Source organism: Cryptomeria japonica, chromosome 2 (genome assembly GCF_030272615.1).
Source record: "Cryptomeria japonica chromosome 2, Sugi_1.0, whole genome shotgun sequence".
NCBI lineage: Eukaryota > Viridiplantae > Streptophyta > Pinopsida > Cupressales > Cupressaceae > Cryptomeria > Cryptomeria japonica.
In genome coordinates this window covers 643473074-643545162 of record NC_081406.1, presented here as the reverse complement: position 1 = coordinate 643545162, position 72089 = coordinate 643473074, and the positions used below count along the sequence as shown (strand labels likewise).

General features: G+C 35.7%; 2 protein-coding genes across 2 annotated transcripts; one reads left to right on the top strand and one right to left on the bottom strand.

Annotated features, from left to right (window-relative positions):
• Nucleotides 1-4102: 4102 nt before the first annotated feature.
• Nucleotides 4103-6399, top strand: LOC131055712 (galactinol synthase 4-like). The gene is made up of 3 exons (XM_057990125.2): nt 4103-4561; nt 5185-5631; nt 5948-6399. Exons 1-3 carry the CDS (start codon nt 4244-4246, stop codon nt 6071-6073), a joined length of 891 nt encoding a protein of 296 aa, XP_057846108.2. The 5' UTR covers nt 4103-4243; the 3' UTR covers nt 6074-6399.
• A 35186-nt stretch (nt 6400-41585) lies between these two features.
• LOC131054972 (MOB kinase activator-like 1A) lies at nt 41586-71370 on the bottom strand. The gene is made up of 7 exons (XM_057989579.2): nt 71172-71370; nt 65896-65944; nt 60829-60937; nt 59864-59957; nt 58362-58495; nt 58083-58246; nt 41586-42100 (listed from the first exon to the last, which is right to left on the bottom strand). The coding sequence occupies exons 1-7, from the start codon at nt 71192-71194 to the stop codon at nt 42026-42028; spliced, it is 648 nt and encodes a 215-aa protein (XP_057845562.1). The 5' UTR covers nt 71195-71370; the 3' UTR covers nt 41586-42025.
• Nucleotides 71371-72089: the final 719 nt, after the last annotated feature.

Genomic DNA, 72089 nt, shown 5'->3' with positions numbered 1-72089 from the left:
CCCTTCAGGGATTATTTAATTTGGTATATTTTCTCCATGACAATTTATACAAATAATTTCATAGAATGAAAATAAAAGATCGAAAATTTCTAGCCTTTATGCTGCTAATACAGAAAGGATGTCTGATAATTTTAAGAATAATTTCCAGATTTTTTTTGCAGTAATTATAATATGATTGAAAATAAACAAGATAAATACTGGTGCCTTTGAGTTCATTTCTGAAATTCAAGCATACTGAATTAGTAGAACGGTGCAGAATGAAGAGATAACTGGAATTGAAATATATACAAGGAACTTCCTTTCGAGTTTACGGGTATTGAATTAGTTAGTTAGAGCACAATAAGGAGAAGTTACTTTACATATTCCCTCACAAAAAAGGGTTTCCAAGTAAATTCATGTGGTGTAAATGATGTGATCATCATAAAGCAAAAAGCCAGAATATATTCTCACTTGAACAAAAGATTCTGCGAGTTGATTGATTATTAAACAAGGGCAGCTTAAGCATTATTGAGGCAATTACTTCACTCTTCAAAACCATCGCCTTATCTATGTTGAGTTTGGTTTTAGAGAGGGTGAATCAGACAATAACGAGCAATTTTATTGATAAATTAAATGTTCCTCGCCTTCGAAACTGGTATCTGCTTCTGTCTGAATAAATTTCAAGCACTTTGACCTCCACATTCCAAGCTTTCAGGAATTCTTGATGGTGTATGGAAAAATGATAGCCTTTATCAGGAGAAATGGCTAACAGGGAGACAAGAATATATTGAATAGGTTAGATGTTTTCATGCAAAATGGTCCCTTTGCAAATAATTTTTAGAAGACCTTATTAATTTGAAAAAGAAAATAAAACTATTTTGGCAATGTAAAGCTCAGGGTGCACCAGTTAAAAGTACATTGCAGTGGTTGAGAGAAGGTTACAAAGGGTATATGATGTAGAGTTTGAAGCTGTGTATGAAGGCATAAATATGTGAGGAGAAGATAATTAGGAAAGTGGACATTGAAGGATGTTTATTTGCATCAATGCTTTGAAATCAAAGAGACTCAACAAGTGGAAACTGAAAAAATAGTTAGATATGATTTGGTCAATTTTAGATAATTTGGAGGCCTTCACAATAACAAGTGTTTATTGTGAAGCAAATAGAGCTGTCGATTTCCTTGCTAATCAAGGAATTGAACAGGAAGAGGAAATCAAAGTGTCTACTTAAGTGGGGATTTGGGGGATCTTTGCAGGTTTTTAGAGATTGAGAGGACAGTCTAATCTGTCAGATTTGATGACTTGGTCACATATCATGATGATGGCTATCCACTGGAAACTCACAACAATGACAGTGGAAATAATTCCCAATCCTACACTGAATATTCAGTCAGGGATGAACTTCTACAAAATGGTGGCAATATCCTCAAAAGCAGGAAAGATAGAGCATAGAGTTGCCATCACAAGGCATCACTGTGAATGCAAGGAGGATTTGTATATGCGGATTTCCAGCTTTTCAACATTCTGGTACCACCAATAGAAGATGCAACCTTATCGACAATTGAAAAAACTTTTTCAACGATACCCATGTTTATGACACTACAATCTTGGAAGAATTCGTCATGACTTTCATTGACATTTTATGGAGGAAAATGCATGGGAAGCTGGCAGAAAACAGATATATCAAATCCCCTTGGCACAAGGTGGTATTCGAGGCCATTTCCAACTCTATGATCGCCATGCTACCAGTACAGTAGATATTGGTAGAATCTTTAACAAGAATCTTCTGAGGTAAAACATCCCACATCACAAATGTTTCAAGCTCTTTTCTGCAAGGTTGCTGAAATGCATCATGGAAGTTTTCCATAAATTCATGAGTGCAAATCCAGGCCTCATCTTCACATCAATCTAATTGATTAGAGGAGCTGAAGGAAGGATTATCGTTCTTATTGCACAACAATAACTATTTTAGGGCAATGTAAGATGCTTCAAATCAATCCCAGGGGCATAATCTCTACTTCCATAGATTAAACTACTTTACATCCTCATCACTTCTCTAAGTAGGAGTTGAAAATATACTAGTAATACTGCATAGATGCTTAACGCTTAATGTCTTTACTTGCCATTAAAATAGACCATCTAAGAAAAAACATTTGTTTCCCTTAGAACTATGTCTATACCACCTCAAGTTTCCCTTAGAACCATGTCTATACCACCTCAAAATTCCTCCTTAATGTAGAAAACTAGTAGAGATCTTACTAGATTCTTATCCTTGCTAAGATTTTTTTTTCACTTGTTGCATTATAGGCCTATTCAAAAGCCTTACCTAGTTGTAGATCTATGATGGACCTAAATAAGAACATTTCATATTTTTCACAATGCAACAAGATTGTGGGTTCATTAGTGCATCAAAGTAGTTGATTGTAAAAAACTAGCTTGAGCTTGTACTTGCCTTGTACATATATACCTTTGCTTGAGCAAACATCACACTTAGCATACAACATGCTTTAGAATAAGTAGGGAAGACTTATCAAGTGATTTGTATGACACTTAATTTCAAGGAGAATCTATCCCTTCAAGAGAGATGAAAATCAATTATGACATCCTCCTCCATATCAATGCCATAATTTTAACAAGGAAGCCAGCAAGTTTGTTAGCCTCTCAAAAGCAACAATGAAAATAAAAAGAGGCCAATTAATCCAATAATGGTCATGCTTCTCTTAAAATATTTTCAAGCTCTTCTAATTGAGAAACCTTTATTAGCATTTAGTCCACTTCAATGATCGAACTAAGACTCACACATTGCACAACCAAACATAAACTAAAAACTAAAACCACAACCTGAACTTCATAATTTAAACCAAGTTTTAGTTTGTAGGATGTTGACTAGATTACACACTAAGAGTCATCTCAAATTACACACCCAACCCTGGACACCTTTAGTTTATATTGCAAGATACCATCAAAATTCAATTTATTAAACTTAAAAAGAGTAAAAAAACACCTTATACTAACCCTAGAAAATTAGACAAATTTAACCTTTTAAAATAAAGAAATGAAACATAATAGATAAATAATTTATTTAAAAAACATTACTTTAAATGAAAGACAATTTTTTATTTATTACTATAACAAACTAATTATACGAATTAAAAAATCATTAACAGATAGATATTTTCGAAACAACTTATAAATTAATATTCATTTATTTATTGATTCTGAATTCGATTGGATTGTGTGAGAAGAAGAATTCTAAGAAGATATAAATTAGCAGTCAAGTCTTCCCACTACACAAAAAAGTAAGCTTGATTTCAAGAAATCCTATGTACCTCTTTATATAATCCCAAGAATTGGTTGAGAATTGGCGTATTGTTATCGAGGGGTTTATGATTTTGATTTCAATTAATTAATTTTTACAGTCAAATTTGATTCAATGTGCAGAATGCGCATTTGTCGGACCCTCACTTTTCGGATAAAACTCACACTAGTCAAATTCGATGCTGCAATACTCCTTCCTCACAGCTTCTTTGCTCTTCTCGGATGCTGCAACTGAGTTCTATAAGTATCAGCTCATGAAATCCCAAATTAGTATTTGATTATGCTGTCAGTAAGTACTAATTGCTTATCAGAGATTATGAGCCAATGTCAATTGCTTAATTGTTCTCATACCCATTTAGCCCTTGTTAACTAGATTTCAAAATTTCAGTAGGCATTCAGGCTATTAGTTACTCAGGCTATTAGTTATTCTTGTTTTTGGTTTTGATTGTGTGTGATTTTTTTGTATCAATGTTTCGGATCATATTTTGTATGCATCATTCAGACTGTTTTCCCTGTTCTAATAGAGTTGAATAGGTTTTGTTTATTGATATGTAAGAAATGGCTCTTGAGATATTTCCAGTGGTGACCCTCTCCAATCGTACATATGTATCAATTATGATATGCGATCTTATCTGTCTTGTGAGATTTATGTGACAATCATATACTATTTGGTCTGGTGGACATTATTAAAAGCAGGACATTATTAAAAGCAGATTTAGATTGTTCAAATGCTGTAACACACCACCTTCCTCATTGTACACAGCCTTGCGATTTGTTCTGTCATTGATAATCATTGATTATCAGAGATTCTGAGCCATTGGCGGCTGCTTAAGTGTTATCATACCCATTTAGCCATTGTTAACTAGATTTCAAAATTTCAGTTAGCCTCTGCGCTTATTTTCCCTGCCCAGCAGAGTTGTGTGGGTTTTGTTTATTTGTGTGCAGGAAATGGCTCCTCAGGTTCCAGTCGAATTTGTTGGAGAGAAGGCAGAAACGATCCCCAATTATGCGTATGTGACGTTTCTGGCAGGGAATGGAGATCATGTTAAAGGAGTGATTGGGCTGGTGAAGGGCCTGCGCAAAGTGGGCAGCGCTTATAATTTCGTTGTGGCGGTTCTGCCAGATGTCCCACCTGAGCATTGGAAATTACTGAGTAATCAGGGGTGTATTGTGATAGAGATAAAATGCATTTCTCCTCCGGAGAATCAAGTTCAGTTCGCTATGGCCCATAATGTCACGGATTATTCCAAACTTGGGATATGGGAGGTAAATTGGTCAATATAAGTTTGATTTTTTTTTGGTCCATAAACGGTAGAGACATATATTAGCATTGAGTAAATGTTATATATATATGTATGTGAAGATTAACAGTTTGCCAGTTTTTTTAAGTCTTTTTTTTGAAATTAGAAAATTCAAAATGAATTTCATTTCATAAAAATTCAGAAAAAATCATTAGAAGCTATTATAGATTATTATAGATATCATTCTATCTAGAAAATTATCGTCATACTGTCTTTATATAGATTATACACAAAAAAAAAATTGGAAGTCAATAAAAGTTTGATTCTTAATTGTCCAGTATTTTTAAATTTGACTGTGTGAGTTTTTTTTAACTAATGTTTGGGATCATGATCCATCAAATAAGATCTTACATCTATTTAATCATTTTGATCTGCTAATATCCTATTCTCTGGTGATGGTGATGAAAAATAGTATTTAATTCAGAAGAAATCTCACAGTCAAAATCCAGAAATAACTGACAATTTTGAATATGAACTGTGAAAATTTTATGATTTCAGTTTTGATTCTTGTCAAATCAGACATTTTTTTTTATAGGATTTCGTCTCGGATGAAATATCCGTAACAATTACCTAATGTGTGAGGTGCAGCTTGAAGAATACAGCAAGATGATCTATCTGGATGTCGATATACAAGTGTATGATAATATTGATCACCTTTTTCATCTTGCGAACGGCCATTTCTATGCTGTTCCGAATTGCTTCTGTGAAGAGACACGGAGTCATACTCCTCAGTATGCGATTGGCTACTGCCCTGAGAAGATCCAGTGGCCTTTTGAATTAGGGCATCCACCTGCTCTGTATTTCAATACCGGCATGTTCGTGTTTGAGCCCAGTAAATTGACCTACAAAACCCTGCTAAACACCCTGGAAAACACCCCTCATACGCCTTCTCCAGAGCAGGTTTTCTTGAACATGTTTTTCCAGAAGGTGTACAGACCTCTTCCCCTGCTTTATAACCTAGCCTTGCCTATGCTATGGCGCCATCCAGAAAATGTGGAGCTTGATAAAGTTAAAGTCGTGCAATATTGCGCAGATGTAAGTTTATTAACCCTGTTTAAACTTTGACCTTTGAAATTTGGTTTTTTCTGTATATTGATAGCAGTTTTTGGATTTGATTGTGTGTCAATTTTTTATCATCAATATTTCTAATCACATTCTGTGATTCATCATCAGAATAGAAGCAAGAAGTTGTAAAATGGATTGTGAAAATCTTATAGCTTTGATCTCTCTTGCATTCTGATGATAAATCACATTGTAAAAATTCACACAATCAAATCCAAAAACTGCTATCAATATTTGAATGGATTATGAAAATCTTATAGCTTTGATTTTCGCTATATGTTCAATACAGGGATCGAAGCCATGGAGGTACAAAGGGAAAAAGGAGAATATGGAGAGGGAAGATGTAAAGATGCTGGTCAAAAAGTGGTGGGAGATTTACAACGACCCAACTCTGGACTTCAAATGGACAGACTAAAAACCGGATGCTCAAACTGTCTGGTTTGCAACAAATGACAGAAAACTCGTTGTCAGCTGTCGTTGCCCCTATGGACACTATTTCTACACTTACAGTCCATTATGTCCATCAGATTTGTAACTCACTCGAGAATAGATATAAATAATTAATAACTAGCACTTGCAGTCATAGGAGGTGGGCTGCATCTATTCTGGCTCCAAAACAGATCTTTCGTACAGCGTGTTAACGACAAGTTAGTCAATCGCAGTCGTTAATTGTAAAATCGACAGTGTAAAACATGTGACTAACACGCGTGTTAGTCAATTCGTACTGTCGTAGTGTTCACTCGCTTGCCTTTTTAGTAGCTCCTCTTTTAAAATTATGTCATTCTAATACATAGAGACAAATTAGAATAATCATAAATCTATAACTTAATGAGTTTACAACTAATAGCACATGTTTGAACTTGCTATTGAAAGAAGAGAATAATTAGAAGTCTCAAACTTTATCAGAATTAATTACACATACCTAATCTTGATATTGTAAGAGCAATTGTAGGTGAGCTTGTTCATTCTTTCTACTAGTGTTGTATGGATTCTTTTTAATTTTGGAATAGTGCTCCAAAGAGAATGTAGCCTCTATCAAAGAAGACAAATAATTAGAAGTGTATAACTTTATGATATTGTACAAGTAATTGCACATAATTGAACTTGCTATTGGAAGTAATCTATTGAAGAAGAGAATAATTAGAAGGCCATAACTTTATGAGAGTGTACAAGTAATTACATACATACTTGAACTTGCTATTGTGAGAACAATTGTAGGCGAACTTCTTCTTTCTTTGTAATAATCCAAGATGAAGGAAAGGATTTTGAATAGGACAAGCAAGATCAAAATAGTAATAGATGATAGAAGTAATAAATGAATAAGATAAGAGATATGGAATGAAGGGTGTAGATAAGGAGAAATGGATAGGATGCTTGATGCCAATGGAGATCCTTAGCCTTGTCCAGATCAAATGTGCAAAAAAGGGATAATGGATATAGATAGTATAGTGGATAGGAGATGATGAGGCAACATGAAGGATGTGGTAAGTAGGATAGCATGGATGAAACTTGCCCCCAAGTGTGAGTGCAAAAGGATAATGGATTACACATGATGCTTGTTTACCAGGTTTTCATCAGTGTACTTGCCCAAAGTGCCACAAGAGGTGGTTTTCGCCAGTGGAAGGATTATTTCTCTTTACTATTTTCATATTTCTCTTTTTTTCTTCTTTTTTTGTTATGTTTTTTTATGACAACAGATGCATGATAGGAGATGGGGAAAGAGTCAAGTGCATCATTGTTTAGATAGTAGCCTTGAGATATGTGTTGCAATGGACCATGGCTATGAAGTTACGTTCAAAGATGTTGGCATGGTAATGGTAAAGGGGGATGAAACGGATGAGGAGATGCAATGGGGTAAGGATTTATGCAAAGGTTTGGATGGAAGGGATGGAAAGATAGAACCAGAGTTAAATTCGCCCTGGGAACTTCTTCGTATTACCTTGTTTATGGCCAAACTCATGTTTTCCTGATCAATTTACAAATACTCGTCCTCCAGTTAATGAAAGAACTTGAAATTGAGGATCAGGTAGAGGTTTGTCTCCTAAATCTGTTAAAACTTGATGAGAAAAGGATTAATACCCTTCAACACTTCGCTAAGCATCAAGTTGTTTTTCAGCGATGGTTTGACAAAAGAGATAAGGTGAAAGCCTTTCGGATCTCTGACCTAGTTCTGTTATGGGATAAGGCCAAGGAGAAGAAAGGTGATCACCATAAGTTTGAAAGGTTGTAGTTAGGTCCTTACCAGATAGCCGAAATTTTAGGAGAGAACACCTTTAAGTTAAGCTCTTTGACTGGAGAACTTGTACCATTGCTCATCAATGGTCAGTTCCTCAAGCACTATTTTGATTAATCCTCAGTGAAGCTTGACCTATTGTACTATAGTAGATTAGTTGTTTTCATAGATTAGTTGTTTTTGTTTTGTTTGCTTTGTTGCTTGTTTGGGTTTGCATGTTTGTTGTGTTTTCACTTTGTTGCACGCATGTTTCCCTTTTGTTTTTGTTTTTGTTTGTTTGTTTCATTTCGTTCGCTTCCGTTTTGTTGTGTCGAGATATATATTTATTCTCAAATATTCTAAAAGGAAGGTGTTCTTTGCATAACAAGTTGCCAAATTTAGAGAGACTTCGAATCTTTGCTATTTACAACTTCATTATTGTTTGGTTAATTTTGAAACCTTTATCTACACTCATCCAAGGTGGTAAATAATGGTTTAAATATGATATGATTTTTTTTACCCTCAATTGGAAAAGGCTAGCTTGATTACTCAGCACTACCATCACACTAAGATACATCCGAAAATTTTGTAAGATATCAGATGAACCAGTCTCCGAGTGAAAAATCAGAAGTCGGGATGTTTCACGTTGTCCATCGTGATTCCCAACCTAGTAATTGAACTTCAATGTTTGAAAGTTGTTTAAAGGTTACGAAAGAGATAGTCCTTCTATATTCCATGATGTTTTCAAAAAAAAAAAAAGAGAAAAAATAATTGTAAAGACGTAAATTACTCTATCTGACATAATCTACTCTTTATTCATAAATCAATTAAGAAGTCTATTCATACATAATATAAAACAAGTTTAATAAATTGATAAAACAATCATAGATATCAAGGAGTTAAATAAAATTTTCATATACAATGGAAGGTACAAATTTCTCATTACATATCATTATATCATACTTAGGCTTTCTAATGCCTTAAGTATTAAACAAACATAAAGAAAGTGAGATACATCCGTTGATCTCCAATCTGAGTCGCTTCCTTTAAGTCCATCGAATAAAGACAAGAACAAGATTCAGGCGTTTTATCTGCCCAACCTTGAAGCTTACGCTTCCCTGGAATTCTTGGTCAATCAAGAATACCCGACCCTGCACGAATTGCTTTAACAAAAGAATTCGAAAGACAAGAGAGAATATGGTGCGTGCCTAGATGATACAAGCATTTTCATTTTTCTAATTCTTTTAAGAAACAAGCATTATCAATCAAGGATATGGTAGAGAGCATAAATAAAAGAATTTCATCTATTTCAATGGTTTATTCAATTTGATTACTCGGCCAAGTATAATGCCATGCATAGCAAAAATAAATAGTTTGAAAAAAGCAACTATTCTCTCTAAGATTCCATATTCGGCACCCGTCTCGAAAGGTAACTTTCCATACACAAGCCTATCTAGCTTTGTTCACATAAATCTAGAATAAATATATACAAAAGATAATCTTTCGCCTTTTCAATTCTAGCTTCCTATATCTCATAAGATAATATTATAATGTTTAAGAAGACAATCTTTCATTTAATAGAAATTGAAAGAATCAATCTTTTATTACAACCAATCCTATCTAACAGGAAACAATCTTTCATGGATAAACAAATATACATCTGAAAGAAAACAATATTTTGCTTCTATCTTTCAAGCAATTTAAAGACAAGATTAAAATATTAAGAAGGTGTAACACATGTATGTATCTTACATATAAATTGAATAAAATGAGTACACATTCTTTTATTCAATTATCAAAACATTTAAATAGTGTAATCATTAACATGCATTCCATTTCTTATGGTTTAGAAATCTAAGTTTATATTGTCTAAGATCTCTATCTTTCCATGTGTCTCGGTTCATTTACCTCTTTTCTCGAACAACAAATTTAGTTTAATACTAATATGTGACTTTCAATTATTTAAGAACTCAACTCACTGATTTTACTAATTTTTCATAACAACAATCGAACATGATGAAAATTCATAAAGCACTTATCTATATGGTCTTTCAAATGAGACACCTAATAACCATCTTTACTTTTCATGCAAGGATCAAATTCAAAAGTGTAAGTCTTTTCTACACAAATTCAAAATAAACTTCAATTCTTAATAATTCGTTATCCTAGTATTTCCTCTTCTTTTTTATTCAAATTTACAAGTTTTATACACACATTCACTCTATCCTCTTACTCTGTTTCTAGAGGATTTGGTGGTCTAATTTATATGAATTTCACTTATGTTTTCCAACAATCATTTCGAATATCTTCCTTAAGACATTTATGTATAGAATATAATTTTCTAATGAATGTATTTTGATGTTATTCGATAGAATTCTCATAATCAAAAATCTAAAAACTATGACTCTAATTTTGTCTAAGTCTAATCAAAATAGAACATTTTCTCTTTAAATTTCTACAACAAACTTTGTTAAAACAGATTCTACCTCTGACTGATTCTACTCGGTGTAATATTATCTTCCTTCTATCTCACCAAGTTCTCAAGAAGGTCGTTGTTCCTCTGGCGTGACTATCACTCTTCCTTATTCCAGAATTCGACTCTTTTCTCTGAAATTCGACTCTAAATTTGAGATGATCATCATTGATCTTTTACGACTTGGTCGTTACCACATCTAAATCTCCACTACTTTTCTCTTCTACATTCCATCCTCTAATCCTTTGTTGGATCTCTCCTCTCTTCTTTTCCAACTCAATGGTCTATATATAGTGTTGTCGTCTGCCTTCTTTCCTACTTTTAGGCTATCTCTCCTAGTAGTGGATTAATTCTAAATGACACCACTCATGGTTTAATTGCATCGTAACAGACCTAATTGGATTTGAACACCTATGTGTTCACCATGCAAAGTTATCCATCATCTACTTCGTGACACCCAACTACTAAAGTTGTTAAATTCATAATTATCTCTTACTAAGTCGACTTTACTAAAAATTGTTGGTGTAAATAATTATTCATCGTGGATATTATTACACTTACTTAAGTTTACTTAGGATAATGCATTTCATAGTAGTTTGGATATGAGACACTTGGGTGTTTGTGCCACATTGGGATAGTGTGTGTAGGAGAAATTCCACCTTTTATGGTGTTGATCTTGTTATTACACTATCATATCCACTTATAGTGGAGTGATAATTCCACCTTCGTTGGGTGATCCACCTCATGTGGAATATTATATTATTTCTCCTACCTACCCACACCTATTTCCTACCTACCTTTGTTTCTCATTGAGCCACATGTCATATTTATGTGCTCATACATCCATATGGCCTTGCCTATATAAGCAGGCCTCTATTCATTGTATGTAACTATTGAATCCAGTTGATTATTGTTGATCATTTCTATTGATGAGAATACAGTTTATTCTTGTCCTATATTGTGTCTCTATTTTGTACATTTCATTGAGCTCTTGATCTTGGCAAAATCCAACATGGTATCAGAGCCATTGGGGCTTCATTGATTCGTCTTGAAGAGGCATTATTGCGACGTCAAGAGGCAGATCTGAGGAGCAGCATCTTTTGGAGGCATCCTAGACCAGATCCGACCTCGCCATTGCATCCAAAAGACCATTTCCATGAATTTTGGTTATAAAGTCGGCCTATTTTGGTGAGAAAAATTTTTTCTCCAATTTTGCTAGTATTGTACGGATTTACAAATTTTTTATTAATTTTTTCGAAAAAAAAAAAAATTTAATTTTCGGAAAAAATTTTCAAAAAAAATCAAAATTCGGAAAAAAAATTGAAAAATTTCGAAAGCAAAAAAAAAATCGAAAAAATTCAAAAAAAATCAATCCATTTTTGGGGGGTCCGCAGACCCCCCCCCCCCCGTGATCCGTGCGTACTTGCAGGTCTGTTTCTGTCGTTCATCGTCGTCGTACCTGTCGACGCAGTCTGCAACGCCGACCGTACCCACGCGCGTCACGTCTCGTACCAGTCGTCGTCAAGGTCTGCACTGTACATCCCACCGGCCGGGACCCTGACGCCGCCCGAGCGCCTCCGCTCCCAGCCGCAGCTTCCTCCAGCGGCTCCCGCAGCTGCTCCCGACACCACCAGCGCCGTCGGCTCCTTCCGGCGACTACCCTCTCTCCAACCCACCTGCTGCCGCCAGCTCCTCCGCCACGCGGACACATGTCAACCAAACCGGCGAACCCACGTCCGCCACGTGGCAGGCGGCCATTGGCCCGCGGGTACCTTCCGTACACATCGACACGTCAGCTTTTCCGTACACAAAGTCAGATTATGTACGGACTGCCACATCATCTGCCAAATCAGCCTGCCCAGTCAGCAAATCCGTACGGTACGGAATTCACAGTCACCTAACCACGTCATATGTCTGTAAAGTACGGACGTCCAGTCAGTAGGGGGCGAAGTTTTTGCGATAGTCATACGGCCGTCAAATTTGACCCAGTGACTTGCTGACGTCAGCACCACATCAGCAGGGTTTGAAAATTTTGGACCCCCCTCTCATTGAGCTTTTTGATTTTGCAGTTCAACTTCAAATGGCCATAACTTGCTCATTTTTGCTCCTTTTTCGGTGCAATTTTTTTTGAAATGGGCTAGAATTTTGTGCTCTCCGCAGTGGTGAAGAAATTTTTTGATTTTGATGCACGGATTTTTCAGAAAATGCAGTTTTTGGTGACTGTACCTGAGTAATCCCAATTTTTGCAACTTCAGAGGCTTCGTTTAGGGTCATACGACCTCCTTTTTAGGTGCCATTTTTTTTCAAAGTGCGTATTTTTTTGTCTACTTTCACATGATGCTATCAGATTGATGCCATTGTAAGTAGAAATTATACTTTCAGATTTTGGCCATTTTTGGCTCTCTTGGTAATTGTATATTTGCTTGAATCTCAATTAGATTCATTGCACTATTGATTGAAGTCTCTTGTATCTCATTTGAGAAGTTGTAAAATTTACATCATAAGCCCACTTTGCCTTGTTTTGCAAGTGGCTCATTGTAATCGCACTAAGTATAAAGTGTCACAATCATCACTTTGGGGGGTACTTTGATTGAGTGAAATTGGGGGGGTGTCTCTTGTGCTTTTGTGCTCTTATGTTCCTTCCTTTTTGCTGCTATGGGTTCTTCTAAGTTTCCTCTCTTAACTCCACATAATTATGCTACTTGGAAAATTGATGCATGGAGTAAACTTATGGAAAAATGACTCACTCATTACATTGATGGAACTATTGTTGCTCCAATTGATCCTAAGGCTGATCCAATTGGTCACTTAGATTGGCTCACTAAAAATATCATGGCAATTAGTACCTTAAGAAAGTGTGTATCAAAGGATCTCATTTTTCATATTGAGAAGTGTACTCTAATCAAGGATGCTTGGCAAAAGTTTCAAGACTTGTATGGTCAAGTTGATGAGATTAGGGGATATCAAATTGATAGTGATCTCACCATGTTAGATCCCAAGAACTTTGATACTATACAAGATTATGTCACTAAGGCAAATGAGTTGAGGGCACAACTCAAATATTGTGGCATTGATAAAAAGGATACTCAATTGATATTCAACTTGATAGACAAGCTTCCACAAGAATATGCAGCATTTGTTTCTAGTTTCCAAACCCATAGGATGACAATGGGTTCAAGCTACAAAATGCCTACAATTGATGCTTTCAATGAAATGTTGATGATGGAACAAACTAAGTTGATAAGCATGGGCATTCTTAAGGCTTCTAAGACTCAAGCATTAGTGGCAAATCAAGGGAACAAAGGAAATCAAGGAAAGGACAACTCAAACAAGAAGAAATGGCAATCAAAGCCTAAGGACAAAGCACCATCTTCTCCAAAACAAGGAGATTCATCTTCTTGCAAGAGAGATAATTCACCAGAGAGGGAGAGACCTACTTGTGCTTATTGTAAAAAGATTGGTCATGAGGAGCATCGTTGCCATTCTAAGAAGATTGATGAGCTCACACATATCATCAAATAGCATAACATTGATTTGCCTAAAGTCTACAAGAAGGATGATTCATCAACTTCAACTTCCTCACATTCAAAAGGAAAAGGGCAAGCATTCATGGCTTCTACAAGTGGAAAGACTCACTCTTTTGGAACAAGAAAAGGAAAAGCTCTATGTGCTACTATCAGTCATGATTCAGAGAGATGGCTTCTAGATTCAGGGGCTTCTCATCATATGGCATCTTCGCAGTCTATGTTCTCTACATTTGAGCCTTGCACCATGCCACAGATTTTGATGGGCAATCATACATACATGGATGTGATTGGGAAAGGATCTATTGACATTGGGGATAACTCCTTCAAAGATGTGTTGTGTGTACCCCACTTGACAAACAATCTCCTTTCTATCTATCAAATCACACATGGCGCAACTAAGAGAGTTGTGGAGTTCACACCTGACTCAATTTTCATTAGAGACATGGAGACTAGAGCTATCATTGCGACTGGGGTGGTTGATCATGCATCTCGGTTATACTCCTTTTCAGATTTTGTTGATGATGATGATTTCACATTTGATGATTCTACACATGATGATCACACTTATTGTGATGGTTCAGATTTTGAGGAGAACTTTGGACACTTGAACATGGGGATTCTCACAAGTGACCCCATTCTTGAGTCTTGTATTTCATCTCCTCATATTGATATCACATCACCTATTGCACCTGATGATGCAGATAGTGCGACAGTTTTGCCTTCATGTGATTTAGTGCAGCAGGATATTCATTGTCTTCCACCTTCAGATTCATGGGATGATTACTTGACAGATATTGGAGATTTGTTTGTGGAATCCTACATTGCAGATTTGGGAGACATCATTGATGACATGCATCTTCTCTTTGATGAAGGTGATCCTTCTTCGATTGTTGCGAGGGCACACTCTGACCCTCTTGTTCATTCTCTACATGATCATTCTTTCGAGGTTGACATGATTGTGGATACTTATGTACAGCAGTTGGAGGAGGTCTCTTTATTTTTTGAGGAGACATGTGAGTCTTTGGGACATGTTCTACATCCATCTCCACTAGATCTTGGAGTGCCTTTTTCAGCAGTGTGGCACAGTTTACCACCTTTGGAAGGGGTATCTTTTAGCATCGACATGGGGACACTTGAGCAGTTTTCAGAGATTCCTTTCATCATGAGTTTTCTTCATACATCTTCCCTTCATGATTGGGGAGACTTCATGGATACACCTTTGGTTTTGTTTCTTCCTAAGGGGAGGAATGTTGTTCGACGTTCATGGAGCAGTTTCTTCATACATCGAGCTTCTATCATTGGTGCAGATTCTCCATTGAGGGGGGGTCACAGTTTGACTTCTCTTCTTCTCTCATATGGGGGGGACTTTTTCCTCACATGGGGTTTTGTTCCTCACATTCTTCTATGAGAGTTCTCTAGTATGTTTTTCATCTCTCTTTTTGGGGGAGGGTTTTTTCCCATTGGGTTTTTCTCTCTTTCCCCACTTTGTGAGAGATTTCATTGCATTGGTTTGCATGCATTTGCATTTGTACATGGGTACCTAAAATGGCCTCGTAGCCGGGACCCATCTTGCATTGCTTAGTTGCATTGTAGACTTAAGTGCATTCCCCTAAGTTGCACTTAAGGGGGGTGTTGGTGTAAATAATTATTCATCATGGATATTATTACACTTACTTAAGTTTACTTAGGATAATGCATTTCATAGTAGTTTGGATATGAGACACTTGGGTGTTTGTGCCACATTGGGATAGTGTGTGTAGGGGAAATTCCACCTTTTATGGTGTTGATCTTGTTATTACACTATCATATCCACTTATAGTGGAGTGATAATTCCACCTTCGGTGGGTGATCCACCTCATGTGGAATATTATATTATTTCTCCTACCTACCCACACCTATTTCCTACCTACCCTTGTTTCTCATTGAGCCACATGTCATATTTGTGTGCTCATACATCCATATGGCCTTGCCTATATAAGCAGGCCTCTATTCATTGTATGTAACTATTGAATCCAGTTGATTATTGTTGATCATTTCTATTGATGAGAATACAGTTTATTCTTATCCTATATTGTGTCTCTATTTTGTACATTTCATTGAGCTCTTGATCTTGGCAAAATCCAACAAAAATGATTTCCTTAAAACATGCAAAGTTAAATTAGACTAACTTATACATGTCGATCAAGGTGTTTATGTGGACTGATAACCCATGTCTCTTATTAATTCATGCCACATCATGTGGAATAGCCATCGCGGTTTATGCTTGCAACGTTGTCGATGTGAAACCAAAGTTGACTATGACTGTAATAAACCCCTGCCACCATATCGGGTATGTGGCTACAACGTGGTTTGTAGCATATATTAAAGGGACGAGGGGTGGTCGGCGGTAATACCGACCCCCCCCCTTTAATAAAGGGGGGTGGTCGATATTATTATCGACCACCCTTGTTATTGTTTATTATATTTGTTTTTTTAAACAACTTAACCCGCCACTACCGTCCTTTGTTATTTTTTTTATAATTTGTTTTACTTTTAATTTTAATTTTATTTATATCTATCTATATATATAAATAATGACCTTTTATATTATATATATATATATATAATATTAAACTTGATAACATATTCTTTAATAAACCCTTTTCTATATATATATATATATATTGGATTTTCATTAAATAATTTAATTTCATAAATTTATTTACATATACAATAATTGCATACATATTTACAAGTACATGATCGAATTATTATTAGAATTCATATATATATATATATATATATCAAATGATTACTTAGGTATAAACAAAATTCATGAAGTAATCATATTTCACGATCATTGGATATTTATATAATAACTATATATATATATATCAAATGATTACTTAGGTATAAACAAAATTCATGAAGTAATCATATTTCACGATCATTGGATATATATATATATATATGATTGAATTAATTTCTCATATACATATATATATTATACTATTATCTAGTTTACAAAAGTAAACTTATAAGTACGATTTTTCATACATTTATACATATCTGAACAAAAAGAACATATAAACAGAGGGTCAATATTCATTTTTAAATCATTTATAAATTTCATCTCTTTTAACAATAAAGCATAATATTTCACAATCACTCACGCAACTTAGATTTACTCAATCACCGCTCAAATCATGCAATCAATGCGCATGTATAAACATTTAAATCAATCTACTATTCATTCCAAATTCATTATTCCAATTTAAACAAACATTCAAATAAGGTCATTTAAATCATCCATCATTACAAGATGCAAATTATAAATCCTAATGTGGTGTGTGAGAGATTCCATCTATTCTAATGAAATACAAGAGCTAAGACAACTCTACCTGAACCATGTTCTCGCCTTCATCTGCGTTCACCAGTTCCTGCATTCACTTGCACTCAGTTGCTCATTAGCAATGACGATCCCAATTTTGCAATAAAAATTATTACTGATCATTCAATTGTATATAAATCATTTCAGTGCATTCGATCTCATATCTTATTTCATTGATAATTCCAATTTCATTTCATTTCCATTTCATTTGCGAAAAATAAACATTATTTTCTTAATTAAATAATTATGGAAAAATAGGGTTCGGGACAGAAATGATCCTCTTAAAGCAACTAAACTTGGGTGTTTCAAGTAATCTCCACCGAGGCTATGGACGCCTAGCTGGCAATGGAGCACTGCTTGACAGGAACTAGAGGTATCTCTGTCGGGGCTATGAACGTTTGGCTGGCAGCAGAACTATGCCCAGGATGACCTTGCATGAAACATATTGATTGATTTCACCTACGTAGCTTGGGCCCAGTTTCCTCTGTTTATCTTCATTATTGAAAATGATGGAGTAATAAATCATGCACACACACTTAAGAGTTGATCTTGTTTAGTTCTGGACTTGGTTGTTTGTTCATTAATTCATTCATCTTGTTTTGCTCTTATACATTCTTTTGAATGATAGTAGCCTTAGGCATCTGGTTAACCAGAGATTATGAAGTTCTAAATTGCCTTGAGTCATTTTTCCCAGATAGTCGCCATTTGTTATGCCCTCCATACCTATCCCCCATTAGTTTCCTTGTGTTGAAAATATGGGTCCCTCTTTTTGCTTTTTGTAGCTTATTTTTTTAGTTTTGCCTGGCAACCTCGGAACCCCGGAGTCCCAAAGTAGGTGTTTGTTTGTTTGTTCACAACTTCGGAACCCCGGATACCCGGAATCCCGAATTTGTGCCTTGTCCTTTTTCGTTGAAGCCTTAGAAATTCAGAGTCCCGAAGTCTCGAGTTCTTTATGTTTTGTTGTTCATAACCCCGGAACCTCAGAGTCCCGGAGTTGTTGTGTCTTGACAACCTCGGAACCCTGAAGTCCCAAGGTTGTTTGTCCCTTTTACCCCGGAACCCCAGAGTCCCGAGGTATTTTTCTTGTTTTGCTTGTTTTGCAATTCACCCCAAAACTCCGGAACCCCGGACTCCCAAGGTCTTGTTTAAGGCGATCATACGAACGAAGTTCAGAGGGGGGTATAAATAAGAGGAATGAACTTTTCTAAGTTAATTTGTGCATTCCAGTTTTTCAGAGCTTCTAATTGCGACCTCCTAACTTTGCGCCCATGTGTTGCCAAGCGTTTTGCGTGTTTTTCTCACCAGGTTGGTGGATTTTCTCCCTCCTTGTGTTTCTGTGTTCAGATCTTTTTGGTTTCTTTTAGTTTTGTTTTGATTTTTTTTCCTTTTTGTTTCTCCTCATTTTTTCGTGTTTTTCGCGTGCCCTAGTTTTCCAACCCCGAATCCCCGAATCGGGCTAGGTAGTTTTTCTTCACCTCGGAATCCCAAAGTCCCAAGGTTGGTTTCTTTGGTCGTGCCTATCCACCCCGGAGTTCCGGATCATCTTGTAATTTTCAAACTGAGCTACCCCAGACCTCGGAACCCCGGATCCTCGAAGTCCCGAGGTCCTTTCTTATTGGGTTAGTGCTTTAACCCCGGAACCCCAAAACATCTTCTTGATGCCATGTTGATCTACCCTGGGACCTTGGAACCCCGAGGTCCCAAAGTTAACCTTTCCCATTCACCCTGAACCCTAGAACCCCAGAGTTCTGGACTCCATTTGCTTCATCCATCTCGGAACCCCAAAACCCTGAAGTTTCGAACTCTATTCATTGTATCTACCCCAAAACTCCGGAGTTCTAGACTGTATTCATTTTATCCACCCCGAAGTTCCAAGGTCAGTTGTTTTATAAGGGATTTATCCATCTTGGAACCTCGGAGCCCCGAGGTGGATGACGTTATTGATATTTTTATCTATGCAATGGATTAATTCTTGATTCTTTCTTGCAGATCAGAGTGTTTAGATGGACCCAACTTCCAGCAAGAGAGGCAAGGAGTTAGACAAACTTTCCATGACCATGAAATATCACTATCAAGGATAGGGGTATGTTTCAAACTTGGATGACCAGATTAAATGGGTGACTGAAACAGAGGTGGGACACATCAAGTTGGAGGATATTAAGACACAATTGGACCGACCGAGGCCAAAGGCCCTGCTGAGAAGGATTAAGAGATCAAGCCTGGTAGAGGCAACTATTTTCCCACAATCAGTCCAAGATCCTGAATTCATCATGAGTGTTGCACAGTTCTACAATGCACATACAAGAAAGTGTAGGGATGGTCAGGGTAGGACAATAATTGACTTTTCTAAAGATATGTTGGGATTTGTGTTTGGAATCCTTGCGAGGGATGAAGTACTCCTAACCACTAAAGGAGAAGCCCTCGGAGTATGGAATAGCAATATTGTGCCAAATAAGAGACATATGAATGAGAACCAGTTGGAGGAGGAAAGAAAAATAGGGCTAAAAGCTACAAATGTCTTAAGGGTATACTTTAAGGAGCCGCAATGAGATTTGATCATCATGTTGAGTAAGGCCTTCGGCAAGCCAGATTGTCGGTATTTCCATCCCTGGATGTTCCACTTCATGACAACTATCCTTATAGGGAAGCAATACTTTGAATGGGCTCAAATCCTCTCCGATAACATCCATAAGAAGATGAAGGAAGTACATCAAACAAAGAAATTCTTTTTCACTTCCTATGTTATCTGGGTGGCTTCCTGAGCAGGTAAATTCTCGGGGCTGCAGGTGGAGGGTCAGCTGGGAGATGAGGAAGGGCAGAAGAAGGTTTGGGAGTATTACTCACAACTCCCTCTAGACAATGAAAAGGCACACTTTAAAAGAATCAATGATGCCATCCTCTTCCCTGTTATCATCAAACTCACAGGTGATACAGGTTACAGGATAAGCCCTTAAGCAATGGCGATCATCCAAGAATGGGCATGTTGGTTCATCCAGAACCAATGCTCTACATATATCTAGGTCAGTGGGTTCACAGGGAACCCTATGCTATTGTTGCAATATTGCAATGATCGCGTCATTTTGTTAGAATATGTTAGGCAAATGCTCGGCCTCCAATCCCTTTTGTCCTCGAAACACAAGGTAGGGATCGATTTCTCAATGTCCACTGGCTATTTCTCTTGTTCAAAAATTTAAGTAGCAAAGATGGCAGAGCAAGAGCTCCAAGATCTAAATCTTAAGGACTTTAATTACACATGGGAATATTATGATCCCTATGGAAAGCTCAAACAAACCATGCCTAAGGCATATGAGGGGCACAAGCCAAGATTGGAGGACTTTTGGGCAAACCTCCAAGATACTTTTGAGGTTAGAGAAAAGAATTATTATAGACTGTCAGTACCTCAAATTAGGGATTTTGAAATAGAAACCAATCTCCCCAAAGGCTTGAGGGATGATGGAGAACTATTAGATTTCATATATAAAGAACAAGAAATTTACAAGAAGCCTCTCTCTCCTATAAGGTGGTCGGCACATGAAAATATAGATATAGACCGAATAACTCAAACGGTTATAAATAGAACTAAACAGTGGCTCAATTTAAGGGTTAGGCCAAGCGCTTCAAAGGGGAAGCAGAAGGAATCTACCTCAGTTGTACCCCAATCAAGAGGTTATAAGGAGTATGCTCGTAAACCGAGGTCTAGTTCTCAAAAGAATACGTCCACTGACCCAGATGAAGTTGTTGAGCCTGAAGAAAGTACCGAGGAATTATTGAAGAAGCTTTAGAAGCAAATGAGAAAATCTAAACTATTGAAAAAGGCTACAGACTTTGGAGTGAGAGGAGGATTGGGTGTTCTGCCACTAGCAGAGGTACTTCCTGTGAGAACAGCAATTGGACAAACTCCAAGAGAAGAGGCTCAAGAGGAAGAAGAACAAGGAAAAATAGATGAAGGTGCACAACCTCCTCCTCCTGATACGGCAGGTGCACCCATTTAGCCTCCATCTATAGCCGCAACACAAGCCTCAGTTACTAATGTCCCTATGCCACCACCAGTTGATATAACAACAGAGCTTCCTAGGACACAGTCATTTAGACCTACCACGGAAACCGTAAGTGTCCATAATATTGAAACAAACTCTGACCAAGAGGAGGAACAGCCTATAGGACAGCAACCACTTGGAGGGGAGAAAGAACGAAATGAGGTTGAAGATTTGTTGAACGACAGATTAATCTTAACCCCTCGTGACCAAGAAGATCTCCTAAAAGAGATAGTTGTCGAGCAAGGTATGGGAGAAATGGATAAGGATGGCAGGACATTTGGGGAAGAGGTCAGTGATAGGTTAGGATAGTTGCACAAGCAACAACAGTTGAACATTGATATTCCTCTCCAAACTAGTCTGGCACACCAAATTGCTTAACCTCAAGTCCCTAAGCACACAGAGGAAGGAGAGAAAGATGAAGCAGAGCAACAATCAGACGTGCACATTGTGACTGCCGACATAGTGCCTCACGAAGGTGATAAAGATAAAGATGTGCCACAATGGTTAGAATTCATCTTCGAGAAAAAGAAGAGGAAAGTGGTGTTACCAAATGTTACACTACAACAGGCAATCATGGAGGAACCAAGGAAAGTTAAGAAAGCCAAGATTGTGCATCATCTGTCAAGAACAGGTTCTGGTGAGGTGGTTGCGGATGTAGCAATTCCTCTATAGGCAAAAGGTCAAAGCTTCCCAAAGTACCAAGTGTCTCAGGTAAAACTAGGTAAGCAGACGAAGTGGGGGGAATTAGATACTTTGGAACTAGCTACCAGCGTCATCAGGGGGAAAATGGAGTAATGTACTTCCCATGCAAAGGTCAAAGCACACCTGGAGCAGTACAAGCAGTTGTTGGTAGAAATGGGCAGGCCTTTAGATACTTGTAAAAATGATAATTTACCTTCAACCTCATCACTCCCAGAGGGACAGGTAAAAGCATTTCTTGAAGTAAGATAGGTGGCTACCACAACAAAATAATGGGCACAAATAAATGCCTCCAAAATTAGACTATTTTTGCAAAATACTATGAAAGAATACAAGGAGGCAGTACAGGTAGGAGGAGCATTAGATTCTTGCTCTCAGCAATGGGAACAGAAGCTCAACTTGTTTAGCAAGAAGTTATGGGTATTGAATAAGGTTTTGTGTCTAAGCGAGGAAGTAATCATAAAGGACGACCTCCTAGGTGGAGACAGCTGTAAAATTTTGCAGTCTTACACATACATTTTGGAGCTGAAGATGGAAATGCTTCAACAGTATGTGAAGGATGTAATGGACATTCGAGTTCCCTCAAGATGGTAGAAAAGTATGAAGATTTTGTAATATGGTTACTCAAAATTTTTGGGATGGGGATAACCAATGTGGGAGTTATGGAAGAAGAGAAGATACTCAGCCAGTGGGATGCATATGAAGCCCAACATTTGGGACCTTCAACTCAGTTTATTGTTACATTGATGGGAAGGTATACATATTTGATAACACAATGTCAACAGGCTGCAAAGACAGTAGGGGAGTTAGAGAAGGAAAGAAAGAATGCAGAGGAAGTTTTGAAAAAGTATAAATTCAAAATCAAGCATGTTGTTGATCCTCCTGCCAAGGTAGTTGCATGTATCATCAACAATTATAAGTCCTATAAAAAGAAGTAGAAGAGGAATGTATAGTTACTAAAGATAGCATGACTTTAAGAGGAGTTTTTGCATGACTTCCCCACTAGTACTCCAACTACATCTGCATCTCATGTTCCAGTCTTCAACAAAATTTTGCATGACTACAAAAGTCTGGCTCGTACAACATGGTCTTTGTAGTGCTCACCTAACCTCTGTTTCGTAGTAGTTAACTGGAGTATAGAGGAAGAAACTTACAAGTTAACTGCAACTCCTAATTTTAAATTCTTAATTTAGATTCGGTTTATTTCCTAGAAAGCGGGCAGAGAACTCTATAAATTGAGGATTTTGACTCATTTGTGAGAGTCCACAAATTGATGATTTGAGGCCCACTTAGAAATTTTAGATTATTTTTGCAGATTATATGAACTTGAGTTATTTTTGTTATCCATTCTTTGAAATTTATACAAGAAGCAGCTAATAGATTTCTTGATTTATGCATATGTTCTACGAGTTTGTTCTTTGTGATCTGGTAATGTCTATTGTCTTAAATCAACAATGTGTTCTGATCTTTCATTTATTTTTTATGACTCATACAGCGCACGTAAGTGGCATATGATAGTTACTAGGATAGACAATATTGTGGTGATATTATTTCCATGAGTCTGTAAGGTTGCTGACTTTGCAGGTTTACTGGAGGTTCAATATTGAATTCTGATTTGGATAATATTTGATGAATTTTGGATTGCAGGGTACTAATTAAGTAGTTCTTTAAGTTGTCATTGAATTGGTTTCACTGTTATTTTCTTGTTTCCCTATCTCTTGCAATTTGTTTCCAGAAGAATCTTAAAATCATAAAATTACAAAAAAAGGAAGTTAAGTTATTAACTATTAATGGGATTTATTTTTAACCAGTAGGCCCCTTAACAGGTACAACCACATTAACCATTGGGCTGCCCATCACCGTCGAGACCCGACTATAGAGACCTTGGAGTGGTTAGTTCCCCAGAACTTATTCCTTTTCAAGAGAGGTGGTGAGTGTTCACATTGGCTACCTGACTATTGGCGAGTGTGCCAAAACAGACGTCAACAAAAACTAGCGCTAGAAGGAGGGCCCAATACTAGTCCCCTCATCAATTAACCACATATGGTACTTCCAGGAGATGGAATTTTACCATTCACGCAACCCAACCTCAACTACGAACAAGACGATATTGTTTCCCAACTATATGATCTTGCTTGGGACAATACAAGGGATTATAGTGAGTATTTGCGAGCACGACAAATCCTTTACAACGAAAGACAAAGAGGTATACGTATAGAAGCAGAGGCACAAAGGCAACTTCTTCCACAATAAAACCCACAACCACCTCCACAACCAATAAATTGAGGTATTAAGTTGGATCGTATATCATCTTTCTCTCCCAATAGATTCTACAAAATCCTTAGGAGCAATTCTTCGCTATCTGACTTAGTAGAGTTAGGACCTACGACTAGGAAAAAGAGAAATAAAGCTAAGAGACAACCTTCAACATCCTCACCAACGTAATCATCTATACCCAACGTAAAGGATCAACTGATCCCTAGTCCTCAGCCTATCGATGCACCTTTTGTGACTCAACGTCCACCGTCACCACCTTCAATGCCCTACTTTAACCAATACCACACGCCACTAGGAACTATACCAAGGGGTATAAATGACCTACCTAGAAACCCAGATAAATTTTGTAGTAAATTCTATTATTTTGGGGGTAGGACGGCTAATGAGCATATTGAAGCATTCAAAGACGCAGTCGTTCGTAATAACATTGAACACCAAGATGTAGTATGTAGACTCTTCCCATATTCACTTGGGGAGAATGAAAATAATTTCTATTTAACTCTACCAACAAATTTTATCACTGGCTCGAATGTTTTGGAGAAAGCTTTCATTGATCAATTTTGAGTGTATGTTGACCCCAGAACATTGTACCATCAATTTGCCTCTCTTAAGAAGTCACTGAATGAACCTTTAACAAATTTTAATACTAGCTTTCAAAGGTCATTTAAGAGGTTACAAGCTCCTTACCAAGTAGCACCCAACGTAGCAATTGACTCGTATCTAAGAGTTATTGACCCATGGACCGCTATGTTTATCAAAAAGAGTGTTCCCGAAGATCAAAGGGACACCCTGGCAAAGGTTTATGCATTGGCGATTAGCATGAATCATGAGTTGAACCAAAAACCAGGGGGAATTGGATACAATTTACCCATAGGAGTAAATCAAGGGAACTATAACCAAATCCTCGGGGTACCCTCGTCTTTACCTATAGGAGCCCCAACAATGAACTTGGTGAAAATCTATGCTTCTCAACCTTAGGCTAATCAACAGTTTGTTTCCCAAGCTTTAACTTGGCAAACTAATACCAATGCCGCTCCCACTCAAACACAATATGTTGGTCAAGTACAAGGGGGAAGTCAACAATTTGGTAATTCTCACGCAGCAAGCCAACTTCCAACTAAGAAGCCTAAGAGTCAAGGATCACATATATCCGCTGAAGTAGAAGCATTAAAGAAAATGATTTCACAAGTTGCTTCAGATTTGAGCCAGTTGAAGATGAATCCTCTGGGAGGGTACAACCAACCCCAATCATACAATAACCAGGGAAACTACAACAATCAAAACCAAAACCAAAAGTATAACAACAAACCATACGATAGGAAATGGAACATGGGTCCAAACAATGGTGGGGTGAACCATGATCATCCTAATGCACGAGATAACCCAAATAACACACAAAGTGTTAACCTTGCTGATATGAATTTACTGACTAATTGGTGTAGGTTGCATGATACAGCAGCGCATTTTGAAGTTAATTGTGCCTAGTTCGAAAAGATGATAAGGATCGCTCAAGTTGATTCTCAACCAAAGGATTGCTCTAATGAAGAACCTGAGAAGGTGAATACCGCAATGTTGGTTGATACATTCCTATGCAAAGAGTTTCAAGTTGAAGCTGAAGGTGAACCGTATGTCTATGATGCTCAGGCCTTTCAAACCAGAAATAATTACAATCTTAGGAGTCAAGGCAAGGCTCCATTAACAGAACCACCTCCCCCAAAGGGTGGATTTGTACCTCCCAATGCGAATGCAAGAAACAATCCTCCCCCTCCTCGAGCTTTTCAAGGAGCACATCCTAGACAAACTCAAGGGCAAGAATATGCTTTGAAAGGATCCTTTGATGTTACCAAGGAGATGGAGAGGATTGCCACCACTATGTCCCTAATGGAGGTACTGAGATATTGTCCAGAACAAAAGAAGGCTCTCCTTAAGAAGTCGGAACTACTAGAGTCTCAGAGCAACGAGGTTAAGATGGCTGACCTGAATGAAGTCAATGCCAATGTCAGTAGCGATGCAATTGAGAACCCACCATTTTTACTTAGTTTCATGGTATGTGGAAAGAATATGCATAACTGTTTGGTAGATTCAGGTGCTTCCGAAAATGTAATGCCATACTCTATATGTCAGAATCTCGGTCTCATCCCGGTGCGTGCAAACAGTAAGGTGGTACAATTAGATAAGAGTGAGGTCAATGTAATTGGAGAATTAAAAGATGTATACATCCAGTTGGGTGTTGATCCTCGTATATCCCGTTACATCGACATTCAAGTGGTAGATATTCCAGAGGTATATGGGATGCTTCTCAGTAGGGACTGGTCAAAAAAATTGGGAGGCTACTTCTCAACCTGTTTTACATATTTATGGCTCCCATGGAAGGGAGTGAGTAACCAGATCCGAATTGACAGTGAACCCAAGTTGAAGAAGTTGGTGACTCATTATGGAGCTCCCAATGAAGTGGCATATGCTGAGGTGAGTCCCGAAGTCTATAGGGTAAATAAAATTCTCACCTTCTTTGCACGTGTCGTTCCTCAGTTACATCAAGCAGATATGATCACACATAGAGGGCGGGTGAAGGACTTCATTACAGCAGTAAAACAAGGGATGTGTTTGTTGGGGGATACCATGAAAGTACAAGATTTGTTGCTACCAATATGGTGTCGAATACATCATGAGGAGCACTCGAAGATGTCCTATATTGATTGTGATATTGTGGTTTAGGACATTCAAATGCCAAGTTGTGAGAAGATAATTCTTCAAAGGGAGAAAGTTGCAATAGAAATACCCCAGTTGAAGCCTTGTAAACAAGAAGTCCTTATGATTGAGATTGCCAAACGGGGGGAGGAAGAGACTCCACCCAAACAAGAAAAGGAAGAGACTCAATCTCAAGTACAGCCTCAAGAAGAACAGTCCACTCCTAATACCCTTGAAGTACTCTTGCAACCTGTAATTGAACAACCTCAGGTGTTGCAAGACCTTGAACCCAAAGGACAACAACCACCTTCAGAAACTAATCTGGTCATTGATCCCAAGGTGAAGAATGTAAAGAAACTAAAAGATGAAATATGGTTTTTAATGTTTGATGGGTCTAGATCCAAGCAAGGCAGTGGAGCAGGCATAGAGTTAACAAGTCCCAAAGGGAAAACCTTTCTAGCCTCCTACCGACTCCAATTCCCTTGCACTAACAATATGACAGAGTATGAGGCCCTAATTAGAGGACTACTCTTCGCTCATAAGAAGGGAGCCAAATTCTTAAGAGTGCAAGGATATTCTGAATTGGTGGTTAAACAAGTAAGAAGCCAATATCCATGTCACGACAAAAGGTTAGCAACATATAGGAATAGAGTATGGGGGTTGGTTGAGGATTTTGATGCTTTCAATATTCAGCTGGTGCCCAAGAAAGTAAATGGGATATCAGATGCATTGGTTGTAGCAGCAAGTACACTAGAACCAGTGAGCCAATCTCCTTTGAAGAACTTTTCCATAGAGTTGGTCTCCACACCTGTTGTCCCCGGTAACATCAAACACTTTCAAGTCTTTGGGGATGATACCCACATTCTAGCTTTTCTTGCCGATTCAGGGGCTTATTTATGAGAAGGATAGATCTGATGATCTTGATGAAGGGAGTGATGAAGAAATTATGAATTTGCCTACAAACGTTATTCCCAAGGCTGTAGTCACTCTAGAGAGGCTTTTTTATTCTAATCCCAGGGTAAAAGAGAGATTGACAACAAATTCAGATGCTGGGAAATACGAACCAAATAATATTGGTCCAGAAGGCCAAGAGAAGATAGTGTACATTGGGAAGATTTGTACTCCTAATGAAAGAGAGAAAATTTTGCAAATCTTAAAGGAATACATTGATGTTATAGCATGGGGATACGAAGATTTGAAAACTTTCGATACATCAAACATCACTCATGTTATACCCTTGAAACCCAATATAAAGACATTCATACAGAAGCAATGATTGGTTAATTCATTGATAGAACCCTTGATTTTCAAGGAAGTTCAAAAGCTTCTTTGTGCTAAGATTATTTTCCCGGTATGTCACTCTACTTGGGTTGCCAATTTGGTGCCAGTAAGGAAAAAGAATGGGGAAAGCTGCCTTTGTGTTGATTTTCGCAACCTCAATAAGGCATTGGAAAAGGATAATTACCCACTCCCTTCCTTCGATGGGGTATTACAGATCGTTAATGGTTCACAAATGATGTCATTTTTAGATGGTTATTCTAGATATAGCCAAGTTTTGGTGAACCATGAAGACCGCATGAAAACAGTGTTTACTACGAAGTGGGGGACATATGCATACTGAAGGATGCCATTTGGGTTAATTAATGTTGGAGCAACCTTCCAAAGAACAATGGATACGGATTTCAAAGATCTAATTGGCAAATGTATTATTATATATATGGATGACTTAACTATATTTTCCAAAGTCAGAGATGTTCACCCAGACCACCTTCGAAAAGTTTTGGAGAGATACTGAAGATATGGGATTTCCCTTAACCCCAAAACGTTTGTATTTGGGGTGGATGAAGGAAATCTCCTCGGTTATGTAATCTCTAAAAGAGGGATATCTATAGACCCAGATTCAGTAGAAGCATTGTTGAAACTACAAATGCCAGATGAGATCTTTCTTTGGGAAGATCAATTTTGTCAGAAAATTTATCGTCAGGTTTGCAGAGATAGTCAAGCCATTAAATAAAATGATGAAGAAGGACGCTAAGATCGAATGGACTACTAAAGCAAAAGGGGCTTTCACCCATATCAATAAATCCATCGTTGAAGCTCCTGTATTGACTAGTCATGATTGTACTTTGTCGTTTTATATATATTCTTTTGCTTCATTACACTCAGGAGTGGTTGTTTTGACACAGAGGCAAGCAGGGGACAAGAAACCCATTGCATTCATGAGTTCTCCTTTCAAGAGTGTTGAGGTGAGATATTCTTCTCTTGAGAAACAGGCTTTTGCTTTGGTAAGAGCAGTCAAGAAATTAAGGCATTATATCTTGAGGAATAAAATCTACGCGATTGTACCTGATCGGGTAGTTAAGTCACTGCTTATGTAGTCAAAGTTGGGAGAACGTCGAGGGAAATGGATGGCTATTTTACAAGAGTTTGATCTAGAGATGCATCCAATGAAGTTAGTTAGAGGCTAGGGTTTGTCTCAAGCTATGGCAGCTGATATCCCTCAAATCCAATGCCAATAGTATACGTTGCATTCATTCACTCAGGACCCATGGTACATGGATTTAGTTTTTATTTTGTTGAATATAAGTGTCCTAAGGGGTTGAAATCCACGCAAAGACGATATTTAAGGCTCAAAAGTTTCAATTATATGATCAAGGATTCGGCACTTTATAGGAAAAACTACGAAGATATTTACCTTCAATGTCTCGATCATCAGGAAGCCCATAAAATGATCAAGGAGTTTCATGGGAAGTATGGTACAAGTCATGGGTCAGCAGATGCCACTGCACATAAAATTTTCAAGGCTGGATATTATTGACCGAGTATTTTTAACGATACTCATGAGCATGTTTGTCACTATAATACATGCCAAACTGCAGCTTCCAGAGAGAGAAATCCCACCATGCCTCTCCAACTAGTGTTCGAGGTAAGACCGTTAGCCCAATGGGCATTGGATTTCATAGGTGTCATTAATCCTAATTCGTCTACAAGACATAAGTTCATTCTTATAGCAATAGATTATTGCACCCGATGGATGGAGGCCATAGCATGTCGAAATGCTACTGCGGAATTTATCTTGAAATTCATTGAAGAATACATCGTCACCAGGTTTGGTATGTCATTTTCTCTGGTATGTGACAATGGCCTTGCTTTTACTTATGCACAGTTGATGCAAAGGTCATATGAGTATAAAGTGATATTGAAATTCTCGTCCAATTACTATCCACAAGGTAATGGAGTAGTTGAATCTACGAACAAGAACATCCTAGATGTCATTAAAAAGCTACTCCATAAAACTCCCAAGGATTGGCACAATCAGTTAAGATACGCTTTATGGGTTGATCGAACCAGAGTTAAAGCCGCCCTTGGAACTTCTTTGTATTACCTTGCTTATGGCCAAACTCTTGTTTTCCTGATCAATTTACAAATACTTGTCCTCCAGTTAATGAAAGAACTTGAAATTGAGGATCAGGTAAAGGTTCGTCTCCTAAATCTGTTAAAACTTGATGAGAAAAGGATTAATACCCTTCAACATTTCACTAAGCTTCAAGCTTTTGTTAAGCGATGGTTTGACAAAAGAACCAATGTGAAAGCCTTTTGGATCTTTGACCTAGTTATGTTATGGGATAAGGCCAAGGAAAAGAAAGGTGATCACCATAAGTTTGAAAGGTTGTGACTAGGTCCTTACCAGATAGCCAAAATTTTAGGAGAGAACACCTTTAGGTTAAGCTCTTTGACTGGAGAACTTGTACCATTGCCCGTCAATGGTCAGTTCCTCAAGCACTATTTTAATTAATCCCCAGTGAAGCTTGACCTATTTTACTATATTAGATTAATTGTTTTTGTTTTGTTTTCTTTGTTGCTTGTTTTGGTTTGCATGTTTGTTGTGTTTTTACTTTGTTGCATGCATGTTTCCCTTTTGTTTTTGTTTTTGTTTGTTTGTTTCATTTCGTTCACTTCTTTTTTGTTGTGTCGGGATATATTTATTCTCAAAGATTCTGAAAGGAAGGTGTTCTTTGCATAACAGGTTGACAAATTTAGAGAGACTTCGACTCTTTTCTCTTTACAAATTCATTATTATTTGGTTAATTTTGAAACCTTTGTCTACACTCGTCCAAGGTGGTATATAATGGTTTAAATATGATTTGAGTTTTTTTGACCCTCAATTAGAAAAGGCTAGCTTGATTACTCAGCACTACCGTCACACTAAGATACATCAAAAAAATTTGTAAGATATCAGATGAACTTGTTTCCAAGTGAAAAATCAAAAGTCGGGATGTTTCACATTGGCCATCATGGTTCCCAACCTAGTAATCGAACTTCAATGTTTGAAAGTTGCTTAAAGGTTACGAAAGAGATAGTTTTTCTATATTTCATGATGTTTTCAAAAAAAAAGAGAGAGAAAAGAAATGATCCTCTTAAAGCAACTAAACTTAGGTCTTTCAAGTAATCTCCATCGGGGCTATGGACGTTTGGTTGGCAGTGGAGCACTGCTTGACAGGAACCAGAGGTATCTTTGTCGGCGCTATGAACGTCTGGCTGGCAGCAGAGCTATGCCTAGGATGACCTTGCACGAAACACATCGGTTGATTTCACCTACGTAGCTTGGGCCCAGTTTCCTCTGTTTATCTTCATTATTGAAAACGATGGAGTAATAAATCATGCACACACACTTAAGAGTTAATCTTGTTCAGTTCTGGATTTGGTTGTTTGTTCATTAATTCACCCATCTTTTTTTTGCGCTTATCCATCCTTTTGAATGATAGTAGCCTTAGGCGTCCGGTTAACCAAAGATTCTGAAGTTCTAAATTGTCTTGAGTCATTTTTCTCAGATAGTCGCCATTTGTTATGCCCTACATACCTAACCCCCATTAGTTTCCTTGCGTTGAAAATATGGGTCCCTCTTTTTGCTTTCTGTAGCTTTGTTTTTTTAGTTTTGTCTGGCAACCTCGGAACCCCAGAACCCCGGAGTTCTAAGGTCTCCTGTGTTTGTTTTTGGCTATTCCTACCCTGGAACCCCGGAATCCTGAAGTAGGTGTTTGTTTGTTTGTTCACAACTTTAGAACCCTAGATCCCCAGAGTCCTAAAGTCGTACCTTGTCATTTTTCGTTGAAGCCTCAGAACTTCGGAGTCCCAAAATCCCTAGTTCTTTATGTTTTATTGTTCACAACCTCGGAACCCCAAAACCCCAGAGTCCCAAAGTTGTTCTATCTTGACAACCCCGAAGTCTCGAGGTTGTTTGTCCCATTTACCTTGGAACCCCAGAGTCCCGAGGTCTTTTGTTTGTTTTGCTTGTTTTGCAATTCACCCTGAAACTCTGAAACCCTGGAGTCACGAGGTGAATTTTGTTGTCTTTTGTTTGCCACCTCGGAAGTCCGGAACCCCGGACTCCCGAGGTCTTGTTTAAGGCGATCGTATGAACGAAGTTTGGAGGGGAGTATAAATAAGAGGAATGAACTTTTCTTAGTTCATTTGTGCATTCCATTTTTTCAGAGCTTCTAATTGCGACCTCTTGACTTCGCGCCCACATGTTGCTGAGCATTTTGTGTGTTTTTCTCACCAGGTTGGTGGATTTTTCTCCCTCCTTGTGTTTCTGTGTTTAGATCTTTTTGGTTTCTTTTAGTTTTGTTTTGATTTTTTGTCCTTTTTGTTTCTCCTCATTTTTTCGTGTTTTTTGCGTGCCCTAGTTTTCCAACCCTGGATCCCTGAAGTTCCGGGTTGGGTAGTTTTTCTTCACCTCGGAACCCCGAAGTCCCAAGGTTGGTTCCTTTGGTCATGCCTATCCACCCCGGAATCCTAGAACCCTCGAGTTCCAAATCATCTTGTAATTTTCAAAGTGAACTACCCCAGACCTCAAAACCCTGGATCCTCAGAGTCTTGAGGTCCTTTCTTATTGGGCCAGTGCTTTAACCCTGAATCCCTAAAGTTTTGAAACATCTTCTTGATGCCCTGTTGATCTACCCCGCAACCCCGAGGTCCCAAAGTTAACCTTTCCCATTCACCCTGAACCCCAGAACCCCAAAGTTTCGGACTCCATTTGTTGCATCCATCCCAGAGTTTCAAACTCTATTCATTGTATCTACCCCAAAACCCCGTAGTTCCGGACTGTATTCATTTTATCCACCCCAGAACCTCGGAGTTACTGAGTTTTTTTTTCAAGCCCATCCACCCCGGAACCCTAGAGTTCTGAGGTCAGTTGTTTTATAAGGGAGTTATCCATCCTGGAACCTAGGAGTCCCGAGGTGGATGATGTTATTGATATTTTTATCTATGCAATGGATTAATTCTTGATTCTTTCTTGTAGATCAGAGCATTTATATGGACCCAACTTCCAGCAAGAGAGGCAAGGAGTTAGACAAACTTATTGTGACCATGAAATATCACTATCAAGGACAAATAGTAGGACAACTTTATCCTATGAGTTGCAGTATAGAGCCCTTCTGGATTATCTTTGAATTTATAATATTGTTATACTTCCTTGGTAAGGTAGATTTTTGTAAGTGGAGTCCATCAGAGAGGTCTAACTTGTATCTAATTGTTGAATCAATGCCTTGTCCAAATCTTGCAATGTTGAAGACTTGGAGAAGTGGATGTATGTCTAGGTTGTCATTATTCGTAAGATTGATTGCATTTTTTGTCCAAGAGAGAGACATAATGTAAAGAAGATGAAATATTTTAATAAAATCCATTAGGCATTAAGTATTTTGCAATCTAGAAGTAAAAATATGGTATTTGAGCTATCAATGTTTGTGTAAAACCACAAAATTGACAAAATGCATGTATTTTTTTTTACTATAAAATGGATAGAGCATCGATGACAAATTTATAGTCATATTAATAAATATGGTGGAGATGAGCAAAACGTAGAAAAATTTCCCTTACAAGAATGCTTAAATACCTATGTAACATAAAATATTTTTTTGCAAATATTATTACCCAAGGCAATTGGGAAAAGGTAAACTACAAGCGTAATAAAGATAAAAAGACATAACGATACCCAACAATTAGTTTGGAATTATTTGTAGGAAGTATTTGGCTGAGACAATCTTAATCCTGCGATTAAAGAAAAGTAAGAAACATAGTGAGAATAACAAGGTAGGCAAAATCAAGGAAACAATGAAGCCACTATAAAGCAAAGCCATAAAATTGTGAAGAACTATGCAGCCACTATGAATACATTGGTGGATAAGGTTGACAAGTCCCAGCAGGGTTCCCTGATCATGGACCTCGACGCTAACAGAGAAAAAGGCCAGAAAGAGGAGTCTTGTCCCTTTAAGAGAACCAGAGACAACCTTAAGAGAAAGGTGGAGTCTTCCACTCAGGAGTTACAAGACCTGAAGAAGGCGATGCAAGAGATGAACATCCTCGAAACTGAGATTGCAGAGACTTTAAAGTCCTTAGGTTAATGTGTTTTTGGTTTTAGTTGTTTGTTGTCTTTTGGTTAGGCCTGTTGTCTTTTTGTTTATTTGACAGCCTTTCCATTTTAGTGGGATTAAATGTTTATTTTATTGGTTTTGAGTCCCTATAAAACCTGCTTTTTCCTTAATCAAAAACAAGTAGGCAACCCCAACATTTGTTGTAAATGAAATGAACTTTTCAACCAAACTAACTAACATTGAATTATTGAATAAGATTGAGAAGTAGAAGAAATATTGGGTATATAATTGAAATCATCAATATTATAAAAACAACTTAAATTTCTATTTTTACTACACATCAAAATAGGGTAAAAGTGAGAACTTTAAAGTGAAAGTGTGTAATGTATAGATCGTGAAACTTGTAGTATGATTGAGAAAAAGGTAGGAAACCTCAACATTTGTTATAAATGAAATAAAATTTTCAATCAAACTATTTGACATTGAATTATTGAATAAGTTTGAGAATTAGAATAATGAGTGGGTATATAATTTTAATCACCCATATTATAAAAACAACTTAAAATTCTATTTTGACTACTCACCAAAACTAGATAAAAGTGAGAACTTTAAAGTGAAAGTGTGTAATGTATAGATCATGAAACTTGTATTATGATTGAGAAAAGTTATTACAATTCATTTGTTTGAATTCAATTGGAATAAATGATGGGTATATACTTTAAAGCATTCATATTATAAAAACAACTCAAATATTTTTTTTCAAAATAGGATCCAAGTGAGAACTTTAATGTCAAAAGGTTTAAACTATAGATTGTGAGACGTGTATCATGATTGAAAAAACATTAGATAAAGTTAACTTATAACATCTCTTGATGAAACATAAGAGAAAACAATGCAAGATTTTGATATGGATAAGAGAAAATAACTTCCAACGCTTTATTTATGTAAAAAGGGTAGTACAAGTTTAGCTAACCAACATAGAGAACTATAGTAATGCCATACTTCCATCAAATCCAATGTGGACCGGATCCAGGACACTGAAATAGGGCATGTTGCCCCAATGGACATTGTTTCTACACTTGCAGCTCGTTATGTTCATCACATTTGTGACTCGCGCGAGAATAGGTATAAATAATTAATAATAATTAAGGTTTTTTTTAAATCATCTTCCTGGTTAGCCTATCTTGCGTCTTTCTTTTCTTTTCTTTTCTTTTATGGCATATTATGTTTTTTTGTCCTCTCACTTGCTTTGTTTGATCCCAAACTTGGCAACATTTGATTCCAAATTTGGCAACATCAAAATCTACACAATCAAATTCATCTACTACAGGGCATTTGTCCACTACTACACCACTTTTTGAGTTATCTACAAAGGTGTTTATGTATGGGACGACACTTTTAGATGACCACTTTTTGACATTTCCGCATATAACATTTCCATAGCGTGCATCGTTACTACGTAAAAGCCAAATCCTTAGTTATATGCAGTTAAGTCGTATAAGAAGACAACCAAAAAAAAAATTTGAAATCTGACGTACTGTTTGAGAGTTAAAAATGCCCAAAGTTAGTTATGTCCACTATTGGTACGCTTCCCCTAAAAAAAATACAATAGAAATTAGCAGTCTAGAAATATAAGGAGCCCACAATTTGTTGAAACATATCACTTTTAAATTTCTACATAGTCTATCAATAATCTGATTTAATTATTTGTCACTTGAAATATATATTATAAATAATAATAATAATTTATAAGTATATATATCTTTAGAAGAATATAGATTTTTTTTTATTGAGTAAAATGCAAGTTACAAAAATTTGATTTAAATCTGTATTAGTTCTTATATTTATATATTCATTGAATTGTATTTTTCATTAATTTAATCAATTATTAGAAAGAATTAATTATTTTATAAAAAAATTTATTATTTTTTTAAAATTTAATTTTATAATGATTGTAAAAATATAATTTTTTTCTCTTTCTATTGATTTATCTTGATAAAAAAAATTAATTTTCAAAAATGGCATATTTGTACACATTTAATTCTTAAATTAGTATTTTTAAATTCCAATCTACCAAGGCACAAAGCTTTTATCTTACATTAAAAAAAAATATATGTCTCGAGGCATCTACAATGACATCAAAATGTCTATAAACAAAAATTCAATTTTGAAACAAATTGGCATCCAAATGATGGGTAAATGCATGAAATATGTCATATTTTCGTTTTTGTGGAGGTGTTATTTTATTACTCTAAATAAAATAGAACCCTTGCCACTTGTCTCCAACTATATGAAATTGTTGCAATCAAATGATAGTAGAAGAGTGCCATAATATTTAATAGATTCCCTTCTATTATAAGATATCTCTCACATAATTTACCTTTTTTAAAAAAAATATAGATATACTAGTAATAATATTTAAAAATACATATTGTATGTGGAGTAGACATGCACTCCGGTTATTTTTTTAATTCTAAGCTGACTTACATCCTTTCCTAAACCTAATTCAAACCACGACACCAACTATAAAGTTAGGCTCACATTTATCTATTGATTGCTTGTGGGTTTGAGTAAACAATTTTAAAAAAATTAATTACGATTTATTTGATTTATGATGAAGGAGAATTTAGGGCGAAAATTTGATTGAAAATAGACATCTCAAGAAAGATATCTCTTGGCATATTTTATATATATTATAAAATTAAATATATACTAACACTAGCAGCACAACATGGAAGACATCAAATATATATGTATATATATTTTTAAAGATTAAATAGAATTATATTAATATATAATAATATTATTATTTATATTATTAATATAAAATTAATATATATTTTTAATAAATTAAGATAACGATATTATTTTAAATTAAAGAATAGTATAGGATTGATAATAGCATTTACAACCTTATCTCTATCTTTACTTTAATAGTTTAATTTATAAATAGGGTTAAATTATGGTTAGGGTTTTTGTTATACTTTAATTAGCATTATGGATCAAGCACAATTAGGGTTAGAGTTAATTTTAGGTTCTCCACTAACACGTTTGTTGCACAAAGAACATATTTCTTGATGACCTAGCAACTGATCACATGTATTATATAAATGTATGCAAAAAATAGAGTATTTGTTTCTTGATTGACCTTCCACGGCTCTTCAACATACCCATTGCACACAAAGGTGTCATTGCTAGTTTATATATTATGTTGGAAAGGATTTAGGTTTTTGTTGGATATTGACATTAAAAAAATTCTATGCTTTTTATTAATCATTTCAATTATATTTGTCTTAGATTTTAGGTTGTTTTTTGAAAATAAAGATATAATTTTATTTTTCTTCTTAAAAAAATTTAATTATAAGAAATAGTGGAAATATAATATTTGTACATTATCATTAAAAAAATATTTTATCAAATTTATTTATAAATTAATTTTGTTTTTTTTTTTAATTTTGATTTGATTTAGAATATAATATATTATTATTCTCAAATTCTCTTTCCATTTAAAAATAAAATAAAATTAATTGTTACTTTATTTTTAAAAAATTTATTAAATAAAAATTTGACACTATCATAATATTCTAAGTTATATTAAAAAAATGACTCGTTCATGGGTTTGTGAGGGTTAATCTTTCTCCCAGGGGTGGAAAGGAGTTTAATGAGGTGTAGACTAAACCAGAGAAAGGGTGGGTCAAGATCAATTTTGATGGAGCTTCAAGGGGAAATCTGGGTATCTCAGTTGCAAGGTGTGTTGCTCATGATGAGGAAAGTAAACTGTTGTTCAAAGGGCCGCAGAGATTGCAAGATGGTACGAATAATGAGGCTAGGGTACAAACCGCTTTGCTTGCGATAGATTTGGCAAGCAATATGAAAGTTTTGAAGGTATACCTAGAGGGGGATTCGAAAGTTGTGGTGGAAGAAATTATGAAAGGGGCTTGACCAAGTTGGAGAATAAATAAATTCATTTCGATTGTTTGTTTGAGACTTCGATCCTTTCAAGATTTCAAGATAACTCACATTCGTAGAGCAGAAAATGAAGTGGCGGACCTCTTATCCAATGTGGCCTGTGAGTTGGATAGGTTTGTCACGAGATGGTGGGGTGGTGATGATACAAATGTACGATGGCCAACTTAGTGGAATTTGAAATTTTGAAAGAGTAGGTGAATTAAGACGTGATGTAGTTTGACATGGAAGTTTAAGTTGAGTGATTGGGAGTATCGAGTTGGTGGCCATCATAGAGAGTACGACCCTAACAAAACTCATTAACTGCTATGTCTGGAGAAGGTGGGCGAAGAAAGGGCGACAGTACGCGGGGGATAGTGCACTTAATGTGGGAAGGAATTACAATTAGTATGCGCATTTAATTGTTTTCACTGCCCGGTGTTTTGGCAACCTTCCTTTCTGAAGAAGCTTTGAGCTAGCAAAGTGCGGGGAGTCGGCAGAGGATTGCAAAGAGATAATGGAGGCTAATTCACGTTGAAGACTAAGAAGCAGTTATGTCCATTCCTTGGAGATGTCACAAAAAGACTGCTTCAAGGGATGTTTCTTTTTCAGGATGAACACCTAATTAAGTGTGTGCAATTAATTTTGGGGAAGGTTTTTCGCAACCTTAGGCACAAGTATCGTACGAACATGGACGTGTATTCATTAACCATGGCGTGGGGGTTGGATGTTGGCAAACCAGTGGAGGTGGTGAAAAAGGTGATGGAGATAATTGTGCACAGTGACTATTTGGTTGGCATGGAATCAATAATGGAATGGGTAATCCCAAAGGTAGGAATAGTTGACAATGAGGGAATTGCAGTGGCGCCACATGAACGTTTCAAGAAACCCCCGTCTTTCATTCAATGCCCAGAAGATTGTGGTAGAGCACATTGAAGGTCAAAAGCCAAACGAGGGTGGGAAGCATTGAAGCTTTTTGTGCAGATTAAGGAGTTTGATGAAGTGATTCGACAAGCCAAGATCGAAGTTGTAAATTTGGAAGGCAGATTGTTAAGACCGCGCAAGAGGAAGAGGAAGAGGATGAGCGAGCTGACTGGAAATGCAAAGGCATGGAGTTCCTAAGGTGCATGAATCTACTCGTTCTTTTTCGAGTTAACAGTTAAACTGCTTATGGTTTGGTTTTAATTGGCCTGTATATTTATATTTCTGCACTTGTAGAAATAGGTTAGTCTCATGGGATTTGCATTTTCTAGTTTAAAATTTGAATCTGTGAATGTGAATTTTAATACACATTTGGATGATGGATCTTGAAAATTTTGGGGGTTTAGTTTGTAACTGGTTAACTGGTTGGTGCTAGGTGCTTTTGGGCAGTTTTCGCTTTTTGTCTAGAAGTTTAGAATATCCATGGATGTACCTCTTTTTCTATTTTGAATTAAAAGAAACATATATTATCGAGCAAAAAAAATTATATTAAAAAAAAAAAGGATGAAATACAAAGTGAAATAATGTATAAAATAAACTTTTATTTAAAACCAATACTTCAAAATTCTCTTCATTCACCACAAATTTTTGTGAGATATTATTTGGGGGCTAATAAATTTGCATGTTTAAAACATATGACTAAAACTAAATTTAAAACTTGGATTTTTACTTGGAAATTTTATAATATAATTATTATATATTTTATTTATTATAAATTACTATATATAACTTAAAAATTAATTAAAGATATATATTTAATTTATATAAAAAAAAAAATATTATAATTATATTTATTATTATATATATTAATTTGCTTTATTATATAATGTAAATGTTAAACATATTATTAATATAAAGTAATAAAATAATATATTTAAATATATTTGTTGTTTAAGTTTATTTATATATAATATTCTATTATAATTATATTTATTATGTATTTAATGTAGAATAGATTATTAAACATAAATGTTATATATAATATTATTTTTTAAGTTGTATATAGTAATTTATAATAAATAAAATATATAATAATTATATTATTATTAGATATATTAATTTGCTTTATTATATAATGTAAATGTTAAATGTATTATTAATATAAAGTAATAAAATAATATATTTAAATATATTTGTTGTTTAAGTTTATTTATATATAATATTCTATTATAATTATATTTATTATGTATTTAATGTAGAATAGATTATTAAATATAAATGTTATATATAACATTATTTAAATTAATATAAGAAAATTTAACAATTTTATTCGAGAAAATATAATATTAAATTATTTTTAGTTTAGTCATCAAACAAAACTTTAGAATTGTTGTTTGAAGGTAACAGACTCTTTAAGTAATCCAAATTTAAAATAATGGAAAAAAAAATCTAATTTTAAAACATGAAGTGAAATTGAAAAAATAAAAAAGGCTTTATTTTTGACATATAGATATACAAAATAATATAATGAGCACTCTCTTTTTCCTCCCATCTCTCTCTCTACCCCTCTCAATATATACCGTTTTATCTCCATCTTTCTCTCCCTCCATCTCTCCCTCTTTCTGTCTCTATTTCTCACTCTCCCTCTTCCACTCTCCTTCCATATCTCCCTCCATATATTTATCTCTCTCCATCTCCATCTCTATCTTCTTATCTCTCTTTATCTCTCTTCTTTTCCACTATATCTATCTCTCTAACTCTCCCTTTCTAACCTTATTTCTCCCTCGCCCCTCTTTCTATATCTCTCTACTTCTCTATCCTTTCTCTATTTCTCTCCCTCTCTTAAGATTTTGATAATGCTTTTTGTGTTGATAATGCTTTTGTGTGTACTAGAGAAATGATCTGCTTTTACACCATCCGCAATATCATATCAAAAAGGGAGCATTATCCATACATACAGTTCTCATGATTATTCATTCAATTTTACATTTTTTTTCTTTTTATAGAATGAGACATTTGCCAGGCATAAAAACATGCTTTACAAGACAATCTAAAATTGAGGAAAAACTGTGATCAGAGACAAATGCAAGATTTACTTTTCAGATAGTTAATTGTGCGTTTTTGTGATTCTGAACATAATACGCAGATAAAATAGATTAGAATGATGCAAATGAAGTACTCAAATACTAACAAATCTTGAACTTGGAATTAACCGAACAAGCAGTATCTTGAGCGGTGTAATAATATATTCCACAAATCGTGGGCTTGGGATTACCAAGTAGTCGACAAACCAAATTGTGCTCATGTCACAATAAGTGACTGAAGTCATTTCCTTTCAATGGGATACAAGAGTGGGGAGAAAAAACTGAGTCGATGCTACTATTAGGATTGAAGTCACCATATAAAAATTACACACAAATTGTATTAACATTTTTTGCCAAATTTATAATATATAAATATTAAATATCAGTCTCAACCACAACATATTACCACTTCCATCTGTTATATGTATGTACAAAACACAGATTATTTGAATATCATGGCAGAGACAAAGGCCAGATTTATAAGTGAATACAATGCATTGGCCAATCTAGAGAAATTTGATTCTCTAGATTGGATATAGAACTGAATTTATTATATAGGAATCACCGGTGAAACAAAATCATATTGAAATCACATCCAATTAAAAACTTAAGGTTTCTTCAATAAGCTATACATTATTACACAAACATACCTCAAACTTATCTGTTAAGTGGATTCCTTGAGAGTACCAACCTTGCAACTTTCAGAATATTTCCAAGTACGGAAATTGGCAGAAACTAAAATTATAATGCTAAATTCGTTAGTATGGAATAAGAATGGAATCTATCAGATCCTGAAGGGGTGCGAGCTCCTTTTTCTCAATCAAATGGAACTCCTGTTCAAATAAAAGGAAATGATATCTCTACAAGTTAATATATTCATCATGAAAGCATTGATGATTGAATATTAATTAAATAAAGCATAACAAAATATAACCAGGTAAAACAACGGGTATATATTTGTGCAAGTCACAGAGATATGTACCAAGCAAACATTTAGAAGAAAAACATATAATGGAGAAAATGCATCATGATTTAATTCATTTTGAATAGCTGAAACAGGAATCCACAATCATTACTTTAGGACACCTTCTGACCATGGAAGATGCACCTTTAATCTTTTCTGCAACTAACAATAATGACTGTAATATCATATTAAGAATTTTGAAGTTTGATGCTTTTTTAAACAATGAAATCAGAAATCCAAATTATTGCTGTTAATATTAACTGATACATAACTTATATCATTACCTATGAATCTGAATCGTGATATTATTATTGCTGTTATACTACAGTTGTTGTTCTCACTACTGTCATGAATAATCTAATTGCTGTTATATTGCTGTCATGATATATTTACTGCTACTGTTATAATGCTGTCATGTTATATAGCTGTTGTAATGCCATCATGTTATACTGCTGTTATAATGCTATCATGATATTTTTAAGAGTCTTTTTTTAATGTCATGAACGTTGGCCGCCCCCAAGACAGTCAAGAATCATCTGAGACGTCCTCAGCCACCTCAAGGATGACCAGACGTCCACTGTGTGTTGCTTGCATCCTGATTTGGGGAAGGTGTTCCGAGATGTTTCCGCATTTTCTCAGTTGGTGGGGATGACTAGGGAAGTCCCCTAAAAACCCCCCATCCCCAAAACGCCTCAAGGAAAAAGGATGACAACTTGAGGGGTGGGGATGCGTCCTTGTGCAACGCAACATAAAATGAATCAAGCATTAGATGAGGTCATAACCATGGACTCCTGACACCAACAAAGCAATTTTCTTTTGGTTTTGATTTTTTTGTGTCCTCAAGGGTGTGGAAAGAGTTTGTATCCTTTAGGAAAGCATTTTTTGAAGATCGTGATTAAGGATGAAGTTCGTGAATAAGGTGAAGTTGACCTATGATGTCTGTAATCTGAAATCATGCATTCAATAGTACTTTGTGAGGTTGTTGAGCCCGTAGTTGAACTACTCACCAAAAGCAAAAACTCGCCAAGGCCTGAAAAAAAAACTCTGGAAAAACTCGGCCAGTACTCGACAAAAACTCGGCAGCTTTAAAAATTGCTTAAATTTAATTAGAAATGCATTTTTTTTCGCAAAATTTAGTGAGGAGATGCTTCCAATGAGTCAATAAATGAGAACACAAAAGAAACAAGCTGAGTCTAGATATATTTGATTGATTTATATGCAAATTGGGTACAAAATGACATCCTCTTATGGAATGTTGGAGGCTGATAGACTCAAACAAAATGAAATAGCAAATTGTTTTTCTAAAACTAAAAGTAAATACTACAACATTTTACATCTTCCTCTTCTTAGCTCTAGTGAAAAATAGGGGAGAGATAGAACTAGATGGTCTAGTCCTAGGAGTCTGATGTGCCTCCTCCTCCTCGCCAAAATGAGGTTGAGCGTAGCACCCCTTGCAGGGATCTGAGGGTGAGAGAGAGAGGTAGAGAGATAGGTCTAGATCTTGGGGGAGAGAGGAGAGAGTGAGATAGAGAGTGGTAGACAGAGGTGATGGAGGAAGAGTGATAGGAAGATAGATAGGTCTAGAATTCGGGGCAGATAAAGTGAGTGAGGTAGAGAAAGCGAGAGAATGCTGATAGGAGCCTACTGATTACTAAAAATTAAAAGATCTTCTAAAACCTAGAATTTGCATTATAACTCTTACAAATCTGAAACCGATCTCAAACATCCCTCCAATATATACATGAAATATAACTTAAAGTATAAGAAAGGAAAAAGACATTGAAATGTGACTTATGCTGATAGGAGCCTACTGGTTACTGAAATTTGACTGTCTGAAAATTTAGAAGATCTTCTAAAACCTAGAATTTGCATTACAACTCCTACAGATCTGAAACCACTCTCAAACATCCTATCAATATATACATGAAATATAACTTAAAGTATAAGAAAGGAAAAAGACATTGAAATGTGACTTATGCTGATAGGAGCCTACTAATTACTGAAATTTGACTAAGTCTGAAAATTTAAAAGATCTTCTAAAACCTAGAATTTGCATTATAACTCTTATAGATCTGAAACCACTCTCAAACATCCTACCAATATATACATGAAATATAACTTACAGTACAAGAAAGGAAAAAGACATATTGAAATGTCACTTATACTTAAATGTTATATTTCATGTATATATTCTAATGAAGAGAATGAGAGTGACTTGAAAAAAAAAATTTGACAATTTTTTGACATGTTTGGGTCTTTTTTTAATGCAGCCGAGTTTTTGTGAGAAACTCCCCAAAAACTTTGCAAGTTTTTGTGCCAAGTTTTTGTGCAAAGTCATAAATACTCGTTGAGCCAAAAAACTCACGAGTTTTGAATGAATATTATTGACTATAGAATTACTATTTGGAATTTATCATAATTTGAGTTTGAATCTGACTGCCTAAATTGCTTGCATGTAAAGGCCCTCAATCCAAGACAACATTAGCATGTGTCATAGATAAAACAACTGCAGGTTGCCTCTTGCTCGTCCAACTAACAAACACATAACCACTAGTGGACCTCCTACTATTCAAGTCACAAGACCAATCTGAATAAACAAACCCATGTGGAAAGGATTTTTTAAACACCCAACCCTCTTCACCTATGTCTAAACCACTACAATATCATTTGGAGATATGGAAGTGTTTCTAGATGCTGACCCAATCAATTTTCATATCCTGGAGGAATGTGTCTATGCCATATAACCATTGGATGTAGAACATTGCTTTTCAAAATGTTAAGCAACCTCAAGTGTCAGTTTTTTAAATCTTGGATGAAGGCAAATTGGAACAAATTGGACACTCCAACTATGGAATTGCTTGATCATGGTTTTTTCCTGGTCACTTTCATATCTATTAATGACAAGTTCAATCTAGAGCATGGGTTGTGGTTCTATGGGAAGTCGAGGCTATTCATGAAATAGTGAGCCCCCTTATCTAACATTGCTAAGGAGATTACTACCAATTTTCCACCCTGGATATGTCTGTATAATCTCCCTTTGATGATGTGAGGCCTTGGACTTATTCAAACTCTAATCAGTAATACGGGTAAATTTGTCAAACTAGACATAAAACATGCAAATCCTTCAAGAAGATATGCGAGAGTGTGTGCAATGATTGATATCTAGAACCTAATTAAACACATGATCAAAATACATTCATTTCAAGGCACCTTGATTCAATATTTAAATTGTGAAGGTTTCCCTTAACATTGTTTCAGATTGATCATAAAATTGTAGCTTGTTTGACAAATGTTGTCCCTAGTCGCAAATCTTTTAATCTTAAGAAATGGGTTTGAAAAGATGTCTGACCTGACAAAGATTTTATTTGTCGCAACCATGGGAAATTCTTGAATTGGCTCCTACCTTCCCCTTGTTGCAAAATGACTATCAAGTTTGGCTCCTTTGAAGCTATGGTCCCAACTACAAAAAATTCTATTGGATCTTGAAGATGGTTTGGAAAAAAATTTAAAGGAATAAGAAAACTTCTTAGAGGTATCGACAAATCCACATGGTTTAGAAGCACTAGAGGAAGAAGATGTTGAGCAACACAAAATTTAGAGCCATATCTCCGACCCTACCAATTTGATAAGTAAACCTAATGTTAGCCCATCTAGCAAGAGGAGAGGCAAGAAAACCAAAGTAGGAAACCTAAGACTAGAAGCTCAAGACGAAGTGGATGCTCTCTTCACGAAGAGCAAGTGTAATCATAATAAGAAACCCCTTGAACAAGGAAGGTTAAGGGTGATGGATCTAATGGTGTTGTAGTACTAGTTCCCTTTCGATTTTCTGCTTTTTTCCTTTTTGAGGTTTTGGTTGCTTTTCTCTTCTCTAGTTTCTTCAAACTTCCCATGCCTTACACTTCTCAATTCATCAAGTCTTAAGCTTTTTTTTAATTTTTGTCCTCGTATCTCCAATGGGACCTACCCCCAAGGTAGCAACCTGTCAACAAAAAAGTAATCAAATGTTCCTTACAAATATCTAAATACCCTCTTAACATAATAATTACTCTCTACCAAGGGGATGACACCAAAACGCAGGTTAGCTGCGAGCCTCCTACATGGGAGGTCTTGGGTTCGAGTCTGCTCTAGGCCCATGTGTCCCACACACAGGGAATGGAGAGATAAGGTGATGCTTGGGCATGGAAGACAAGACTGTACAACGAGATATGCGGGTGTTATTGCTGAACAAATATGAGGATGAGACACCTCAAAAATGTGGTCTCACCGGTTCATAGCTCCAGTCAAAAGTGATTCGGCTTCAGTCCATTACCAAGCCAAAAAAATAACAATAAATACTCTCTACCAAGGATTGAAAAGACCTAGTAAAGATTCTTGTTGCGTGGGCAATATCTAATCTAGTACAAGCCATTGCAAACATTAGGCTACATATAGAACTAGCATGAGAATCATGATACATATCCTCAAAATCATCATTCGACTTAAGAAATTAGTCCAATAAAATCCTAGTGCCTACAGGTAAGGGAAGACTCACTACTTCACAATCCTACATAGAAAGTCATTGCAAAATGGTATTAATAAATTTTCTTTGACTAAGCTAAAGCTTTCTATGAACCCAATCCCAATTGATTCCTGTTCCCAAAATGTATTTTGCAGCCCCTAAATCCTTCATGTCAAATGCATCAAACTTTTAAGCTTTTCCAATAAACATGTTGTCAACATATAGAAGAATAATTAACAATTGATCATCAATCATTTTTAAATGTATATAATGATCTTCCTAGCTTATAACAAAATTCAACTTCAATACAAAAGCATCAAACTTCTAATACCACATAGATAGAGACTACTTCAGACCATACAGTGGCTATTATAGCCTACAAATCAAATTCTCTTTTCCCTTCACAACAAAACTGTCAAGATATCACATAAATTTCAATCTTCATGATCCCTGTGCAAAAATGCAATCTTAAAATCCATTTATTCTACTTCAAAATCACAAGTAGCGACAAGAGAAAGTAGGAATCTGATGGAGGTTAGTTTAGTCACAAGAGAAAACATCCCACCAAAATCAGCTCTCTTTCTAGGAGTACCTTATTGCCACCATTCTTGCCTGTATCATTCCAACTTACCATCGCTTTGAATTTATTTTTAAATACCTACTTGCATCCAATGGGCTTCTTTACCTCAAGAAAACTCACAAGATTTCAAGTGTCGCATCTATCTAAGGCCATCATCTCCTCTTGCATGGCCTTCATTGAAGTCTCATGCTCTTCCAAAAAAATGGCTTCTACAACAAATCTAGGTTTCTCATTAGTACAAGATAAAGAAAATACACAATGGAAATCTAATGGGATATACCTATCTACTGGGTTTTGTTAGTCTCGTGGATCTCCTCAAAGGGTGGAGTAAGAGATTATGTATGTTCCTCTACATGCTCATCCATATGAGAACTATCCTCAATCTTTTTCTTCCTCTCCATCCTTAGGTCCAGCCCATAGTTCTTCGATATGTGCATCTTTTGGTTTTCAATATTTGTCTCAAAGTACACTGTATTCATTTCTTTTTTCTTTGATTGTCCTAGATCAAAAAATACTCTAAGTTCCCTTAAAATCACATCCTTAAAATAACTCATTTTCAAGGTTAGAGGATTCCAAACTTTATAACCATTAATGTGCTCACCATATCCAACAAATATAAATTTATTAACCTTGGAAGCCAAGTTAGACCATTTCTCTTTCAGCATGTGAACAAAAGCCTCACAATAAAAAAACTCTTAAATGCAGAACAAAGGGTTTCTTGTCAATTTGAACAAGGAGATCTGTTTACCAAGTAGTAAACAGTATTCACAGCCTCAACCCAAAAACGCCAATCCAATTATGCACCACTCGGCATACTTCTAACTCTATCCATTAACATCTAATTCAGCTGTTTTGTTTACTACACAAAACCTACATGTCTATAGTAATCATCAAATTCCTTAAAGCAATACTCACTCCATCATTAGATCTTGATAACCTTATTTTTCTCTCTAGTTGTTTCTCAACCAAGGCTATAAATCCTTCAACATAGAAAAAACTTCATATTTATGTCTCAAAAAATAAACCCTAGTAAACATCCACTAGACCAAAAACCAAATTCCATCTTGCAACCATTCTTATCAAACTCTGATGCACTCTAAAATCATCTCTTTTAGACAAAAAGAAAACCTAAAATATGCAAAACATCAATGAGAGTTTTCACTCTCCCATCACTTAAACATAGTTTTACCTTCCCTTTACCAACAATCTAATGCAAACTATTGTCATCAAGGAGCACCTCACCAGTCATAAGTTCTCTAAATAGAGAGCTACTCCTTGTGAGGAGTCATGTGGTACTAGGTACCTGAATCAATAAGCCAAGAGTCATCACTGGCCAAATTAGCAGAAATAAATAATGAATCACTAGCATCATCATTAGAGGATTTTTGTGTGGAGGAATCATCAAAGTTCTTGTTTCTACATTCCTTCTTCATATGACCCTGCTTTCCATTGTTTTAACACCTCAATCTGCTCTTCCTGGCAGTTTTGGACCATCCTTTTGATTTGAATCTATCCTAGATTTCTTGCATTCCCCTTTTGAACCATCTTCATACTTTGGCCTTCCCCAAACATGAATTGCATCCTTAGAACCCCTCATCCATGAACTTTCTCCTCATTTCTTCGCTAAGAAAAATTGCAACAAAGGTATCCATCTTCAATCTACACTAACACCATTGCTAGAAACAATTAATTTTCCCATAATTTGGGCAGAGAACAAATCAATAAAAGATATCTTCCTTCCTCATCTATCCTAACATCTACACTTTGTAGCTAACTCAAAATCAAATTAAAAGCACTAAGATTCTCAACAATGAAATCTCCTTCATTTTCAAAGAGTACAATCTCCACTTATGCTACAATTTCTTTGTTAGACTCTTTGTTTGGTAAAATCGCCTATTTTGTTTCACGAATTGAATATAATAACCTCCTCTACAAGATTCAAGAGAATGGAATCTACAAGACAGCCAAATAGTTCCCTATACCTTCTTGTCCAACTCTATCCAATCTTAGTCAAGCATACACAAGTTTTGTTTCCTTTGCAACTACTCTACATCGATCCCTCTACAAAAGATCCTATATTTACAACTTCCACAACTCATACTCAAAGCCATTGAATTTATCAATCTCTAAATCAAATGTACTAACCACATGGCTCCAACTACACAAAACTTTGCAAAGCCATTGAGTCAAAAGCTTCCATTGTAGCCAAAAACCCAATGCTTCCAAGAAAGGCATCCATCTCTAATCAAAATCAAAGATCTAATACCAAATGTTGAAAAACGATACTATAGTAAAAACTTAAAGAAATTGTGAACAAATCTAATAAAAAATACTCATAACACCAAATGTACATGGAGAAACCCTTTCAAGAAAAGAAAAAGAAAAACTTCACTAACAAAGAGTCAATAAGCTTGTATTTATCAAGAATAGTATGTTACATCGATACAATCTACTCAACTCCTTAGGCAAATAACATTTTTGGCAAAAATACTCAACTTGTAGTAGACCATAAAACCTCTATCATTGCATCCAACTTATGAAGTAAGAAGAAGAAACCACAAGTAATTTACCCAAAACCATGGTCCATGGCAAAAACCAATGCCCCCATCTACAATAATGACCACATTCATGATAGACATGACCACTACATGCACCTTTGACCTCATTACTCTAGTAGGAATGCTTCTCCAAATCTAGCACTCCATGATGTAAATATCAACTAACATGAACCCCACCAATCATAACAAGATACTCCACTCTTCTCTATGTATTTCCCAAGTGCTACATTGGACAGATGATCAAATACAGTGAAGATTATGACTATATAACTCTTCACTATTGTTACCTCCTTTATTAATACCACTACAACAATATTCCAAGTCCTCGTGAAAGATAATAATTAAATAATTATTTCTAAATATCTCCCATTGGCATCCAAGTACCCATTTCAAGAAAGTTGGAGATATATATAGACATGAAACTTATGATTGCAAGGTTAATAGCCCCTACTACTATCACAATTATGGATGTAGATCCATATCAATAAAATAGATCCTTATCGGAGCTCAATGAAACCTTTAGAACCATTTTGATTGTAAGGAAAGCAACAAGCTTTGAAGGAGTGTCAACATTTTGAAGTGGTTCGGGAACCTATGTCAACTCCCAACAAGGTTCTCACAACCTTGTCGAAACCCAACATGGTATTTGAAACATGTTGAATAAGGGAGAAGGGTGAAGGCCTATTCTTGGGCTTGGTGAATGTTTTTGATGGTTTTATAACCATCGAAGGTTGCTAATGGTAGTTCTTTAATGCCATTTATTGTGGATTACAAGGAAATAATAGAAAGGGCAAGCTTTATACTTGTTGAGGTTTTCAGGTGGTTTCCAAAACCACCTAGGGAGGCCAAAAGGGGTTGTTGCAACCCACTATTTTGCCAACTTGAAAGGGAAGAATACAAGATACAACAAAGAAGCTCACAATAGCTAAGGATGGGGCACCAATATCACTTCAAAATATTTTCAAACAACCTAAGCACCAAACGTAGTGGGACCGAAGGCATTAATTTGCCCATCTTACTATAGCTATCCATACACCAACTCGCCCCTCCTATTTTTTGAGCACCATTAAGACCAAAAGTGATGCCTATTGTGGATATGAGCATCTATACTCCACTAGTACAATAAAGACATGGTCAAGGTATGTATGAAGCACATATATGATTAAGACTTTAACAAGAAAAAATGGGCATCGTTTGCAACTGTAGGAAGTCGTGAATTATTAAAGCCCTCACGCAAGTTTGCACATTTCCTATTTGGGATGACTTGTTAAAGGATATAGGTAGATTGAGTTTCATTTTCAAGGAGGATAACATTTTTTGGATTGGAGAGGCTCAGAGGAGCATAGAAGAGAGAACTTACATGGCAAAGCTAGAAGGTTCATAGTTTCCAGGTTTGGATATTGTAACTTTGGTATTTTAAGGATCTAGTTTTAGTCCAAGTTTGTGATAACATATGTAACCTTTGTAGATCAAGTGATTAATGGCAAAATCAACCCTCAATGAGTGTTTCCATGTGTATGGTGTACATTTTTTAATGTGTTTCCATGTGTATGGTGAACATTTCTGAATGTGTGTTGTTTAGTTTGTGAGCCAAAAGATTATAAAATCTTTGCATAGCCTTTGTAAGATACTTATACAACACAATAAAAGAAATGTATGGGCATGCTCATGGATTACCGAGTAGACTCACTCAATATTTTGCAACTATAAATTGTTATTTTGAATGCATGTGGTGAGCCCAACTTACCTATGCATGTTTAAAGGCACTGTCTTTTGTGGTGTCTTGATTAGATATCACCTTGGTTTCAATTATTTCAAATTTTCATGTTTGATTAAATTCAAAGACTCTATGGACCAAATAGATAAAGGCACTAATCCATTAATAACTCTCTCCCCATCATCCTCAACACACTCAAAATACATCAATCTAAATATCTTTGGAATGCTATTAGTTTAGTGTGTTCCAATTGCCATGTCTGAATGTCTATAACATCTAAGGGGTTATCATAAAACACATTTACAAACACTCATATGGTAGGTCATTTGTTTTAATAAGGTGCTTAACCTTGAGTCTCCCAAACCAACATATAGTGACAAAGTGACAACTGAAACAAGAGTGCACTATGCAAGGGGTATGATTTGCATCAAAGTGAACGTTGTGCTCCTATAGCAAAATCTATTATAGTAACTTAGGGAAGCCCCATTTGGTCTTGCAAATCCGGAAGCAAAGGAGGTCTTACCCACCTCAACAATTGGTCCTATGTTGCCCAACCTAAATATGGATTTGAAATTATCTTCCCAAGTTTGACACCCTTGGCACTTGGGAGATTATCTAACCTTTTGGATTGTATAACTCAAATTACCAACAAGATGCTCCCCTTGATGGACCCTTATCTCCAAGGAAGCTAGTTCACCATTGCTTATCTAGGCAATTTGTTCCTATTTAATATCTTTCAATTAAACTTTCCAGGATGCACTCAATTACCTAAAGAAATGCATACACAACATAGAAACACTTCAAGGTGAACAGCAATCCAAGTAAATAGGATCAAGAGTTTAAGATTAGGACTTTCACGTTAAGCAGGCATTGATTACCCCTAAAACAAGCTAGATGGTATTGTACCATTGAGCTTGGCAATTAACATGACAGACTTATCTATCCCATTATTAAACGCGTGCTTCAAACCAAAGTAGAAGAAGACAAAACAAAGACCTTATAGTCAAGCACCTAAAGTCACTCTCCGTCTTGTCAAACTTTCTCATCTTGTTCTCCTCATCAGTCAAGAACTTCCCTTAACTACCGTCAAGATCCTATAATTGCCCCTCTCCCACTAGTTGAGTGTCCTTCAAAATCTAGGCCTATTGGCTGAATGCATGAATTACCTTGATCAATGGGGAGAGGAAGTTGAAACTGAGTTTCCAAAATAGCTCAAGTGGTAGGTTGAAAGCCTCAAACAAAAGGCCACATATGCCCTAAGACTACTAGGTGCTTTGAGTGTATAAATGCCCTTATGTCAATTGAGGGAAATATGTACTATATCTATATTATAAATAACGTCATTCCATCATGTTGTATGTCATCTATTATAAATGAAATTCTCTGCTACCTAACATGTGCCTTCTAGGAGAGAGGAATGCCACTAAGGAAAACATGCACCATATCTTTGATATATTAACATAAAATTGGAGCTTAGTATAATATAATACAGAATAAGAAGAGTGTGCAAGAGTTTAAATAGATCTTCTGACTCTCAGCAAGGTCGGGTCCAATCTGCTCGGAATTAGAGTGGCCCAACTTTCCATGCAATTTGAAAATAAAATAAACAAGTGAAAGTATGAATATTTATCAAGTACACTTTTCATTCAAGCATTGAAAGAAATTGTATGCCAAACAAAGAATTAGAATTGAAGTACACAAATTACTACTACAATATGACTAGCCATATTGACATAGGCCATTAGCCTTAATAAATTGCATTTCAAAAAAAAAGAGTAAGTGTGAAAGCACGAGTATCTATTGAGTGCCATTTTCATTCAAGCATTGGAAGAGGTTATATGAGAAACAAAAGAATTAGAATAAAGGTTCCAAAATTACTGCTACAATATGGCAAGCCAATTTGGCATGGCCATCAGCCTGATTGGAACTCCTTGATTAGTTCTAAGGCACAACCAATCTGAAAAAAAGCAATGTGACCCAAAAAATTGGGACATTGCTCTTCTCAGTTGCCTCTTTCACAAGCACGACTAGGAAATATGAATGACCACAGACATCACAAAAGCAGTCAAGAAGAGGAAAGACTCTAGAGCCAATCAACAACCAAAGTGACAGAGCTTGTCCCCAATTGATGATCTTATTCTCATAATGATGTGCTAAGATAACAAAGCATAGAGGTGGATGGTCATGCTTTACACCTCACAACTTACATAGGGGATCTGGCTTCACACGCAACACAAAAGAGTAAGGTACATCATGGAATGAAAAAAAGTAAAACCTTGTAGGCTAGTACTATAACATGAGAAACACGCATGTATGATAAAAGAAGAATTGTGAGGGAATCAAATTACACAAAATAGATTAAGCCCTTGAATAAATCAATGGTCGGAGAGCACCACTTCCCACCTTCAAATCCTGTCTGCTGCATTATGAACTTGACTCATGGCAGCTTACACCAATAAGATAACAAACCATAGAGGTGAATGGTCATGCTTTACACCTCATAACTTACATAGGGGATCTAGCATTGCATGCAACACAAAAGAGTAAGGTACATCATGGAATGAAAAAGGTAAAACCTTGTAGGCTAGTACTATAACATGAGTAACATGCATGTATGATAAAAGAGGAATTGTGAGGGAATCAAATTGCACAAAATAGATTAGCCCTTGAATAAATCAATGGTTGGCGGACACCACTTCCCCCCTTCAAATCCTGTCTGCTGCATTATGGACTTGGCTCATGGCAGCTTACACCAATGAAAGGCACCCCACAACTTACCAAACTGATGATGGGAAACTCCCAACTTTAGAAAGGGGATCCAAACCAAATCAATCATATTATGTACAGGAATTGTGAATCAATGCATTGAAAAAATCCATACATGCTGTTTATGATTCATCCTATTCCTCTGGTCATGTTTATGGAACTGCACGAAATGGTCTCATATTCTTCGGAGAAGGAGAACATATATCAATCATTCCCAAGGTCCAGATATTTCTGAATCGTAAAAACCAAGTTCCTTGATGGCCTTCAAAGCATCATTCTTATTCAAGTGTTAAGAAACCACTCAATCCATACGTAATCCCCAATAGAAATGTTAATGTTAATAGCTAAGGTCGGACTCCTTTAGGACCGACACAGATAACTTGATTGTCTAATTGGCCTATCGGCCTTGGACAATTTCATATACTGATTTAATAGAGACAATTAAAATTGTTTAAGCAAATACAATTTGCTTATGTGTAATGCAAATAATATAATTAATGTAATCATCACTAATTGAGCCGACTTGAACGTCCGCCATCCTTAGTGAATGTATTCGATGCATGATGAGAAGAAGTGTTCTTTCTTGAAGAGAGCCGACCTTTGGAGAAGGGCTCCATCAGCGGGTATAAAGGGAGATTATATCTCCCTTCCTTTGAAACATATTCAATTCATCTATCAGCAGTAATATAATCGTCTACAAGCAGATCAAATATACACAGAAGCGAATCTACATCTCCCTTCAGCAGTTCAAATTATATAAGCAGATCATGTTCTTCAGTATTCTTCAGCACATCGAATCATCAGCCAGCAGATTGCAATTACATATTCACAACAGATCAGACCTATCATCTACAGTTCGTGGTTGAAGATAGGACTGTGCGATCTATTATTGTTTTGCTTCAAGAAGTGAAGCAAATATATTGTAAAGGCATCTTGTGCATTAATAAATATAATAAAGAACTTTGCTGCTGGGTTTTTCACCTTCAAGAGGAAGGTTTTCCCAGGGTATATTCTGTGCAATTGTGTTTGAATTATTGTCTACCTAATCTGATCATAAAATTAGCATGGTATCAGAGCCACGGTGAAGTAGATCATGATCAGATTTCCTTATAACTGCAAAGTTCTCTTTCATCTCTCACCTTCAAGAAGAAACATCAAAACCTTGAAAATGGTGAGTGGTCTTAAAGTCGAGGATAGGCTTGAAGGCACATCAAACTTCACTTCATGGAAGTTTAGAGTGCTTATTGCACTTGAGGATAGGCTTGAAGGCGCATCAAACTTCAATTCAAGAAGAACGCTATAAAAGCGAAAAAGATATTGATGGACTCCGTGAGAGATCACTTAGTGCCTCTCATCTCCAAGATGACAACTGCAAGAGACATGTTCAAGACCTTGGAAGGTCTATATGAGATTAACAACACAAGTAGGGCTCTTGCATTGAGAGAAAGGAGAATCTGTCATGTCATTCTTCATGAAGATTTCCTCAAGACATGGACATTGATCGTTCTCCTGAGATTCAAAGGGAGTCCACTACCAATTCCCTATACCGATTTAGTAGAGACAATTAAAATTGTTTAAGCAAATACGATTTGCTTATGTGTAATGCAAATAATATAATTTGTGTAATGCAAATAATATAATTAATGTAATCATCACTAATTGAGCCGACTTGAATGTCCGCCATCCTTAGTGAATGTATTCGATGCATAATGAGAAGACGTGTTCTTTCTTGAAGAGAGCCAACCCTTGGAGAAGGGCTCCATCGGCGGGTATAAAGGGAGATTATATCTCCCTTCCTTCGAAACATATTCAATTCATCTATCAGCAGTAATATAATCGTCTACAAGCAGATCGAATATACACAGAAGCGAGTCTACATCTCCCTTCAGCAGTTCAAATTATATAAGCAGATCGTGTTCTTCAGTATTCTTCAGCACATCGAATCATCAGCCAGCAGATTGCAATTACATATTCACAGCAGATCGAACCTATCATCTACAGTTCGTGGTTGAAGATTGGACTGTGCAATCTATTATTGTTTTGCTTCAAGAAGTGAAGCAAATATATTGTAAAGGCTTCTTGTGCATTAATAAATATAATAATGAACTTTGTTGCTGGGTTTTTCACCTTCAAGAGGAAGGTTTTCCCAGGGTATATTCTGTGCAATTGTGTTTGAATTATTGTCTACCTAATCTGATTATAAAATTAACAAGAAAAACCCTAGGAAACAAGCTATTTTATTTGTATTTTCTGATTTTTCTTGAAAAGAAACACCACCAAACAGCAAGTACACAATCTGATCAAAATTTCAAACCCTTATTTGCTGATGTTAACAAATCATAAACCAAGGCCCCACAGCTGTCTCTACGGACTGCTGATGCAAAGTGCATGGCAGCTGGAAAAGAGTTTGTAATAATTGCAAAGCTCAAACAATGGTTTGTTCAACTGATCTAACGTTAATAACAGCTGCTAATTATTGCAACCTACCCTGAAAAGTGAAAACATATGCAACATGTCCAAATCTGATGGGAGTATCCTAAAAATAACTCCTAACTACTATTTACTGATGTATGATGACTGAAACAAGGTAAAGCAGCAGCTGATGTGACTAATCCAATGCACAAATGACTGATTTTATTCCTCCAAGTGTGACACTCAGCTAGGGTTAGCAAATCCAATGCTTAAATTGACAAAAATCTGAGAATTGATGTAGAAACCCTCAAGTTGGACATGGTGACAAAACAATGTTATTTGCTTGCAACTCCAAATTGCCCTATAAATGGAATCTTGCACTAAATTTTCAAAAATCAGCAACAAACACCATAGCACCACTGTAGCAAACTAAAAAATGTCAGCAAATCCTCGAAAAATCAGCGCAATTGTAATCCCTGGATGGAATCACACAAAATGGAAAACAATCGTTTTCGTCTTTGATCCCAAATGTGGAATCCAAGAGAGTTTATGTCCTTTCAAACCTCAGACAAACCAAAGGTTCGCATCCTTGGATAACCTAAATTGAACCAACTACTCAAATCTGAAAATTGGATGCAAAACCATAAGCTGAATAATAATCAAATGAGAAGCCAAGTGCTCCTTTTATAATTGCCTCTTTTAAAAAAAAATTGGGCCCCATTGTTTATAAATACTTTTTAATTTTTGGTCCCCCATGAATTATACTTTTTATAAAAAGTATTTAAAAATACTTGTTATTTTATTTTTTATCATCAGAATTGAAGAACACTTTTTATTTTGAAGTGTTGTGAAACACCGTTTATAATAATATTATTAATGAATTGCCTCTTTTAATTAGAGATCGGTGGGCCCAAATTAAAATAACGTTATTTTATTTTAGTCCAAAAAAGGAACATGAAACCATACTACGTAGGTAGGTGCTAAAGCTCATGATGAGATATACTTTATTACTACAGCATTACATCAACTTGGCTTGATCCAAACATTACATTTTGAGAGATGGCATTGCAATACAAGAATCATAATAGAGAGTGTATGCCCTCAATACACTTTGAACTGTATAAATCAAAAGAAAACACGCTAAGGGCTAAATTTAACTCCAATTAAGTAAATCGTCTAATTAAATATAGGAACTACTCTTCCATTTTTCAAATGACAATAAAAACAGAAGCCTCAAATACATTCAAAAACTAATATCAAGTATTTAGCTATATTGAAAAAAATTAAAATAAGTAAACAAAGAACATGAATAAAACTTACAAATGTGAAGAGGCTGAAATGTTTGAAGCAGGTATTAAGATGAGCTTCTTCTTTCAGACTCACAATCTTCTGGAAGTGGGAGTGGTAGATATGTGCATATACACGGAAAAGTCGCTTAAATATTGTTTTAACAACATCTCGGAAGTTTGCAGGAAATGGTGCACCTATTTAATAAATAAAAAATATGAGAGTAGCTCTATAACTGCAAATTCGAGACAGGTAGAACTCGACCATGTACAAGATTTCCTTCAGGAGCTGATAAATGAGAGCACCAATTACCAAGTTTTTGGGGGAAAATTGATTCATCATCAAGCTGAGCCTCAATCCAGTCCATTAAATATTCCACATACTTTGGTGCCGATACCTCTATGGGTTTCTTTATTTGAACACCATCTGCCCATCGGTACTCATACCTATTTAGTGCAGTATTAAGAATGATCAGCTACAGAAAGGACTATAATCCAACAGGAAGTTCATAAATAGATGGCATACATATCTTCTTACCCTCACCCAGCTCAACAAAAGTGTCTTTTACGCCCCACACCAAAACAAAAATTGCAAACAAGCAATTCAAAGAATATTATTAATTAATCTAAAAAAATAAATCCAGAAAATGCAAACCAATAGTTCATCAGTGATTAAATATGTGGTATATTTCTTGCAGTTATTAAGTTGATAGTAAATGAGATCTGTTATCATCATTCATGAATGTATATCATCCAATTCCTATCGACAAGAGTTTTGATGCTTAAGTTATCAAATATATGGAAGTCTGAATTAAAGAACAAAAGACACTGTTTCAAAGATAGAAAACGCCCCTGTACAGGAATGGATATCTAACAAATTTAATATAATTAAAAGATAATATAGTTTTGACAGAATTGTAAACTTATGTTCCCATTCAATTTTTTTTTATCTCCTTTTGGGATAATTAATAAACCCACGTTCTTTTCCCTTTGGTAATTAACTAACTGGCCTAGCTGAAGTTAGCCATTTTCCTGGTTAGCATCTCTTCTTTCCTTTCTTCAATGTATATACTCTCTATGTGTAATTGACATTTAGAAGATCACAATTGAAAATCCCACTTTGGTCGTTGAGTACCAAAATCCATAAGTACAAAGTTACTAACTCCATTCATCCATTACTTTAAGCATGCAAATAGCTTCTTCATGAATTATAATATGGTTGTTATGGGATGTAAGAATAATTGAAAACCCACAGGCAATCAAATTTAATTGCATCTACATCCACAACCAAAATCTAACTGGAAAATGATTCTCATATACCAAATGTATCTTTATTGCTGACCTTTTTCAGCATAAGGTGTAATCTCATCTTATCTCTGATCTTTGTTGTTATTATAAATGGAGAATAGGCAGAAAAATTCCTAAAGAACCTATGTTACCAAGTTGTATCAAAGTTAAGAATTTGAGGCTTCCACCAGTTCTCCCAATTTCTTAAAGCAATAATTATAAAAGGATTAAAACATGTGGACAGCACTAATGAAAAAGAACACCAAAAAAAAACATGTTTTCCCTATCATCTCTCATTATTTATATTCTCTTTCCTCCTGTTTGCATTCATATGTTTTCTCATGACCACTCCTTAGTTTGTTATCTTGATCTGCAATCTCTAAATTTATTGACTTTCAAACTTTGAAAAATTCTTTTATAAAACATCTTGCTACCAATAAAATGTTCATTTAATACTAAAACTAACATACACCAGCAATTGATACAAGTATGCACAGTAAAGAAACATCAAGCCTATATGATGAATACTTTGGCCCGGCAGACATCGTTGGGCAGTTTTCTGGTGTACAAAACTCTGTCAAGGTGCCATAAAGCAGATTCACCTGATTGAAGAAATCCACCGCTGCATTGAAAAAATAAAGAAAACATCAGTAAGATGATATTAATACCTCCAGCCAAAATTCAGTTTTAACTTTAGCTACTTCAACTAAAATTGTTGTTTCCAGAATCTCAGAGAGAACAGTTCATTTCCATCTTTGATATACTGCCAATATATGTGCACAAACATAACTAACTTACTTCAAGATTTTAACTTAAACATGCAATACGTTAGAACTAAATCCTTTATCCTAGAATCATTCATTCTGTGTTTCTAACTGTGCACAATCAGAAGCTCATAGATCCAGCCATAAATAGACCAATGTATTTGTTTGGTACTGACTTGGAGCTTCTGTGCAGAGTTAATTTTTATTAATAGAATTGTGTATGGATTTGATTTGGAATCACATGAGAGCAAGGCATTTCCTTTTAAGGTTTCCTCTATATGCACTTCTATTATCCCCTCACTCCTCGCTTACATGAAACTCGATTACTCGGCGGATTCAGGTCAAACAAGTAGATACTTGAGTAGCTTATTCCACTATTATCTACTCTTCCCATAACATTGAAAAAGGTTAAGATGGACTTTGGAAGAACTCATGGCCATAATAGAAGTAACTAATATAGTCAGAAATTTTGTTCAATTGACTGGAAAAAATAAGCAAAACCTTTTATGTCTTTTATGATACTGATATGACACATATACAAAATGCAACACACATTAAAACCAAACCTGTTTCTTCCATTTGTACTGCTTATGCATTGTTGAATTAACACTAGGAAATACAATCTACAAAGAAGCAGTGAAATTAAATTATGTTTTTGTTGCTTTGTGATCTTTAATTTTCATATTATTGCATATTTAGCAAGAGAGAGAGAATGGGAAAGAGATATACTATTGACAGCCAACCACTCATTTAGATCCTCTCCAGGAGGAAGTCGAACTGCCTCCCTTAAGTTTCCACTACCCAAAGTAGCATCGATGTGTTTACGAAGTTGTGCGCCCTGTAGGGAAAAGCTAAATTAATTAGTATTTTCACTTGTGACAATTCCTTATGCTGCAAACTAGATTGCACTCTACAAAAAGAAAATAATGTAATTGGTCGAGGAAAATAATACAATTTCCATTCAATAAACAGATACAATGAAGTCTCAAAATCCATGATTATGTTGCAATTATTGAAATCATTTTAGCATAATTACAAAGCTCATGGATAGTGGAGACTTGTGAACTGCCCTTGCACTCAAAAGATGTCGTTTAACAATATGCTCAAGGCACTAAATCTAAACCTGAAGGCTAGTATAACATCATAAGAAAGGTCAATGCCAAAAGCCTCCAAATCAGAAACAATTTAAAACATTTACCAGATTTGTAATACATAACAACGTTCCCAAAAACTTCCCTAATTTAGTTCAAAATTTCTATGCAACTTTGATTATTCACTTTAAATTTATTTTCTTTTTTAAGTGGCCATGATGTTTTATAATCATTTTCTATTGAAAGTCCCTAGTAGAATGAATGAAATTGGCATCTTATAATCTAAAAGCATTAATCTACGCAGATAGATTCAATTGCACTAATCTCAATACTACTTCATTACAATTGTTTCATCACCAAATGTGGCTTTGAATATAAGAACACAACATAAGAAATGCAATCTTTCCCCAATGGTTGTTGAAATATGAAAGCCTGTTGCCCCCATTCACAGTAAACTTAAAAGGATTTGTCAGTAAATACTACAAACCCTTACTACCATAGCAGTTTTATTCTAATTTGAATTGTCTCACTGCATAGGGAATATAAAAGTATTAATCTTAAAAAGAACATTTCAAATAAGTTGCTATCCTTTCCCATAACAAGTTGCAACTCTCTTTAGCTTTTAAATTTTTAACTGCCAGCCACAGCTGAAGCCTAATATTATTCTCAAGAAGAAGTATCTTGGTTTGTTTCACACTGGAATACTCCAATGTATTGAACATTAAAGTACAAATATGCCATTATAGCAAAAGAGAATATAATGAACCACCTTGAAAGCTCCAAGACCTGGACATATTTTGACATCCAATGTGAATTACTCATAGAACTTGCAAACAATATAGAAATCTTTTGTCACTTGTGTATGAATAATGAAACAATTTTATTTCAATGATGCATAAATCATCCCATAAATATCACAAGCTCCAAAATCCAGCCACCTGATTCATGAAAGCTTCTTCAGTTGGATTATTGTAAACAAAATGGTGACCTAGGACTAAAAATCCATGAATTTGTATATAAAAGGTTTCCAGCAAAAACGTAGCAAGAATCCATCAATGGTGCACTCCCTATTACAAATCATCCACACTATGTACAAACTCATCTTCGTGAACCACCAACATAACAATATGTGACCCTCACTCCACCAGACAGGAGTACTGATATATGACCTTGACAGTCCTCACCAAAGAGGTTTTTCATATGTCCACATCTATGGACTCGTGTTCAAAGGAAATTTGATGACATGCACCACATTCTAAAAAGCCTATTCTGTGAAATACTTAAGGCCACCATTAAATTTGTGCCCAAGCTTTGCCAATACACTAACAGAGAAAGATTGAATGACCATTAATATAAAATGATTCCTGTAGATAGTTATGTGAAGAATGATTCTTGTAAATTTTGACGTAAATTTTACAACATTTTTTAATTTTCCAAATGGTTGCAACGTAACATCATATGTTTTCTATGTTAAACATTTCCCTTGTAGAGATAACACTCTAGACTGCCAAATTAGGAAAGTCTACAAGATCAACTTGGTCCTTTCAAGATAACTTTCTATCCACGTGTCAAATATATTTGAATCTCAAATTATCAGTAGTGTTGCTTTAAAGCAAGCCATAAGTCATAATCCTTGGGACTTTTCATTAACTCTCAAACATTTACCACCCCCAAAAACCACTTACTCTATAACATCAGGCCTTGCCTTAGGAAAAAATCAAAGTTGCATGGACACAGATATGGATACAAATATGGATACGGTATCAGATACAGATATGACCATTTTTTAAGAGCCCCAATATGGATACGGCTCGAGATGACATTCATAAAAAGCACATAAACATTTAAATTCCGAAGTTAATAGAGGAGATTTCATTACTTCAAAAGCAACATAGATACATAATAGCTACATAAATAAATATAAGTTGATTTAACAATTTACAGTATGCAAAAATATAGAGTTGCATTGGAAGATAACCCAAAAAAAAGGGTCACTGAAATAGAAAAACATTTCATTTGCCTTTCTCATTTGGTGTAGGTTTTGTTTATATCAAATATTTTTAAAAACATTGCATGAATGAAGTTTTTTTAAATTAAATTTTGGAAAATTTACATTACATTTTTAAAAAATCAAATCAGATAGTATTTGGCACAGTTGGAAAATCAAGGTTTTTTGGGCACACATGGGTACAGTATCCAACATGTATTCAGGACGTATTGGATATGTAACCGTTTCAGATGTTGGGATACGCACGCCCAAGGAGGGGCAGAGGAGTATCCAGCTACTCTGGATAAAATACATAAATTGTATTTCCATGAATGATCAAAAAACATTGCTGGGGCTCAGAATTACACCATGTTACAACAGCTAATTAGAGGTAAGTATAACTCTGCCAATCAAAACTAAGAAGCAATAAGTCAAAAGGTGAGGTTCAAACTCTAGAGAAGTCAGTATATAGCATATACAAAGGTCATACACTAAAAGTATTTTGTTAAGAATTTGATGCCTTTTCAAACTGAACTGCCTACAAAGGCTAGATAAAAGAGACACAAAATGCCAGTCTGCATCAGATTCGGAAGCAGAGAAATGATCAAAATCCTGATGGAGATACACAATATTGGCAACAGAGTAAACAATGTAATAGGTAACTTAATGCACAAATACACAAGCAAGACTGAATGCCCTCTGAAGTTGGCAACTCACCATGGTGGGAATGTTGTCAAAGGCAACATTTAGCATCTAAGCAAGCAAGTGGTGATTGCTTCTTAGTTCTTTCTTGCTTAGGTAAGGTGAGATTTTTCTTGTAATCATAATGCTCAACTGAAGTAAATAGTTTGTCCTCAATCAATATAAGATCTATTTATAATTTCTTCAATAAAATGTGGGAATTTCACACTAATTTTCAAGTCCATATTATATGCAGATGCATGAACAGATGGAGGCAAGTACTAAAACCTTCCTGTTGATGATTTTATTCTTATGAGATTACAAAAAAAAAAAAGTTTTTTTTGCATGTGACACTGTGCATTGAAAATCACCACACTAATTCACATCCTGTTCTAGCTCATATGGGCATCAAGCACAAATCCATTGTTCCAATGGAGTTTCACATCACTCAACAATGCATGACAATTAACAATCAATTCAATCATGAAGAAAGCATGCAACAAAGAAGACCTTAGAGTCAATCATTAAAGCTGTACAAAATTAACAATAGAGATTAAGAAGGAAGTTTGCATCTGTTACTACAGACATATAAGTACAGGCATTGAGCATAAAACCATTGTCCCAGTGAATTTTTCGAAACCCAGAGAATGTGTGATAATTGACAATAACTTGAGAGGTCCAGAAAACATGCAAAAAAACAATTGCTTACGGTTTATAGGCTGGATGAGATGATACTCCAAACATAGTTAGATGATTATTATGTGAACTACAAGAAAAGCTTGTCACTGCACCTCCCTACCAGTGTGGATTCTAAGATCATTAACATTGCATAATCAATGCCATTCATTAAAGTGACTGTTGTTTCTTGGTGCCGATCTCATGTAGGTCCCAAAGAGGCGTCTACACTCAAGGGCATTAATCTTAAACCCATTCAGATAGTACCTATATCAATGCTCTTTCATTCTGTCGTACAGAAAAGGGCTACAGGTAAGCTTTTGTCAGTTAGCATCTCAAAAGATACTAGACTATAATTTTTGTATTGAAATGAAACATAATCAACTGTAATTTCCAATTATAATGAAAGGAACTACAGCATAAATTGTAAATCTATCATGATAGATAATAAATAAAATCATTTACAACTATAGATGGCAATTTTATTGTACTAATAAAAATCTTACATGATTCATGAAGTGGACTTATTGTAATTACAATAAGGAGATGGCCAATTCTATCAATTTTTCTCTTATTGTAGCAATATTAATGCTATCAAACAAGAAAAAAAGGTAGCCTCAAGTTCAACAATTTGTTAAAATAATATTAATATCTTCTATAATGGTCATCTTCTATTTTTAGTGGCCATCTTCTATTTTTAGTTGTCGACTCATTTAGCTTTTTAGTTAATTAGCTTTTAATCTTAATTTAGCTTTTAGCTCTTTAATCTTTTACTTTAACGTTATGTTCTAATTATAGAACATCGTCTTGTAACCTCTATATATACGTGTGTATATCGTTCAATGTAATCATCCGATTATTGAATCATTCATTCAATTTATTTTTCACAATTGACATAGTGCAGGTCAGTGAAAAATATTATTAAAAATGAGAGATGGCATGGACCCATTAGTGATTAGGGGCTCTCAGCAATACAGATAGAGCAAGTTGGTGAAAAATGTTATAAAAAATGATAAATGGGATGAACGAAATAATGAGATAGGGAATTTTCCAAAAGATCTTATATGGCAATATACTTCAGGGCATTTACATAATTTCTCAGTTGTCATAAAAAAAAGTATAAGAGAAATTTAATATAATAAGAATAGATAGGAATTGATATGACTTAATAAGGGAAAATTTTATTTCATAATTAAAATCTGCTATGCAATAAATTTCATGGTAATTGATGCAAATAAATTTACAAACTTACTTCAGTGTGTGACAATTCACATCAATACAATGTAAGCAGAAATATATGCATACAGGTTCTATTAAACAAAACTAAAATTGCTTGATAGCTATGGTTGGAAGAAAACAAACCTTGCTTCCTGATGGAGCACTTTTCTTAGGGCGGAATGTCCTTTGATTCCTATACAACATAAAAACATTAATGAGACAATACTCAAGCATGATATCAACAAAACAAAGATATTGAATATGAACAAATACCACATATCATAGCTTCATTGACAAACCGCATAAGGATCTTGACAAGTAGGTTTCTTAGATAGATACCTACTTCCAAATAAAAGATAGATACTTTTTACAACAATCATGCAAAAGCAAATTAAAAATGCCCATCCAAAGAAAATATTAAAATACGTCTCAAAGATTTTGACAAAATTTTCACACCTCCACAAGCTCAACCTACAAGATAGATATTCATACCCTAGCCATAAAATTATGGATATTTAGCATGTCATTATAAATTCTCACTTCTTTTGCCAGATTTGCATATATTTATAATAGACAGCAAAAGGGACCATTTAAACTAATGCATAAATCAATAGTACCAAGAATATATCTATAGCACATAAAACATGGAATGTATAATCGTTCTCCCTTTAAGAACCAGTTGACTTCTCAATCCCCTAATTCATAGTGAGCATCTGAAGGCAGAGAATCTCTCACCAAAGTAATCAATATAAATATCAAACAAGAGATTTACTTAGATGAGGGTCCTAGACATTTCCAAGCTAAGAATCTTATGAAGAGGGCAATGAATGGGTAGTTATCCAGATTCTTCATGTTGTCCCAATGTCCCCTCCAGATTGATCATACATTTAGCCAAATAAATTTCAAGCCCTGGTGAATTGTGGAGATTGCAAAACTGTGGGACTAAATGATGAAGCAGTGGCTTGGGTGGAGATGGATAACTTGGAGGGGTTTGCAGGTGGGTCAGTGAAAGGGGTTGACGATAGGGTGTGTCTCAGGTTTGGTAGGTCCTAGGTTAATACTCTGTTTCTGTTCGCATTCATTGTATCCCCACATCGTTGGTTTTTAGGTCCTGCTGAGATGGGCTTGTGTGTCGTTTGCTCATGTTAATTTGATCCTTGCAACCATTTTTATGGTTGTATTTGGTTTATAACTGCTTCATGGGCAAGGGCCCAAATTGAACCCTCTCTAATTAGAAAATATATATAAGGACTTTCCGTCATGACAGAGGTTTTACCAAGTACCACACAGAGGAGTACTACCATTTCACAGTGTCAAAAAAATTAAGTGGAAAACTCTTTGCATGATATATAAATTCCATATTCTTAAATGTACATATCACCATCCACTTCCCATACCTTCAGCTATATTCCATTGATGCATGGCCACCACATTTTTAATCAGTTAAAAGGGCTAGAGTTGTCACAATGAATGAAGCACTTGAAATACTTCACCAACATAACCATATAAACAAATTTAGGCAAAAAAATTGTTGATTCTCTCCATTGAGACAAGCCAGAAACTTTTTACATGTTACATAAACATCTTCCTACATAAGTGTCTATATTACAAGATGCCATCAAGAAAATGCCATATTTCTGAAATTGAATTTGATTGAGATATGTGGTTTGCTATAATTTATTTTATTTTTTATTTTTAATTAACAACAACTACAACCTCATTGAAAATTTTCACAAACAAATCTTCTGATTCAATCTGTAATAAAAGTATTTTAAGAAGTTTACTTGTTTATTTTTGGTCAGGATGAAAAATTTCTTCGTCACATATTTGTAACTTAACAAAGAAGTTTCAAAAATCACATAGTGATATTTTTGGCATTTGGGAATGATCATGGATGCAAATATGTTGGTTTTTAAAATATCATTGTAAATTGAAAATACCATATACCAATTCACAGATAAAGCTATTTTATTAATTAAAATGCTGATGAATCAGTTAAAAAAGAAGTATATCCTGCAAGAAGCATACCATCCCAATTGAATGGGGTGCCACAAAGGTGTATATATTAAAATTATGATAATGAACAGTTGTCACAAAAGTTTGCACCCTTGTTGAGCTATCAACCTAGCAACCTTGTGAAACATGGAAACAAACCCAAAGTGTGGGACCTTGCACAAGGGGTTGAATCTCCAGAGTAGGCCGGCTTCCTTCCTTTTTTAGGTGTAGGTGTTGCCAACCCAACACTTCAAATTCTACTTCTAAACCTATTCTAACAGCTTGTAGAAGAAAAGAGGCAAGAAAAATGTAGAAAGTAACGAGGTGATGCACCAAGCTAAGAGATGTCTCTCTCCCCGCCCTGAAATGACACTAAGAATCAATCAAAATACCCTAGAAATGCACAAACTTCAATTGCATGAATGACACCGAAAGCATGTATGGAGGTTAGGGTTTGCTGAATGTCAAAAGGGAAAAAGGTTTCCCACAAGTCACACTTAGAAACAAGTTAACACAGCACATATGTGAGAGAAAGCCACAAGACACGCACTTATCATGAAGGTAAGAAAACAAACACAGCATGCATAAGTCAAAGAGAGGCAAGAATGATGATTTCAATTCATTCTCAGGTCAACAACAACCAAACTTACAGTTGCAGAAATGCAAGAGATATACAAGTCTTCAAGAGAAGTGGAAGAGCAGAAGATAGCTCAAACTAGCAAGGAGAGAACCCTTTACAATGAGGCCTAACAGCCTATTTATAGCAAACTAGTCACAGCGAAGAAACCAATGATCAAAGAGGGGAAACCCTAACTCTTGCATGTACACGAGAATGTTAGTCTAGGAAGATAGGGAAGCAGCCAAATCTGACATGAATGTGTGTGCAAGAAACCTAAACATATCCTAACAAGGCAATCCCAAGAACAAAAGTACATCTAGAAGGTGGATTGTTTGACAATCCATGGTCAAAGCATGCAAACCTGACATGAAAACCATCAAGCAACCATAAATAGGCATGGCCTTGGACTCCACTAAATGGCAACCTACAAAATGCATTAAATGTGCCCCTATAGCTCCATGAATGAAAATAGACAAGTTGCAAAACTTGGTGAAGCATTAAGATCCTTGAGTGTCAATCATTCCATTTGGAAGTGTTGTTATTCATCGGATATCAGGCATCGGGCCTTCAGAAAGCCATCACTAAAAATGAGGAATCGAGAACCCTGGTGTCTAAAAGACCAAAGGGACAAGAGGGAGGTGGGAGAAGGATTTCGGGTTTCGAGGTTCAAGGAGACTGGCTAACAATTACCAAAAGGGTAAGGGTTAGACTGGTTCCCCGAAATCTGACAAGGAAGGGATTTTGGGTTTCGAGGTTGAGGGTAACAAGGTAATGCTTATCAAAAGGGTAAGGGTTAGATTGGTTCTCGAAAATCCGAAATTCAACAAGGGATTTCAAGTTTAGAGGTTTGGGGAAATAGGCTAACGCTTACCAAAAGGGTAAGGGTTAGACTAGTTCCCCAAAATCCAAAATCCAACAAGGGATTTCAGGTTTTGGGGTTCGGGGAAACAAGTTAACGCTTACCAAAAGAATAAGGGTTAGACTAGTTCCGAAAAATCCAAAATCCGACAAGGGAGGGATTTTGGGATTCATGGTTCAGGGAAACAAGCTAACGCTTAACCAAAAGAGTAAGGGTTAGACTTGTTCCCAGAAATCCAACAAGGAAGGGATTTCGGGTTTCGAGGTTCAGGGAAACAAGCTAATGCTTACCAAAAGAGTAAGGGGAGGAGAGTGCGGCAATTCCCGAAATCCGAAATCCTTCAAGAAAAGGGAGGAGAGTGGGTCAGTGGACCCAGGGACTAAAGGCAAGATGCAAGGATGAAGGGAGAAGGCTCGAAGTCCGACCCATGACAAAAGCATTTTCCTAATTCCCTGACTTGGTGCTTGATCAACTGGGGCAGAACTCATCCATGGAAAGTATCTCTGATTGGTTCTCATTGATGGACCAGAGATGTCATAAAATGACAACAGGAACTGTTTGCTTTGTAGAGACGTGGACTGCTGCCAGCAACCTTTGCCTCTAGAGAAAGAATATACAATTATATGTAAATCCATTTTGAGTATACAAATTTATGGCTAAATCCCTGATGTGTGCCCGTTTGTACAAAGAAAAATTTTATCTAAATCATCCTAGCAATAACTTATTATTAACACATGCCAAATCAAAGTAACACTAAAGTTAAAGAAAGAAAAAAACATCGAACCCCAGGCTCATGCGAGGAAAATTGAGTTCAAGGGTAGCCCACTTCGCTATCTGCCTATAATTTTCAGGAGTTGGGGTTTCAAGCACTGCATCTGATCTTCTGCTCAAAAATCACACTCTTGTAAAGAATGCCTTGCACAGTAAATAATCCTCCCCTTTAAAGAAAGGAATTCAAAATTAAACAATACGCTCACTCTTCTAGGTAAGGTCCGGTTTACTCCCAAGCATGATCATGCAATATTAACACGGTACAAAATTAGAATAATGTATAAAACCGCTTGATTTCCAAGTATCGGTTATTTGGAAGACTCGGTTTACTCCCGACCTTGGTCACAGGGCAAAAAACTGTGGGTTACAAAAATTGAACAATATGAATTGAATACATAGACGATCTGCATACACCCACCAGATACTCTTTGTACAGGCGGATTAGCAAGTCTAGGCATACTCAAGAGCTTGGTCATGAAGCTAGACCTCTGGGGTACGAAATTTGAACAATATATGTCTAAGGTAAAGTAAAGATATCCCCTAGTTCCAGCCATGAGGATTAGCATTTTCCCAATCGCAGTGCTAGCTTATCAGGTTGAGATCGCAAGTATGTAGAAAATCTTCCAAACTCCAAATTGGCATGCGAGTTCACCTGAGCTGAGATCTAAAAGATCAAATCGATAAAAAAAATCCTAAAACCCTGACATGTGATCAATTGAGCCAAAAACAGTCCTCAACTTTCCTTTAAATACTTAAATTAAACATAATAACTAGATCCAATGAAACTGAATAGCGCAGTTGAGCATCTAGATCTTGTCAAGCAGAGCTTGAGCAGGTTAAGAAACCCAATTTACGAGACAGTCAAAAGAGATACTAGACTTTACCATTCACAGATAAGATTCACAAAAAAAAAAGCCATCTAAGTTTTCAGAAAATTCGGTTTGCTTGTACAGATCACCTCATTTGTAAAATTTTAGAAAATGGCTGTAATTGTGCACACTGAACTGATTTGCTCTGAAATTATATGCTTCATGGGCATTCACTTTACAAATAGCTAATGTGAACACATTTCCGCAAATTCAATTCCTAACCCTTGAAGATAATCATAAACATATCTTCTCTATTTCCTGTAGTGGACAGCTATAATAATTGAATTGATGAAGACTTAATCATTACCTGCCCAAGCCGAAGAGGCTCATGGCGCGAAAGGAGGCCGTGACTACCGACTGTAATGCTCTGTTTTCTCTTAATGCACTTCCCCTGCACTTCCCCTGAAGAAAAAGATGTTTTCCCTTGCGTTATTTGCTCGCTTTACAAAAGAATCTTTTCGCCCAACATATTTTATTTGCTCCGCCACTTTTGCCCTTCTTTTCTCTTTTATAACGTTGTTTAACCTCTCGCTTTTATTTGTTTTTGTTTTGTTTTGGGGGAAGTTGTAGTTTTCTCCGATAACCTTTTTTCGGGTGAAAGAAAAAATAAAATAAATTAAATTTTAATTTAATATAATAGATTTTCTTTTTTAATTTTAATTTTGGGATACGAGATAAGGATGTATTTTTTATAATTTTATGTTGGGTTTTTATATCAATTCAGATAGGTCGAAATTTGTTTGATTAAAGTCAAAGTTTATGAAGCACGATGATCATAGCCTCATGGCCCTCATCTATTATGATATTGGGACGTTTCACTTGGCAAGAATAGTTTTCATGTTAACCTTTTTTCCATGTGAAAGAAAAAGTGAAATATAGTAAATTCCAACTTGATCTAATGGATTTTGCACCTTGACTTTATTTACAGGGTAGAGATAAGGATGCATTTGTTTCTTGAGTCATGATTTCAATCTCATCTCTTATGATGTTGGGACCTTCCACTCAACAAGACTTGATTCTTGGTGGACCCATTTTGGACGATTCAAATTCACTAGCAAACCAAAGGCTCATTGATTGTAGACCATTCCTTAGCTTTATATCTTATTCTCTCTTTTATATTTGTGAAGAGAAATAAAAGAGACCCTTTTTTTAAATTTATAATAATAATAAATAATGTTGAAAATTGTATAAGAATGTATTTTTTTCTTATGTTTTGAGGATTGGA

Excerpts from the sequence above, each read along its gene's own strand:
- LOC131055712 (XM_057990125.2), top strand. The coding sequence starts at position 4,244 with ATGGCTCCTCAGGTTCCAGTCGAATTTGTTGGAGAGAAGGCAGAAACG. Across the intron at positions 4,562-5,184 it reads CCAAACTTGGGATATGGGAG|CTTGAAGAATACAGCAAGAT; the intron begins GTAAATTGGTCA and ends TGTGAGGTGCAG. Across the intron at positions 5,632-5,947 it reads TCGTGCAATATTGCGCAGAT|GGATCGAAGCCATGGAGGTA; the intron begins GTAAGTTTATTA and ends TGTTCAATACAG.
- LOC131054972 (XM_057989579.2), bottom strand. The coding sequence starts at position 71,194 with ATGAGCCTCTTCGGCTTGGGCAG. Across the intron at positions 60,938-65,895 it reads GTGCTCCATCAGGAAGCAAG|GGCGCACAACTTCGTAAACA; the intron begins GTTTGTTTTCTT and ends TTTTCCCTACAG. Across the intron at positions 59,958-60,828 it reads TGAGTGGTTGGCTGTCAATA|CGGTGGATTTCTTCAATCAG; the intron begins GTATATCTCTTT and ends TTTTCAATGCAG.